The 64,006-nt window shown below is 40.1% G+C and overlaps 5 protein-coding genes, 1 long non-coding RNA gene, 1 other non-coding gene and 1 pseudogene across 7 annotated transcripts; 6 read left to right on the top strand and 2 right to left on the bottom strand.

Annotated features, from left to right (window-relative positions):
• The first annotated feature begins 358 nt into the window (after nt 1–358).
• On the top strand, nt 359–2,068 carry LOC114823164 (uncharacterized). Its single transcript, XM_070821953.1, has 6 exons — nt 359–363; nt 817–1,105; nt 1,199–1,283; nt 1,443–1,529; nt 1,641–1,891; nt 2,033–2,068. The coding sequence occupies exons 1-6, from the start codon at nt 359–361 to the stop codon at nt 2,066–2,068; spliced, it is 753 nt and encodes a 250-aa protein (XP_070678054.1).
• A 2,307-nt stretch (nt 2,069–4,375) lies between these two features.
• Nucleotides 4,376–7,434, top strand: LOC103430807 (ER lumen protein-retaining receptor A-like). The gene is made up of 6 exons (XM_008368946.4): nt 4,376–4,733; nt 5,033–5,298; nt 5,410–5,525; nt 6,642–6,715; nt 6,844–6,907; nt 6,989–7,434. Exons 1-6 carry the CDS (start codon nt 4,643–4,645, stop codon nt 7,023–7,025), a joined length of 648 nt encoding a protein of 215 aa, XP_008367168.2. The 5' UTR covers nt 4,376–4,642; the 3' UTR covers nt 7,026–7,434.
• A 493-nt stretch (nt 7,435–7,927) lies between these two features.
• On the top strand, nt 7,928–12,096 carry LOC103430810 (uncharacterized; annotated as a pseudogene).
• Nucleotides 12,097–20,473: 8,377 nt separating this feature from the next.
• Nucleotides 20,474–22,168, top strand: LOC103430808 (protein GRAVITROPIC IN THE LIGHT 1-like). Its single transcript, XM_008368948.4, has one exon. It carries the CDS (start codon nt 20,656–20,658, stop codon nt 22,000–22,002), a length of 1,347 nt encoding a protein of 448 aa, XP_008367170.3. The 5' UTR covers nt 20,474–20,655; the 3' UTR covers nt 22,003–22,168.
• Nucleotides 22,169–32,158: 9,990 nt separating this feature from the next.
• Nucleotides 32,159–36,865, bottom strand: LOC103434910 (probable alpha,alpha-trehalose-phosphate synthase [UDP-forming] 7). Its single transcript, XM_070821454.1, has 4 exons — nt 36,542–36,865; nt 34,199–36,299; nt 33,848–34,121; nt 32,159–33,099 (listed from the first exon to the last, which is right to left on the bottom strand). The coding sequence occupies exons 2-4, from the start codon at nt 36,178–36,180 to the stop codon at nt 32,791–32,793; spliced, it is 2,565 nt and encodes an 854-aa protein (XP_070677555.1). The 5' UTR covers nt 36,181–36,299; nt 36,542–36,865; the 3' UTR covers nt 32,159–32,790.
• A 2,509-nt stretch (nt 36,866–39,374) lies between these two features.
• Nucleotides 39,375–39,836, top strand: LOC103435113 (uncharacterized). The gene is made up of 2 exons (XR_011581073.1): nt 39,375–39,508; nt 39,633–39,836. It is a non-coding gene; the product is annotated as an uncharacterized lncRNA (long non-coding RNA).
• A 3,392-nt stretch (nt 39,837–43,228) lies between these two features.
• Nucleotides 43,229–53,028, top strand: LOC103435112 (acetolactate synthase small subunit 2, chloroplastic-like). The gene is made up of 12 exons (XM_029098538.2): nt 43,229–43,653; nt 48,173–48,386; nt 48,468–48,551; nt 49,017–49,085; nt 49,752–49,835; nt 50,302–50,454; nt 50,767–50,853; nt 51,041–51,145; nt 51,237–51,359; nt 51,930–52,082; nt 52,278–52,343; nt 52,459–53,028. The coding sequence occupies exons 1-12, from the start codon at nt 43,436–43,438 to the stop codon at nt 52,540–52,542; spliced, it is 1,440 nt and encodes a 479-aa protein (XP_028954371.1). The 5' UTR covers nt 43,229–43,435; the 3' UTR covers nt 52,543–53,028.
• A 351-nt stretch (nt 53,029–53,379) lies between these two features.
• Nucleotides 53,380–53,453, bottom strand: TRNAI-AAU (transfer RNA isoleucine (anticodon AAU)). The gene has a single exon. It is a non-coding gene; the product is annotated as a tRNA-Ile (tRNA).
• Nucleotides 53,454–64,006: the final 10,553 nt, after the last annotated feature.

Below are 64,006 nucleotides of genomic sequence, written 5' to 3' on the forward strand. Positions count from 1 at the left end.
TGTTTTTTTGTGAGAAAAAGGTCTCTTCCACGTCGCACTCTTTTAAAACCACTCTCCCTCTTCCTTCTGGTCAGTCTCCTCATCTGCTAAATTAATAAGATCGCATCCTCTTTTGTTGGTTTCTCAAATCCCATACGTTACCTAACGGTTCCAGTAAATTTTGCGGGTTTGGATTAGGGTTTAGAGGGTTAAGTGTGACTGTGTGTGTGACAATGGTGGAAATAGCTATAATTTTAGATATATTGAGAAAAAAAACCCTAGTCCTTCTACGGTCAAGGCATTACACTCTTCTGGGTATTTCTTAGCCAAAGCCGCTTATTCTGCTGCCGCCGGAGCTCCTTATGCTTATAACGAATTAATGGGGTACTCTCTCTCCTTCTCTCTCTTCCCAATATGTGTCTATGATGTAGTATAGTGCGTTGCAATTATACGATTGGATTGGACGTTAGGCTCCACTGATATTGGATTGTTTGTTTCATATGGAATTGAGTAGAAATATGGACATGATTGTATGTTGTACTGGTGTGCTGATATAAACTATTTATGGGAACTTTATAAAAATAGTGCTTGGAAAATAAACTTTATCTGACTTTGCCTTTGCCACGGGGCGTGCCTATTTTTTGCTGGAGGTATCCTGAGTCAATTACACACTGCAACGCGTTTTAACTTTTTTATGTAACAATGTTTGGCTTGTGTTATATTTCACTTTATCTTATTATTAATTTGACAATTGTAGTTGGCTTAAGTTTGACGATGTACGTATTAACTTGCTTAGTATTATGCAACATAATCATTGTCTGAAGATAATGTTTCTAGTTCACCAAGTGCATCTCATAGAATCTTTGAATATGGCTTTCTGAACAATTACAATACCAAGCAGCACAAAGTTGAGTTAAAGCCTCTATTCTCAGCTTTTCAATGGAGGGCTTTAGCTGTCACAATCTTCAAGTCATTTGTATTGTTCGTTGTACTTCATCCACCGGAACCTTGTTCAAGCTCGAAAGATGATGATGATTACTTGCCGCTGGACAATGAAAAAGAAGAGCAGCATGTGGCAGATTATGTTGTTCCACTCAAAAAATTAGTAAAGCAAATTCTTCGTGACGTGAGTTTTCCGGCCTGCATTGTACATTCTTATTTCCATGATCAGTATATTTTAGTACTCAAAGTAAATTAAGTTCTTTGCATCCCATGTCAGACTACTGTTGTAACTACTAGGCAGATACTAGAACGAATTTCTGTGCATTATGTTTCAAGGAGAATGGCATGCAAACTTCTCAAAGGTAAATTCTTTCCACAATAATTCAAATCTAGTTTCATATATTCGAGAAGACCAATTAAGCAGGGAAAAAAAAGGCCTAATGATGGTACAGATGAATCGATATGCTTCAAAAATCAAATGTTGCAAGTGACTGACACATGCAGTATATCAATATGAGCAGATGTTCCAAAGTCGGCCATGAGGAAATCTGGAAGAAGATTGCCTACTGTGGTTTTCATTTTCAGTGTTAGTAGAGCAACCTTCAGAGGTGAGATTCTAATCCATGTCTATATCCTATGCCGTAAATAAAAATCGATAGAAAGAAAGAGAAACAATCGTATGGTCTCATTTTGCCGTCCATGTTTATGTGTTTATGCAGGGGAAGGTCTTGGTCTTGCAGCCACATGGCTCATCGAAGTTGGCATTGAAATCAACCGAATTATTTCTCGCATGATAAGGTCTAGAGAAGAGGATGACGATGACACTGATTTGGGAGAACAACTTAAACTTCTGGGGAAGAAGGTTTCAGGTACTAGTATCCGGTGTGGCGCATCACTAGCTTTTGGTTCCATTGGAGCAGGCATAGGTGCCACCCTACCCTTATCCGCCCTTCAATGGGTCAGCATATTGGTAAGTTATCAATCATCCAATTGCTCTAGCTATGCCATGTATCATTTTAATTTTATCGGATGTCCTCAGCGTGACGAGGTATCTATTACTTATCCGTGACCAAATTACATTGTGATCTTTTCTTGTTTTTTTTGGTTGCAGGCTGTATTGTGGGGGAGTCTGCAGGGCCTGCCATAGTATCATATTGCCTTGGGAAATTTTCCCAAGCAGAACCTTGAGCACTGGGGATTATCACTGCAATGCTTTCTATATATCCTCGTGTAACCCTAAACTCTAATACATCAAATTCTGGTAATTACTGTCACTCTCTCCTTCTCGCACACACAATAAGCACAATTATACGTGTAAAAAGATTAGTAATTGTTTATTACATTAGAAGAAATCAAACTCTAAACTTCTTTTCGTCCAAAATCATTACCCCATCGTCAAGGGTGAGTTAACAGCACAATCACGTGAACGATGAATTAATATTTTCTGCTTAGTTCAATACATCATCATATGCATTAATCAATCTTACATGCAGATGAGACAGTGAAGAATGCCCGAAGCTATCGAACAAAAAGAAGTGAAGAGTAGTACGGAAGCAAATGATGAAGTTGGGGTTTGTACAACACCCATTAGGTTTTGCATCAGGACTCGCCCCTGTGTTAAGAAATGCATATCGGAGAATTATGTAGGCGGCAAATGCGTCTTCTTCTTCCGCTGCGTTTGCTACGCCCCTTGTGCTCCCCCGGCCCTAAGGTAATAAATAAATAAATAAAAAATAAAAAAACTTACTCCTCAAGCAAAATTGCAAGGCACTACACAGTTAGTACTGCAATTAGTGTGGTAATTAAGTGAAAGTACTGGTACACACGTTCATATACATATATCAGATCGTAAGATTGAAACAGACTTGCAATGGAATATAAAATCAACGAGCAACGCACAATATATAGTGATGTAGGATTTAATGAGACAAAACCTACTACTGGGAAAATCTTCAGGCACTTGGCCAGGCAGAAAACAATCCACTACAGGTCAAACAAATACAAATTAAGGGGATTTGACAAAAACTCGATCTACTAGACACGCACATTAGAAGGTAGCTTCGTCCTTCGTGCCCTTGTTACTTGAGTACGCAACAAACTTACGGAAGTGGCACAACACCGGTCTAGATCGTCGATCATTCCAACACGAACTTTGCACAGTACTTCTTTCTCAAACGCATATGAGATATGCAATCATGCAGTATTAATCATATGAATATAATTTAACACAATAAATCAATTAGGAGAATCTCAAGGAACATTCTAGTATTGATATTCCGATTAAAGAACAAAGGAGACCATGAATGTTGTGATCTCAGTTGAGGTACATTATATGTATATCAACATCATGAAATGAGATGCATGATATTTCGTATCATGAATATTTAATGAAATATACCTTAATTTGTAGTGACTTTTTATTTTTATTGTATATATTATTTTACTATAAATATATCCTTGCTTGAATTTCTTCGGTTATTTTAGATCATGAGTAACCATTTTGAGCGTGGTGGGGACAATTTGGACAAAAGCTAATTTCACAACTTTCCGAATCCTCTTTGTGAGGATTTTAGGGATTCTTAAATCGTATCTGCTCATCGTACATAGTGCGGTCAGAAATCATTTTAAATACTTTTATTTAAAATTAAATATGAATAATGAATGCACGATGTACGATGAACACATACGATTTGAGGATCCCTAAGATCCTCATAAAGAGGATCCAGAGAGGATCCTCATTCCTAAATATATATCACTATGCTGGTGTTTATTGGAAGAGGTGAAAATATTAAGTGTGTATTCAATTAAGTTCTAATAAATTTTAATAGATTTATAAATCTATTGATTTTGATGGAGTTTAATCGAATTATCTAACATTTTAAGATCTTTAAAAATCAATTTTTAATTTAATACACCTGAAATGTTATAAATTCCTTTAAAATTTAGATTGAATACACCTGAATGTTTAGAAAATCACTTAAAATTCTGATTGAATACCCCTTAATTTATAAAAAGAACTCAAATATCTCAAAATCCTAATTGAATGCACCCCTAAAATTGTAATCAAAGTGTGGTGTTAACATAGAATTATGGGTGAACTCAGATATGTGTTTGAGTGCCAATAATGGTAAAGTGAATAACCACTCAGTACTAGAGTCTGGTGACATTCATCTTCACTTGTAAGTGAGAGGTCTTGGGTTCAAATCTCGTGGATGACGAATTCGATACCAAATTAAGTTGTGTATTGTGTGGCTTAACCGAACTCCTTCTCTCCTTAATGCAAAATATATCGTTGTACGAAAAAAAATAACGATGGTAACATGACTATAGAAGTCCTTTATTTCAGTATTAATACATTACATCAAACTGATGTGCCGTTATTGTGACGTCTTAAGTAGTGTTTACGCGTGACAATATTATATATTGAAGAAATACGTCACGTACTGTATTCAACGGGCGCGATTACGTGGACGGACGAGGGATGGTTCCACCCAGGGTCCGAGCTGCATGTGATACAAACTCACTCTTCATTCCGTTCATGGGAACATCGTGGAGGGCTGTAGACAAAAGCCGCCGTTCCGCCTGCCACGTCAACTCTCTCTCTTCTTTTGCACTCTTCGAACATTCGCACCACTTTCAACCTTCCTCCTCTCTCTCTCTCTCTCTCTCTCCCTCTCTCTCTCCTGCTGAAATCTAGGGCACAAAATCTTGCTTTGCAACCATGAATGTCTTCAGATTGGCCGGCGACATGACTCACTTGGCCAGTATTCTGATCCTCCTCCTCAAAATTTACGCCACCAAATCGTGCTCAGGTATATATATACACACACACCTCTTCCCTCCTCGATTTCCAATTCCCATTTTTCCTATCCCCTGTTTGTTTCCCGAGAAAACGCAGGAAAATTTTCATGGAGAATTGAATTTCATTGTTTCCCACCTAAATATTTCTCAAAGTGATGCAAACCCAGATTTTGTTTTGATTTGTTTAGTGCTCAAGAGAACAACATTATGATTTTTTAAGTTAATTTTCTTTGAATTTGTATGCATTAGCGATTACAAGTTTGGTAAATTGGGGTTTTGGGAAATTGATTAGTGTCTTAATGGTGATTAGGGATTTCGCTTAAGACTCAGGAGCTCTATGCCCTGGTGTTTCTGGCTCGGTATTTGGACCTGTTTACGAACTTTATTTCGGTATATAACACTGTGATGAAGCTGGTGTTTATCGGAAGCTCGCTGGCCATTGTTTGGTGTATGCGGATGCACAAAATGGTGAAGCGTTCATACAATAAAGAGCTCGATACGTTCCGGCATTATTTTCTTATTGCTGGCTGCCTTATGCTCGCCCTGCTTGTCAACGAGAAGTTCACGTTTCAAGAGGTGAGACAAGTTTTTCGACATTCTCGACTTGTTTGATGCATCTAGTCTGTTTTGAAATTGGTGTGCCTGAAACAGGTTATGATTGTAATGGTGAATTGAAACTACTTTCAGGTGCTCTGGGCATTTTCTATATACTTGGAGGCGGTTTCTATGATTCCGCAGTTAATTTTGCTACAACGAAGTGGAAATGTGGACAATTTGACAGGGCAATATGTGTTCCTTCTTGGGTAAATATATTTCTTTCCTCTGATCCGTCCCTAACTTGCTGTACACTCTGAAATATCTTGTGGTTTGGTTTTGATTGCTGTCGATAATGCGAAGTTTAATTGATTTTGTTACTCATTTACCTAGTTTCTCTGATTACATTTAATGTGACTATATGTGTTGCACATTTTGAACTCATTTTGTTTTGACATTACGGTTCATAATGTGAAATTTTGATGTTCTTGATATCAACTTCATATTAATACAAAATATAAGATTTGTAACCAATGCCCAATAGGTTTCGTGAAGTTGCTGTCATATAGATTTAATCTTGAACAAAGATGAACACATTAGTGAAATCTCTGCCAGTGTTTGTATGCATTAACTCTGTGTGGTGTGAAGACTGAAGAGCTACTTTTATCACATAAGGGAGGCATATGCCATTTGAGAAAGCAATCCTTGTTGCGGGAAAAACTATAGGGTGTATGCTATTTCATTTATGGGATGCTGACCTCAAATTTAGGGGAAGGTTGTAATCGGGAAAACATTTAGGAATGAAGCACGTGACTTGTTTGCTGGTGAAGCAAATTGTCTTTCTGGACTCTAGCAAAGAGGGCCTTACCATGATTTTGCCCTCTTTTGCAAAAGTTATGAAGTTGGCCCTTCTTTGGAAAGATAGAAGAGAAGAGGCAATTGGACTGGTGAAGTTTTAACTGGTTAGCAGCGGTAGCTTGTTTGTTTGCTTGCAAGATGAATTTGTTCGTTGATGTCACAGAATCTACCTTTTGTGGTCGGGACTCGGGCAAGTTGGAATAGTTTATAGAAGTTAGATTCTGAGACATCGATGCAAATATATATTTTGTTTCACAGCATAACATTTCCTTTACACATACATGGTTTTAAGATTGGTCCCCAAGTTAGTGTGTGGTTACTAATGAAGTGATTTTGTTTCTTGCTTCCTTGAATGAATGCTGAATATATTGAAAATTTGAAATCAAGTAAACAAACAAACAGATACAGCAGTTTAGACCAGATTAGATTGATAGTTGGTATACTTTTACGCATTTGTGTGCAAAGTTGGATTGTGACATCTTTTCAGAAAAAAAATCTGGGGATATAAGTTAAGTTTCATATTGCAGGGCCTACCGTGCATTGTACATTCTCAACTGGATCTACCGCTACTTCACAGAACCACACTTCAGTCGATGGATAGGTAAGTTAAGTGAGAACCATTGAGGACAAATATTTTCTTTCCTATATAATCTTATTTACTTTGCGGGGTGCGGGGCCTCATGCTCTTTGTATGGTTTGGCTGACTTGTTTTCTTTTACAATTTTGCAGCGTGTGTCGCTGGTCTGGTTCAGACAGCTTTATATGCAGATTTTTTCTACTACTATTTTATCAGGTAGCTAATATGGCACTTTCTTGCCAACGATCCTTGTTCACTCTCTTAGATAGTTAACATGACAAGCTGTTTGTTTTGCAGCTGGAAAAACAATGCAAAGCTTCAGCTGCCAGCGTAAGCCAAGGAAGCATGTTCTTACATCTGACTTTTATACACTACAGCTGATAAATCTAAATGCGGGATAACTCTGCTGGAAGAAGCGCATAGGGATTACGTAGTTTCGAATTAGGATGGCAACCCCATTGCCACAAACGGGGGAGTAGTAAGTCAATTTAGGGTGTAGTTACCCATCTTATAGGCACTTGCAGGCATTTTATAACTCTTTTTCGCCTTTTCCTTTCTTTTTGATGGATGTGTATTTCACGTCTACATAATGTTTTTGTACTATTGTGAGAGAACTACTTACATGACACCTTTAATGTTGTGCCATGTAAGTCCTCATGTTGTGCATCACAGGCAACTTTAATGTTCATTGGTACCTTTATTTTCTTGGGACCAAGACAATGGGACTTTTTATATCTCCAAAACAGTAAGCTCTTAAACTCCCTTTCATAACAAAAAAACCCTACAGGCCTGGACGCGGTTGCACTCGACTATCAATTGCTAAGAGGTCTTATCTTCGACTTCTGTCAGAGGTAAATTTGAACTATATTATTTTTAACTCATTGTAAGGCTAAGTCAACCTTCTCCCATTTAGTGTAGGTAATATCGTTTGTTCAAAAAAAAAAAGTTTCAAAGAGCACCGATTACCATTATCGTGGTAAGGAGAAATTCTTCAGTCTGCACGCCTATATAAGGTGGCCCGACTGAAGTAGAAGTGGGTGAACCAAAATATTTGAATACTAAAGGTTTTGTGTGCGCGGTGGGACAGCTACATGATCCAGTTGTCCACCCTAAGAACAGAACCGTCGTTCAAGAAGGGTGGACCCAAAAATACAAGAGGTTGGGATTGGGCCCGACCCAAGAGTTCTCGGTCCTATTAGAAAATAAAAGGCCCAATTAGAAAGAAAAGTAAAAAAAATGAAAAATGGAATGCCAGAAAGCAAAGAAATTGAAAGGGAGCGCAACAAACGAACACGTCAAGCTGCTCAAACGAGAGTCACACGCGGCAATACACGATTGACTCAGTAGTCGTCACTTGTCGTTGTAATTTGTGCCCGAACGCTGACGGTGCATGCACGCTGACTCTACGTCCGCCACGACATGCACGATAACGCGGTGGCTAAGTCACAATTGTGTGTGCTTAATTTGCAGAAACGGAGCACAAAAGTTGATGGCCATCCTGATTGCTGTTGGTCAAGCTGTTGCCTATGTGCTTTCAGGTATGATGGTAGTGTCGGTCAACTTGGTGTCGGGAATGCCATTCTTGTCATAGTTCAGCTCTGCTTTGCCGCAATTATTGTGATTTGCCTAGATGAACTTCTTCAGAAGGGATATGGTTTGGGATAAAATTTGAACTTTGGGTTAAAAAAGGGTTAGCCCAAAATAAGGTCCAGAAGGAGAAAAAGCCCAAGGCCCAGCCGAAGCCCAGAAGAAAGAAGGTGCCTTTTTCCCGACCAAGTGCAGATCATTCAAACCACCTACTCACCTACCTAGAGGTCAAGTAGTGTAGACCAGCCAGCTAATCAGCCCAAAAGTACTTTACAATGGCAGTACAAGTAAAAAGTTGATGGGTCACTACCCTTCAGATGCATTCGGGCAAAATCAATACTGTAGGCAGCCAAGCCAAATCGTCTATAAAAGGAGGAAGAAAAATTAGAGACAATGACACTCAATCAAACAAATACACAAACTATGCTCAAGCCAGATTTGCATACGAAGCTGTAGTCAGCACCAAGCCTTCATCCATTTTGGGATCAACCTTCACTAGAAAGCCTTTGTAAAAGCTCTGCTACCCTGTCTAAATCTTGATGTAGTATGATTCCCTCATGTAAACTCATCTTCCAATCTCCCCTTCTAGCACTCAAACCCTTTGTAAATCACAAAGAGAGGAAGTTGCAAGACGATCAGTCTTACCCGACAAGGTGAAACCTTGCCCGACCTCCTTTGTTTTTGTCTTTCATTCATAAATCTAGTAATATGATGTATATTTCCATCTGCATTCAAGTTATTTCTAACTACTTTATGATTAAAAGACTTCTAAGTTCTAACTATTCAGGCATACAAGATTGATCAATTAAAAGTTCTTGGTCTCAAGGCATAAAAAATAACCCTATATGGACTTAACCTATCTACGACAGTCATTGATAACAAGAAGTCCGAAGTTACTTGGGACGCAAGTAATTAGCCTATTTTCTAGTTTTACTTCTGTTATATTATGATTGCTACAGAACGCTTGAGTATAGAATTAATTCTGATAGGAAGCCTCAAGGCCTATATCTAAGGCCCAACAAAGGTACCTATATGAGTTCGTTCGGCTCTGCGGGCTCGGGCGATTAAAGTATAACGGTTGTGATACTTCTGCAACAATGAAACAACCAATATATGTTCAAGTATTTGGTTAGTTTTGACGAGAAGCCTCAAAACCTACACCTAAGGCCCCATAAAGGCACTTTTCATAACTAACTTGGTTTCTCGGACATATATATATATATAATAAAACTTAACATCGGTTTTACATCTGTCATGCTAAAGATGGCAGTGGCACGCCTGGGTACTTAAAGTTATTTTTTATTGCGAGCCTCAAGGTCTACACCTAAGGCCCTACAAAGGCACTTTTTAGAATTAACTCTGTCATTCTCTTACAGCCCGCCAATACGCAGAAGCCCGACAGACGATATCAACCGATGCCAACCTCTCGAGGAGCTGTGTGCTCGTTGGCCAGGAAACGTCCCCACTGGATATTCCTCAAGACGAACACCTGGATCTCCCTTTTTATAGCTACCAACATTTGGTACGCTAGAAACCTGTATTTCTTTTACTTTTTAGTATTATATATGTGGTGTAGTGAATAGTATCAGAGAACGGTAAAAATGTGGTTTTTCGTTAAAAATGAACAGTATCGGGAATGTTTCGTAAAAACTCTCTATATATAATCTATGATCTTGCCGTAATTGACTTATGGTTTGATTATGCAGTGAAAGCATCATCTGGAAGGCTTTTAGCCCTACAACTATCAATAGCGGACGTGGAGCTGAATTCGAAGGTGCCATCATTGCACTGTTCCATCTCTTGATCACCAGGACAGACAAAGTTCGCGCTCTTCACGAAGCTTTCTACAGGCAAAACCTACCAAATGTTACTAATCTGCTTGCGGCAGTCTTAATCTTTCTCATTGTCGTCTACTTCCAAGGTTTTCGTGTTGTTTTACCGGTGAGATCAAAGAATGCCCGTGGACAGCAGGGACCATATCCTATTAAGCTTTTCTACACCTCTAACATGCCCATCATTCTACATTCTGCTCTTGTCTCCAATCTTTATTTCATCTCTCAAGTAAGTTACTAGGCAATAAAAACTGAAGGCTCTTTACTGCATTTGTTAATCAATTGACATGAAACTTGTTTGGCTTTTTAGCCAAAATGGTCCTGAGATTTACATAATACATCACTTTGGTCCCTAAGATTGAAAATCAATAGAAATGGTCCATGAGATTGTCCACCATCCATTATTTTGGTCATTCTGTTAAAAACTTCGTTAAGTGTCTTGGAGTTCTTAACCGAAAGTTTGGGCAATTTTCAAAACTTTGTAACTCAATTGTTTCTTAACCAAATTCGACCTATAATATATCAAAATGAAGATAAGAAAGTAGAGAACAAGAATATCTATTTGGAAACCCAATGGTTGACTAAGATGACCGGAAAATTGCCTGAAAGGTGACTAGTTCGTGGGAAAACTGGAAAACTCGCCGGAAACTGGGTAAACTTTAGACGTTCATAACTTCTTCAATACTCAACGAAATCGAGTGATTCAAAAATGAAAATCATACTTATCGATGAGAAGAAGAGAATGGTATCTTTCCAAATGGTATAATCGTGTTCTATACTTTCGTATCTTCATTTTGATATATTATGGGTCAAATTTGGTTAAGAAACGATTAAGTTATGAAGCTTTAAAAATTGCCCAAACTTTCGGCCAAGAGCTCCGGGACACTTAACGAATTTTTTAACGGAATGACCAAAATAATGGATGGTAGACAATCTCAGGGACCATTTCTATTGATTTTCAATCTCAGGAACCAAAGTGATGTGTTATGCAAATCTCAGAGACCATTTTGGCTAAAAAGCCAACTTGTTTTATCGTAGAGTTGCTTTACAGGAAGTTCAGTGGGAATTTCTTTGTGAATACTCTCGGAAAGTGGCAGGAGTCTGAATATTCCGGTCAATCTATTCCAGTTGGTGGTCTTGCCTACTATGTCACGGCTCCAGGAAGGTGATCCAGCACATAGTTTTGCGTAACCTTTGAAATCTCCAGCCATTTCTTATCATGCTTCATGTGTGAAAGCATGTACTCATAGCAGTGTTTCTTTTTCTTTGGCAATGTGGTTTTAATCACAGCTTGGTGGACATGGCAGCCAATCCATTCCATGCTCTGTTCTATCTAGTGTTCATGCTTTCAGCCTGAGTACTCTTCTCAAAAACTTGGATTTAAGTTTCTGGTTCTTCCACCCGAGATGTAGCTAAGCAGCTCAACGTATTTTGGCCTTCCTCAACCTATTTATTTTGTTTTGACTTACTTATAATCTGCAAAGCCATTTTGGAGAGCTCATAGCACGACTATTAATGTGAAGACATGAGATTTCTAGGATTAAATTCTGATTCTCAAACAACTTAACGTCATGAACTAATATGCTTCTAGTTAAGGGAGTACTAGCAACCTTTGCATTTGGACCATTTCACTTCTTCAAATGACACGTGTCATTTTTTTACACAAAAAACAAGACCTTTAATGATGAAATATAGAAAATATAATTCCAAGGGCATTAATGATTGACATTTATGTTGCTTAATTCTGCAGGAACAACAAATGGTGATGCCTGGACATAGAGATTCAAACTTACAGAAGGAACTAAACCGCTACATATACTGCCGCTGCATTCGGAGGCATGTGCATTGGTGCCTTGACTGTTCTGGCAGATTTCATGGGAGCAGTTGGCTCAGGAACTGGGATTTTGCTTGCTGTTACAATCATCTATCAGTACTTTGACATATGAGAAAGAGAAGGAAGGCCAACTTGTCCCTTTCGGCCTTTAAGCCCTAACAAAAGTAAAGATAGCTGAGAGTTTTAAGTACGTCCAACCTTGGATAACACAATGGGGGGGATACAATTGAGGTCATTTGTAGTCTGATTAAACCTGTGACTTGTTACATCTTTCGTGGAATAGCCTCACAAATTTTCAGAATGCATGCAATAGTTTGTCTTTTTGGGGAGCAGCTTCTCCATAAATGAGGGTAAGGCTAGCCGACATTCACCTCTCCCAGACCCTGCGTAAAGCGGGAGCCTTGTGCACTGGGTACGACCTTTATGCAATAGTTTGTCTTTGACACGATGATATTCAAAATTACTCTTAATTTACGGGAAGAGGGATTCTCAAACTTGGGTGGAATGGGACATCGGATGCAGGGTTAGATTACTTTGAAGCAATTGAACTACAAGCCACTTGCATCGGACATGCCTATTATCACCCTACTTTTCGTTTTTAATTTTTCACCGTATTCCATGTTCTCCTTTAAGCTACGCAAGAGTATACGTATGATTTACTTTGTAATTATTTGGTGATTAGTGAATCTGTCTAGCTTGTTTTAGTGTTGTGATGAAGTGAGCAATCATGGTGCTTCCTGGTAATTGGACAAACTTCAAAATTTTAGATGGATGGATTCTATTCGTTGCAACTTTTGGCCTTAATTTTTTGTTGAGTTAGGTGCAAAAATTGAGCCCTATTTTGCACTAGCTTAGGTACGAGTCGTATGATTGGATTCCTTGGGGTACAATTTTTGGTAGCAAAGCAATTAAGACGCTTGCTGGACACTCGTGTCGCTGTCAAAGTTATGCGAAGCTTAATAGGGGTGTTTTCTTTGTTAAGCTGAAAACCAACCTAGGCAATCATGCTTTTTAGGATAAATATATGTTGTATGAGTGTGGAGTTCAAGGTTTTAGTAAGTTGTCATGAAAAGCATAAAGATGGCATGAAAGATGGATTGGATTAATTTAAGAAATGATTTACACACATACTATTTCACCTTCTAATTCTATACACTACTTCTTGAGAGATTAAATATACAATAGAGTCTCCCTAGAATAATACTTTATTGGGATAATCTCCAATTTAGGACCAGTTATGTATTGAAATAAACGTGTTCATTACTATTAGTGACACATCATTTAGTTTGTAAATTTTGTCTTCAAATTTACTTGGAGCCCAATGAATCCTATGAGTGTGGAGTTCAAGGTTATTACTATATAATTGATTTGGTCCCGACTGTGTAACTTTAGAGAGCTTTTACTTTATAAAAGAAGATAAAAAGAAGTTTGCAGAAAATGAAAATTTGGCGTGCAAAATGCTTGGGAGATTATTGTGAACACACATAAAGTGATAAATGTTGTAGAAAAACGCGTTATGTAAGAAGTTTCCATCAAGTTAATAAGTAAGAAATGCGCCCAAAAATTAAAGGGAGTTAGAAATCACCACCGCTAACCCTATCATTGTCCAAAACTAGGCATGAGAGATCATAGCAATTGTACTTTGAATTTATCTTTAGGCCTAAACTTTCTCCGAGTACTTTGAGTTATACGTACCTAAGACATTCTCTTACTATTAGCCTAAATGATAGATTAGACATTTCTGTTTTTACCAACGAGAAATGCTGAGTCTTTCTTAAAAAGATTCTTTACGAACTTTCTGTCATCTTATGTTTCATCCATTGACACGAAAATTAATGTTAAACTGTGAGATGATAGAGAACTCCATTTTGAGAAACTCATTACCGATTTATATAGCCTGGAAAAGCTAATTCTGCTGCACTGACTCACTGAACCACTGCACGAAGTAGAAAGGTCCAAATTCAACTGCACTACAAGTCCCCTCCAATCTCAATTACAGTAACTGCAAGACGAGTGTGAAGTTCCCAACCCTTTTGATATGGCATTGGAAATTTACAGCAACCGGTATGCAACGTGAATGTTGAATGCCCTACAGTAACTCCCACTTGCACTTGGCTATTATTACAGTTTATGATGCTTTAAATTTTCTACATTATTCACACAGAACTGAACCAGTTGAAAGTACAAAGCACAAACTCAAGCACAAGCCAAAACAAAGCAAAAGATGCAGATTTGGGAAAGTTAAACTTGTTAGGATATGTGTTTTGGAAGATTGGTAATTCATCCCAATGCAAATCGATTTATTTGGCAACCAAGGGATGGTGATCACGTATTCACAACTTTATTTGCCATTAGTAAACCCGAATCACCAAACTCTGCGGACCTTATTATATTATGTAATTTTATCTTAATCTATATATATATGCAACATACTTATGACTTTCTTCTTACATGCTCGCGGGCCTTGTTTCCTAAAAATAAATTGTCTTCATCATTTTGGTTACAAAAAACTACTTGAATGCAAATAATTCAACTGATTTACAATGTCAATTCATGATCTCTCTCTCTCACTCATTCATTTTTATTCTTAATTCGTGATTCATAATGGTCACACTAAAAAAAAGAATTAGAAGCCATGACACGTAATATATAAACTATGGGATAATTTTGATGCAGTCCCTAATCCTTAACATTCTTTGACTAAAACCTTAATGGTATTCAAAGTTTGATCAAAGTCCCTTAACTTTGTACACCTCATTATATTACAATTAATATTTTTATTTTTATAGTTTTGACATTAATTGTTTGATATTTTATGAGATTTATAATCCTATAAATTTAAAATCCCTCATTATAATACTATTAGAAACTGTAACAATAAAAAAATTCAAACATTTTGATTGAATAAATGGATAAAAACTATGTAAAAATAAGAAATAATAAATGGCAAAAGAATGTATCCATAGTGTTAAAAAAATTGGTACATTTCACATATAACAAAGTGATACATTAATAAAGAAGAATGGGTACATTATAAATAAATTAGGGTAAGATAAAAGATTAAAAAATTATGAGTACAAATGAATTTTTTTAAAATATAGGCGCTAAAAGAAATTAATACATGGGTACAAAATAAAACTAAAAAGAAAATACAACAAATTTAAAAAAAAAAATGTTGCAAATTAAAAGTGGGTACAAACTCAAAATATAAATATATGATACAAAGTTTAGGCACAAAACATAAATATACCATATGTAATTTTTCTATCATTGATTAAATATACAATGTCACGTGACGGTATACACATGGGTACGAACACAAATAAAACTTTAAAAAATATGGGCACAAAAAGAAACTAATATATGGGTACAAATTAAAAATGAAAAGAAAATTGGTACAAATTAAAAATAGGTACAAACCAAAAATAAAAATATATGATAAAAAATTTAGCCATAAATATAAATATACTAAGTTTAACATTTTTAACACTAAAGGAATATATTTAAAAATAAAAATATTTTATTATTCAAATAATTAATGATGTTATTAATACCAAGGAACTTGATCAAAAATTGAAAAAGAATAGGATTTTAATCAATAGAATAACAAAAAGAAAGATATGAACTTAATTTCTCCTATAAACTATTATGTTGAATCCCTTCGTAATCATACACTAACGTCCCATGCCAAAAAAGAAAGAAAAGTTTAAGTGCATGTTATGGATTTATGACCAACGGCTAGTTTAGTTATAGGACAAAATAATGTTGTATTTCAAGAAACATGCAATTTGTCTGCCATGCAAAATTTAAGAGACTATATACTATAATGCATGGAAAATAGTTTTGCTTGCCACTTTGTGTTGGAAACTTGGAGTGTTTTTTTTTTTTTTTTTTTTTTCTTAAAAGGAGACCAGCTAGTGGTTTAGCCATAACAGTCCATCATTTTGAGGGTCGAGAAGACTCACATAAGTATTTCAACCTTCCTTTGGCCACCATTGTGTGATTTCTCAACGTCAGAAATCGAACTCAGAACGAATTGTGTAGAATACGAGTCTGAAATTCATCTCAACCACTAAGTCACCCATGATGGTTTTTAATCAAATGACAAATTCTAATCAAACTTGGAGAAGTTGAGGTTGTGGTCCCATAATTGACCACATTACAACTTTAGTGTAGTACAAGGGTTTGGTCATAATGAAGACTCGATATATATGTAATCCTATTAACAATTAAATATATTGCCATGATAATGGGACATGCACATTCTAATTCACAAGACGTCTGCTTAACGTCTATGCAGTTAAAAAGTCCAAATACTTTTGCTTAATTATGTACATCCCACCATTCTCATTTTATTTTAAAACAAAACTCGGGTCTACAACAATTAAAAAACCGGAAAAGTATATATAATTATGAAAGATTGTATGGACACGATTCTCATTTGTACATTTGATCATTTTTGTGCATGTAGATTTTTCCCTAGTTTTTATAAATGTGTTTCTGGATGCTCCTTATCATTTTAATCTAAAGTTAAGGAGTTCCTCTAACAAGTTTATGAATGTCATTCGCATATAATATGTGTATTATATACATGCAATTTTTTTTTTTACTTTCATTTTTCATACATATATTAATGATTCGTTAAATTGCACGTTTTTAAAATATGATGCACTGCACTAAATATGGAGTTGATTTTTCTATCATAACATATGAAAATTCTCCACACCATCTCATCCTTAAGTCAAATGGATGTGTTGGGTTATGGGTCACGTTTGATAGTTTTTATTATGAGTAAGCTACTTTTGTGTAGGGATGTGCCTTATTTTATATAATGAACCTTTGGTTTGTAGACAATAACTTTTGTCCCACTCCTATTGTCTGGTAATAATGTCCAAGAAGGCCACTAATTTGAATTTTGAAACACATCTATCATCCACTACCTTAGTTACTTGAATGTATTGCTTGGATCAATAATCCAAGTGAACATGTGAGCTCTTGTGGGACATGTTCAAGTTTTAAAGCAAGAATGAAACCCATAACTGAAAATGGACTAGTTGATTGATCGCATATTGAATTGATACATGTTGGTCCATTCATTGTCACATGCAGTGTGTCTACAATCTTTATGAGTTTTCTTTTTTGTTTTGACGATACAGAAAGACGAAGATGTAACACATTTTTTAAGAGAGAATGTTATTGATTTTCTCAATTCAATTTTTTCGTTATATTTTTTCAGATCTCTTAAAAAATTGCACGTCGATCGAAATGTTCTATTTCTAGCTCTCTTTAAAGACCAGCTTCGCAAAAATCAACCACATCAGAAATTGTTTAGCTATTTTATTAACGTTATCCAACTTTCAATGGGGTTGATCTTTACCAAATGCCCTAAAAAGTAAACAATTTAAATCATCATGTAATATTACAGATAAGAAGAATAATCGATAAGATAGAATGAAAAGATTCAAGGAAGTTTCTAGCATTCCCCTTTTTCGATGATACTAAAAATAAAATCGAATACAGGACTTTGAGTTAAGGTATATATATATATATATATATTTTTTTTTTTTAACAAACGATATTATCTACACTAAAGATGATGAGGGTAAGCTTAGTCACAATGGGCTAGCATAATGCGGTTCAAATTCGCTTTTGGCGAGAATCGAACTTAAGACCTCTCATTTACAAGTGATGAGGAATATCACTAGACCATAGTACTAAGTGGAGTTAAGGTAAATATATTCTTAACCACGTTTTATATTTGTTACAATTCTTGTACAGCAAGAAAATTGATTGATTGAAGCAGGGTGAAGCAAAGGGTGTGGTGTCCACAAATGGGGAATCAGTCTGCATCTGGACTGTGATATCGTCACAATCTTCTTTCGGCTATGTCCCTTTTGACATGTATGTATCTCCCATACGGTCCGTCCAACATTACCCTGCAGCTGCAATACAGAGATTCCAGGTTTTAATATTCACTATCATAGTAGTACCATGCCTGCCCAAAAAAGGAAAAACAAAAACTGGGTAAATTTCAAAACAATTTCAAAAAGCAAATTGTTAATTTATAGAAGCACATGGCTCATGAACGTAGTTGTGTATAGGTCCAAAATAAATAAATATATATATATATGTATATATATATATGTATATATATTCGTTGGTTCACATTCTCAACAAAGATGGACTCCCTTGCCCTCCGTAAGCGTTTTTTGGTGTGGGTGTGTATCGGGATGACATCTCACCTTTGTGGGAGCGTCTTTGTTCAGTTGTTCTCCCTCACATAACCCTTTGTCTGTTTTGCTGTGTTTGCCCTTTTGTGGGCTTTCTGTGTTCAGTTGGCTTTTGCCCTGAGTTTTTATAAAAGCTTCGAGTTCTTTGTTTTCTCAAAAAAAAAAAAAAAAAAGAGGTAAAGAAAACCGTATAAGAGGACAGAAAAATATGAAATAAGGTAAAAAATCTTGTCTGGACTTTCAACCCGATTCAAGAGAAAAAATGGCATTTTCTTGTTGTCTTACTATCTGTTTTTTTGCAAAAGTTGGATTCCTAGTTGAGGGTGAATTGGTTTCTGATTTATTTTATTTCCTTTTCCTATTTTCAATAGTTTATACACCAAAGGAATAACCTGTATATGAAGTGTGGAAGTCGGACTTGTGGCTAGGGAAGGCTGAAATGCCTTTATAAGTATTTCCAGCTCCCGTAATGGGTGAATAATGTGGCTTGCCACCAGTTGTCTCCCTTTAAAAAAAAAATATAACCTGTATATGAACTTTAAATGTGGAAAATCACAGTAGAGAGAAGAGAGAGACACTAAGATAAAGAGAGTTTAACAACTAGGGTTTAGCAGAAGGACTAAAGAAGTGGAAGTATCTTGTTGTAAGCAAATTACGCAACTAGGGTTTACCAACATCAAATAGTATCGACATGTTATTGACACATTTGTAATACGCGCATCCGTTCTTTGGTCTCAATAACTTCTGAATTTGCATTGTTGTTTAACTGTAGGCCTTCTTAACTATAGATTAAGAATGTGATTAGCTCCGGCTAATTGCTATCCAAACCCCAACCGTGGAGTGTACATTCACCAACCAACAGTGAAGTCCACTGCCTAATTTCCTATGATTAAAAGACTGTATTACATAAGGATTACAACGTGTATTTATGCTAAGCTTGTCACAACCCTAAACCCTATTCTGCTACTCATCAACCATGCATGAACCACATATTAAAAAACTTAAACCCCAACTTTATTAAAAGAAAGTACATTATTGATCGAGACTAATTGTACATTATAATTAGAGTGCTGACAGTTGGCTAATCTTGGTTCCTCACCAAAATTAGTAAACTGCATTTTTTATTCCGATCCCTTGACATTATGAGAGAGCTATCGTTATCAATGTACGTACATGTCATTTGATTTTTGGCAACTATCTATCTATATATGTATATTTAGTCCTAATTTATCATTGATACAGATGAATATTACGGATTGAGATCATCTCTGGACCTCAAACCTAGAGGCAACCGACCTAGTAATATATATCATGAGAGAGAGAGAGAGAGAGAGAGAGATGAGGGCGCGTGGTTCTATATGTGAGTTTGACTAATGAAACGGAATTAGTAGAAACCGCAAAATTTAAATTGAATGTTCCAAATTACTGAATCCGTTAGCTTCTGAGTTTGAGATCCGGAGATGATCTCAATCCGAAAATTACTTCTTTTGGCTCTCCTCCTCCCATGAATTATGGATATGCAACCAGGTAGGGTCGATGAGTAGATGCTAGCAATCTATCACTTACTCACATCATCCCTCTGTATACCACCATTACAATTTCCCACCCAAAATATTCAATTAAAATCCTATACATTATTACAAATAACAAGAAATAATTTTCGCACTCTCGTTTTTTATGTTCTACTTGACATCATATTAAAGAAAAATTAGAAGACAAAAACAAAAGAAAGAATCTTGAAGGAGCGAACGGTAGTGTGGATATCGCTATACGATATGCATGACCTAAGGTATGGATGTGCATCAATATTATATTGATATCATCAAAATGAGAGTGATCTTAACGCTTTATTTTTCACCTTCTGCATTACCGTTGATACATTCTATTAGTTATAATAATATCAACATGATGTCAATGACATATACATCAATAATTTCTTCTTTAACAAAATAGCAGACGCTCATTTCATAGCCAGATTTTACATGTAATATGACTTTTATATCTTCATAGTTTTTTTTTTCATTCATTTTAGCAATACATCTTCGTAGTTGTGATGCGACAGACATTACTTGTTGTGTACTCACTTATCAGTAAATATATACCAGGTAATGTTAAGAAGATCAAATTTGGAGATTAAATTTGCAAACTAAATGATATGTCACCAATAAGAATAAGCACGTTCATCAACGTAAACTTACCATCAACTTTTATGTCATTTAATTTTCAAATATTTGTTTACAAATTTAATCTTCATAGCATTACTCACATGCATACAGTATTTATCAACTTTTTCCCTTTTTCCCGCGCTTTAAGTCTCCCCACCTTTCCCTCACCTCCTCTCTCTCCTCCACTCCTCCGCCCTTCTCTTTCAAACCCCTTTCATTCCCTCATCCCCACAAAACAAACCCCAAGTTTTATGCCTCCAACCAACAATTTGAACTCTCTTTACTCACCGATCGTCTGATTTTTCATTATTTGCAAATGGACACCACCATGAGACCAAAACAGAGCAGATTATCAAGAACTTTCAGCAAAGTCATCAACCTCCGAACGGCGACGAGAGGAATCGCTTCCAACAATGGCATTTGCATCCTCGTGTCGAACGGAAAAGTCAAGGACGGTTTCGAAAAGCGGAAGGATTCGGACAAGGAGGAAGAATTCAAGGTCCGGAATAGGGCAATGTTGGAAGCACTTCTGGCCAAGCTCTTCGCCGGAATCACTTCCATAAAAGCAGCTTACGCAGAGCTCCAAATGGCGCAGGATCCGTACAACAACGAAGCGATTCAGACGGCCGACCAGTCCGTGGTGAACGAGCTGAAATCGATATCGGAATTGAAACGCAGCTTTTTGAAAAAGGAGCTCGATCTCTCGCCGCAAGTCACTATGATGCTCGCGGAGATTCAGGAACAGCAGGCCCTGATGAAAACGTACGAGATTTCGATCAAGAAATTGGAGTCCGAATCCGGAAAGAAGGATTCCGACATTTCGTCCCTACAGAAAAAGCTTCAAGATTTGGTCTTGTCGAACAAGTGCTTGGAGATAAAGCTAAACGCCAGCGGATCTCCGTCTCTCTCCGTTTTCGACAACCTTCGGCTTTCGGAGCTGAATCCCACGCATTTCGTTCAATTCCAGCAGCAGACTCTGAGATCCATCAAAAGCTTTGTGAGATTGATGATCCAGGAAATGGAATCCGCCAACTGGGATCTCTCCACAGCCGTCGGATTCATCGAACCCGGCTCTGTTTTCGCAAAACAGAGCCATCGATGCTTCGCATTCGAATCCTTCGTTTCCAAAACATTGCTTGAAGGCTTCAACAATCCAAACTTCGGCCTACCCAGTGATTCTTTATCCCCAGTCAACAAAACCGAACTTTTGTTTTTCCAGAAATTCAAGAAACTCGTAACCGAAAACACGAAAAATTTCCTCACCCAGAACCCGAGTTCTTCGTTTTGCAAGTTCACGAAAGCGAAGTACCTCCAGCTCGTTCACGCAAAGATGGAGTGTTCGCTTTTTGGGAATTTGAATATGAGGAAAGTCGTCAGCTCCGGTGGAGTGCCAGACTCTGCTTTTTTCGCGGCGTTTGCAGAGGCGGCGATGCGGGTTTGGCTTCTGCATTGCTTGGCGTTCTCGTTTGGCCAGCAAGTTTCAATCTTTCAGGTGAAGAAAGGGTCGAGATTTTCGGAGGTGTTCATGGAGTCTGTGACTGCCAAAGATGTCGAGACGGAGCCGTCGGTGAGTTTCACGGTTGTTCCCGGGTTTAAGATTGGCAAGACGGTGGTGCAGAGCCAGGTTTACTTGTCTCCGGTGACTTCTCCGGCGGGAATTTAAGATCGGATGGTGATAGGAAATGTAAATAATGCATCAGAGCCGTTGGATGTGGTGTGGGGCTAAAGTGGCAGGTGTAGTGTAGGTGGTAGTATAAAGGTATATACTATTAGTACAATTGTTTTCCTTGCTATATATCATTAACATGGACTCAATTTTCACTATGAAAGGTGCGGCATGAATAATTTATTTTCAATATCTCGAATCAACTACGCACTATTACACGAGAAACTGAAACTAGGTCAGTATTTGGAGTCAATTAAACATTATTATGTAAGAAAGTTAAAATGCAATGCATGATTGACTTAAAATACTGATATATTGTTGTAGCTACATGAACTAATTGTGTTATGTTTCTTTGAGCGTATAGTAGAGAAATAGTCGCATATCTCATGTTTACTTCTTTTTCATTCTGTCTAATCATATGACGAAAAAAGATAAAGAAAAGGAGTGACGGAAGAGATAAGGGAAAGGAGGTACACAATCCGGGGATATCAGATATGTGAGTCTGTTATATAAAGGTATATACAATTAGTGCGAGTGGGGAAATAGGAGCAGCAGCAATGGCAGAAGATATGATCGGGATTGGAATCATATTAATGGATGAGAGAGAGAGAGAGAGAGACAGAGAGACAGAGAGAGAGAGTCATTGATTCGTTGGCTAAACCAAATTATCAACCGCTCACAATCTCATTGTAAAAGACTTGTAAGCCGTTGATGCATTCTGTAAACCGTCAATTATTCACACGTGTGTGGACGATTAATACCAACAAAAGTAGGCCTAATATATACATTGGCGTATAGGACTTTAGAAACGACCTTTAATTTTACACAATTATAAGCAACTGGTTAGGGTAACTCCGCCTATGTCTTACATGGCCGGTCCCAAGCCCGGATAAAGGAGGAGGGGGAGGGCGTCAGGTAGTCGACAGCCGGCACTCCATGATCACGTCGAATCCTTATGAAAATGAATCCAGAACAAAATCGCGCTAAAGCTAGGGCGTCACCCGTAAGTGGCGCGCTGTGTGGCCCGAGCACAGTGATAAGTGAGCAAGGGTCGCTGTATCTCCATCGGCACCCGGATGCAGTGTTAAATGAGCAAGGGGGCCATAGAAACTTCTTTTCGAACGACTCCACTCAAAGTTGTTTGGGAGCATATGCTCCTATCAACTTTACCCGGGACACACAAAAGAAGTACTTTGATCCTATTAGACGGGGGAGGGTGAAGAAGCTAGGACAGAAGGGTAGAGTTCAAGAGAGCAAAATGCGTTTAGGAACGTGGAATATAGGAACCTTAACGGGAAAATCTATGGAAGTAGTGGAAGTTATGGTGAGGAGAAGGATAAATATTATGTGCCTACAAGAAACTAAGTGGGTTGGTAGTAAGGCAAAGGATCTAGAAAACTCAGGGTTTAAACTTTGGTATTCGGGCACAAATAGAACGAGAAACGGTGTCGGCATCATCGTGGACAAGACCTTGGTACAAGATGTTGTAGATGTCAAGAGGGTAGGAGATAGAATCATGGCAATCAAGATTGTAATAGGACAAGAACTTATCAATGTGATTAGTGCGTACGCACCTCAAGTAGGGTTGGATACGAGTTCGAAGGAGAAATTTTGGGAAGATCTTGGAGACTTGGTGCAAGGAATTGCTCAGACGGAGAAGTTATTTATAGGAGGAGATTTAAATGGACACGTGGGCAGGGAGACAGGCAACTATGGAGGTTTTCATGGTGGCCATGGTTTTGGGGAGAGAAACGAGGATGGGGAAGCTATCTTGGATTTTGCAATGGCATATGATCTCTTCTTAGCCAACACCTTCTTTAAGAAGAGAGAAGAACATGTGATCACCTACAAGAGTGGGTCGTCAAAAACACAAATAGATTTTCTTCTAATGAGGAAAGGGGATCGTATAACTTGTAAGGATTGCAAAGTTATACCAGGAGAGAGCGTGGCTAATCAACATCGCTTGTTGGTGATGGATGTACATATCAAAAGAGTAAGACAAAAGAACAAGACTTGGAAGTGCCCAAGGACTAGATGGTGGAATCTAAAAGAAGAAAAACAAGTCATTTTCAAAGAGAAGGTAATCACCCAATGTGTGTGGGATAGAGAGGGGGAAGCTAGCCAAATGTGGGATTCCATGGCTAGTTGTATCCGAAAAGTAGCAAAAGAGGTATTAGGAGAGTCCAAGGGCTTTGCCCCACACCAAAAGGAATCTTGGTGGTGGAATGAGGAGGTACAAACAAAGGTGAAGGCTAAGAAGGAATGTTGTAAAGCCTTATACAAGGAGAGGACCGATGAAAATGGTGAAAGGTATAGAAAAGCGAAGCAAGAGGCGAAGAAAGCTGTCAGAGAAGCTAAGTTAGCGGCTTACGACGATATGTATAAACGACTAGATACCAAAGAAGGAGAGTTGGATATCTATAAACTATCTAGAGCAAGGGAAAAGAAGACAAGGGACCTAAACCAAGTGAGGTGCATCAAGGATGAGGATGGAAAGGTTCTTGCTACAGAGAACGCGGTTAAAGACAGATGGAGAGGTTATTTTCATAATCTTTTCAATGAATGACATGAAATGAGTGCTTCTTTAGGGGAGTTGAGTAACTCAGAAGAGTGTAGAAACTACTCTTTTTATCGTCGAATCCGGAAGGAAGAAGTGGTTGTAGCTTTGAAGAAGATGAAGCATAAAAAAGCAATAGGCCCAGACAATATACCAATCGAAGTGTGGAAACTTTTGGGAGAGACAGGTATAACATGGCTCACTGACCTTTTCAATAGGATTTTGAAAACGAAGAAGATGCCAAATGAGTGGCGAACGAGCACTTTGGTGCCTATCTACAAGAATAAGGGCGACGTACAAAATTGCATGAACTATAGGGGTATTAAGCTAATGAGTCATACAATGAAGCTCTGGGAGAGAGTCATTGAGCATAGATTGAGGCAAGAGACACGGGTTTCGGACAACCAATTCGGGTTCATGCCAGGGCGCTCAACCATGGAGGCAATCTATCTCTTACGAAGATTGATGGAAAGATATAGAGATGGGAAAAAAGATTTACACATGGTCTTTATAGATTTGGAAAAAGCGTATGATAGGGTCCCAAGAGACATTCTTTGGAGGATTTTAGAGAAGAAAGGAGTACGAGTAGCATATATCCAAGCTATAAAGGATATGTATGAAGGAGCAAAGACTGCCGTAAGAACTCATGAAGGACAAACCGAAAGCTTTCCCATAACTGTAGGATTACATCAAGGCTCATCCTTAAGTCCTTACCTTTTTGCGTTGGTAATGGATGAGTTAACAGGACATATTCAAGATGATATTCCTTGGTGTATGCTTTTCGCAGACGATATAGTGTTGATAGATGAAACTCAGGAAGGGGTAAATGCAAAGCTTAACCTTTGGAGAGAAGTGTTGGAATCTAAAGGTCTTCGCCTAAGCCGATCAAAGACAGAATATATGGAGTGCAAGTTCAGTGCAAATCGAGGCCAAAACGAGTTAGGGGTGAGGATCGGAGATCAAGAAATACCAAAGAGCGACCGTTTTCGTTACCTAGGATCTATCTTGCAAAAGAACGGAGAATTAGATGGAGATCTCAACCACAGAATACAAGCTGGATGGATGAAGTGGAAGAGTGCATCCGGCGTATTGTGTGACCGCCGTATGCCACTGAAGCTGAAGGGAAAATTTTATAGGACGGCAATAAGGCCGGCGATGCTGTATGGCACAGAATGTTGGGCGGTGAAACATCAACACGTACACAAAATGGGTGTAGCGGAGATGAGGATGCTTCGTTGGATGTGTGGGCACACGAGAAAGGATAAGATTAGGAATGAGGATATCCGGGGTAAAGTAGGAGTAGCCGAAATTGAAGGAAAGATGAGAGAAAATCGGTTACGGTGGTTTGGACATGTGCAAAGAAGGCCTACTGACGCTCCGATTAGAAGATGCGACTATGGGACAGAGGTTCAGGGCCGAAGGGGTAGAGGAAGACCTAGGAAAACTTTGGAAGAGACTCTAAGAAAAGACTTAGAGTACTTGGATCTAACGAAGGACATGACTCAGGATCGAGCACAATGGCGTTCTAAGATTCATATAGCCGATCCCACTCAGTGACTTGGATTTTCCAAGTCTCCAACCGAGAAGTTTTCCTCACTCGGGAAATTAAGGGAACACTACCCCAACCTACATGCTCTACTCAGAAAGCTTCAACATACAAGCTTCAACAAAAGAAAATTCAAAGAACTTAGCGAAGAAGGCTTTGGTGTATTTAACACAATACGTTGAAATGAAGGAAAGCTTATTTATTGATATCCCCGATAAGCTACAAATATGTACATATACATGAGTCAAAATAAACACACAAGAGGGAGCCTTCACAAAGGTTGCTTAGGAGAAGTCTCAGCAGTCGGTAGAGCCCCAGAAAGAGAAGGCACCGGAGGGGGATCATTTGGAGCCTCAGTACTAGACAGAACCCTAGAAGGAGGAGGCATCAGAGGTTGATCATTCGGAGCTTCATTACGTGGTACAGCCCCAGAAGACGAAGGCAATAAATGCCTTTGGAACAAACCCACAAATCTCTGATGATCAAGTAAAACCTGACCATCAGTTTCCTTCATCTGGTCAAGCTTCCTCTTCATGTTTGTAGCATAGTCATGTGCGAGCCGGTGCAACTGTTTATTCTCATGTTTGAGCCCTCTAATCTCCTGTTTGAGACTCATCACTTCAGCCGCCAATGATTCAACTTGGCGGGTTCGAGCAAATAGGCGTTGGGCCATATTAGACACATAACCTGCACACTGAACAGTGAGAGCCAGTGAATCCTTAACAGCTAACTCATCAGACCGTTTGGAAAGTAGTCTGTTATCTTTGGGAGTGAGAAGGTTCCTGGCCACCACCGCAGCGGTCATATCATTCTTCATCACGGAATCCCCAACGGTAAGAGGACCAGTAGGGGAGACGAATGATGGGCGCCATATGTTGTCTGGAGAAGGCGGGGCTGCCTCTTCAACAAGGTTCAAGTCAAAACGACGGTCGGAGGGGCCAGACATTTTCAAAGGTGTTGAAGAGAAAAGAGGTCGGACAAATCAAGATCTTAGAAGTGCAAGAATGAAGCTTCTACTAGTGGAGATTCAAGTGTGCTTTGGAACTTAATGCCAGCCCCTATAAAAATCTGCACTCGACGGAGCTTCAGAAATCGAAGAGGCGCCTGCTCAGAAATCGAAGAGGCGTTTGCTTTCTCAAAAGCTGGGTTGCTTAGAGATCACGAGGGTTGATCTCAGAAATCGAAGAGGCGTTTGCTTTCTCAAAAGTTGGGCTGCTCAAAGACCACGAAGGCCGATCTCAGAAATCGACGAGGCGCTCGCTTTCTCAAAAGCTGGGCTCCCCAGAGACCACGAGGGCCGATCTCAGAAATCGAAGAGGCACCTACTTTTCCAGCCTTGTCAGCACCTGTCACACGCACACTCAGCTTTGCGGAAATTATGGGCATTCTGTCGAAGACTTCTGGGGAAGTAGAAAACACATGAATCTTACTTTTCAATCACCCACTTCCCACACGCAACAATAGCTCATGGGTACCACAGATAACTTTGCCAAAGTTCTCTGCCAAAGTTGAGCACGTGAAGCTTGAAGCTCCCACTACATCGCTCTGACCAAGAAGGGTAAAAGAATAGCAAAGAAACAGCACTAACAAAGTTTAGACCCATAAATTTTGAAGGTCTAGCTACCATATTATTACCCACAAGGGTAAAGGAACAGTACCACTGCTGGATAATTGGAAAGTCCCTGTGTGTCAACCTCTGTGCTTCGTGGCAAGGTAGACTAGCAAACATGTCCAACCTTTACTCACATTCGAGAAAACACTCCCAATAAGATTGCTTGCTCCAAAATCGAAGAGGCACCGTCCTCCGAATCTCGAGAGCCAGACTCCCAACATGACTACTTTCTTAAAAATCGAAGAGAGGGTAAAGGAACAGTACCATTGCTGGATAATTGGAAAGTCCCTGTGTGTCAACCTCTGTGCTTCGTGGCAAGGTAGACTAGCAAACATGCCCAACCTTTACTCACATTCGAGAAAACACTCCCAACAAGATTGCTTGCTCCAAAATTGAAGAGGCACCGCCCTCCGAATCTCGAGAGCCAGACTCCCAACATGATTACTTTCTCAAAAATCGAAGAGACACTGCTCCCCGAATCTTCGAGAGCCAGACCCCCAGCATGATTGCTTTCTCAAAAATCGATGAGGCATCGTTCTCCGAATCAATCGAAGAGGCGCTCGCTTTCTCAAAAGCTGGGCTGCTCAGAGACCACGAGGGCCGATCTCAGAAATCGAAGAGGCACCTACTATTCTAGCCTTGTCAGCACCTGTCACACGCACACTCAGCTTTGCAGAAATTATGGGCATTCTGTCGAAGACTTCTGGTGAAGTAGAAAGCACATGAATCTTACTATTCAATCACCCACTTCCCACACGCAACAATAGCTCATGGGTACCACAGATAACTTTGCCAAAGTTCTCTGCCAAAGTTGAGCACGTGAAGCTTGCAGCTCCCACTACATCGCTCTGACCAAGAAAGGTAAAAGAATAGCAAAGAAACAGCACTAACAAAGTTTAGACACATAAATTTTGAAGGTCTAGCTACCATATTATTACCCACAAGGGTAACGGAACAGTACCATTGCTGGATAATTGGAAAGTTCCTCTGTGTCAACCTCTGTGCTTCGTGGCAAGGTAGACTAGCAAACATGCCCAACCTTTACTCACATTCGAGAAAACACTCCCAACAAGATTACTTGCTCCAAAATCGAAGAGGCACCGTCCTCCGAATCTCGAGAGCCAGACTCCCAACATGACTACTTTCTCAAAAGCGAAGATAGGGTAAAGGAACAGTACCATTGCTAGATAATTGGAAAGTCCCTGTGTGTCAACCTTTGTGCTTCGGGGCAAGGTAGACTAGCAAACATGCCCAACCTTTACTCACATTCGAGACAACACTCCCAACAGGATTGCTTGCTCCAAAATCGAAGAGGCACCGTCCTCCGAATCTCGAGAGCCAGACTCCCAACATGATTACTTCCTCAAAAATCGAAGACACTACTCTCCGAATCTCGAGAGCCAGACCCCCAGCATGATTGCTTTCTCAAAAATCGAAGAGGCATCGTTCTCCGAATCTCGAGAGCCAGATACCACAGACCACTTTTTCAAAGTGCTCTGACAGAGTTAAAACATGTGAAACTGGCAGCTCCCACTACCGTGCTATGACCAAGCAGGGTAAATGAATAACATTACTACTTGTTGTTAGGGAGACTCCTATATATGTCGACCTCCATCCCCAACGGACAGGCAGACCTGCAAAAATGCTCAACCCTTCATCATATCTAAGAGGGCACTCCCAACGAAGCCTTTCGAAATATTCAGCTTTCTTTCCCCCCGATAATACCTCTGCAAACAAGCTATACTAGAGCAAGAATATCTCATATCATCAGGGTTAAAAGCAAGAGTATCCCATATCATGCTTTTTCCCTGTCTTTTCCTTTGGCCTTGTTTTTACCTGCAAGACAAGGAGAAAGAGAGCAATCAGTCAGCACTTGGAATCAAGCTTCCAGCCAGGAACTGACTGCCTGGAACCCCTTACCTGATTACTTACCTGGCATTGCTCTCGAGTACTCATCTTCAACATCTTATGTTTCCAGGGAAGATTTCCGCATCTGCTTGAGGAACAGATAGGGCAAGTGCGAAGGATACAAGGAAGCATGTGGAGACAAGCGTAACAGCACACGTGCCGATACATCCATTACTCTGTCAAAAGAAAAAGTATCCCATATCAGCAGGGTGGAACGTACTCTAGATTTGATGGACTTGTTTTGACCCTCAAATTCTTCAGTCGGCCTTATACTCTGGAGGAAACCAGAAAACCCTCCAGCTCAGTTCAAGAATAAGCCTGTGGAAAGTTACTTCTTCAAAAGCAAAAGTATCTCATATCATCTCTTCTCATTTTTCTTCTCTTTATCCTTCATGCTGCTGTAAGATGGGGAGAAGGTGAACAATCAGTCGGAGCTCTGATTGATTACCTTGTCTGTCACCTCTTTCAGCAGACCCCCTAGCTCGGCGACTTGGGGGACTCCTACTACATGGTTTGTATCGCGCTTGACCAAGCTTGAAACTACAAGTAAGCTTCAAGTGAAATTGATACATTACCTTGTGCATCTCCACCAGTTAAAGATATCACCCCTGGATGGAGGAAGAGTACTTCCAGAGAAGATGCCACATCTACCTATGAGACAGATAAGGCAAGTCAAGACGACACCACACTCCGATACTTAGAAGTTTCGTGATTACGAGATCATTCTCCCACAATATTTCCTAATGTCATTTGTACTAAATCATTCACTTGTACTCATTAAAGGAGAGCTTGAACCCATGTACTTGTGTAAACCCTTCACAATTAATGAGAACTCTTCTATTCCGTGGACGTAGCCAATCTGGGTGAACCACGTACATCTTGTGTTTGCTTTCCTATCTCTATCCATTTATATACTTATCCACACTAATGACCGGAGCAATCTAGCGAAGATCACAAAAAGCGACCGTTTTCGCTACCTAGGATCTATCTTGCAAGAGAACGGAGAATTAGATGGAGATCTCAACCATAGAATACGAGCTGGATGGATGAAGGGTAAGAGTGCATCCGGCGTGTTGTGTGACCGTCGTAGGCCACTGAAGCTCAAGGGAAAATTTTATAGGACGGCAATAAGGCCAGCGATGTTGTATGGCACAGAATGTTGGGCGGTGAAGCATCAACACGTACACAAAATGGGTGTAGCGGAGATGAGGATGCTTTGTGGGATGTGTGGGCACACGAGAAAGGATAAGATTGGGAATGAGGATATCCGAGGTAAAGTAGGAGTAGCCGAAATTGTAGGAAAGATGAGAGAAAATCGGCTCCGGTGATTTGGACATGTGCAAAGAAGGCCGACTGACGCTCCAGTTCGAAGATGTGACTACGGGACAGAGGTTCAGGGCCGAAGGGGTAGAGGAAGACCTAGGAAAACTTTGGAAAAGACTCTAAGAAAAGACTTAGAGTACTTGGATCTAACGGAGGACATGATACAAAACCGAGCGCAATGGCGTTCTAGGATTCATATAGCCGACCCCACTTAGTGGGAAAAGGCTTTGTTGTTGTTGTTGTTGTATAAGCAACTGGTTAGGGTAGTATTATTGTATGTAGGCCTCTCTCTAGAGCCTAAAGTTGGTCATATTTTTGTTTTGGTCTCCCATCGTGCCATATTATTAGGGTATAGAAGTGACAACTCTTCGAGTATGAGCATTTGGTTCACGGGCCTTTCCCATTGTAACACGGCAATGGCCGACTCAGTTGAGTTGCAGCGTTTGTTTTGTTTGTGTGTCTTCATCTCCTCCATCTCGCAATTGCCAGCAACTCCAAAACCACATACGCGAAGTTTTGGTTCTATTTTCAAAGTATATATCGACAAGATCAATTACCGTTTCCCATACTGAATTTGTAGCGTGCCTTTCGACATCCGGCGTTTCAGTACAAGTGATTTCTGCACGTACTTTTTCGTTTTCATATAACATCTTTATTTACTTTTAGTCTTTGAATTAAATAGATCAAAGAAGAATCAAGAGACAAAAGAATATATAAGCATGCAGAAGATCAACACTATTTTCTTCATCAACAACGGTCGCCCAAGAGATGCCCAAGACTTCCAGGAAGGTGAAAACCAGATGCCGCTCGACCAAATGATCATATGCATCATTGACCTTAATTGCGTGTGAGAAAATAAATTTACGTATACGGGGGTCATCCTTGGAGAGAGAAACGTTGGTACTGGGGCTCTGGAGTCGTAAAAACCGTGAAGCTGCTTGGAAACCTGCAATGTGGGTCTCAATGCGAACCGCAAAGCGTGAGCCTGTTGGTTTGGTTGTAAGCTGTCCAGGGTTCCCTTTCTCCCACATTAATTTATCGATTAGATGTGCGTTGATGAATCACAGGAGATTCACAAATCACAGGCGATTTAACGAGTGAATGTGATCCACTTAACACGCTACGTATGGCGTATATTGACAGGACAATGCATTTTAACCCCGTGCAAGTGACAACTCCTCAGTCAACAGTAATCTGAAAGATGGCATCCTTGAAAACGTGATCATTTCTTGCAAATGTTGCTATATAATTTACAGGTTTAATTAGACAAGGACTTGATCCAAGAAACAAATGGCAAAGAAAATTCACTCAGAACAATGAAGAAGAAAGACCAGTATACTGTTTCAAATGGGGATTTGAATACCATCTCCCCACCATATTACCATAATCTAACGTCCCTGGAATGCACGTCGCCTGTACGCCTTCGCCAGACCACGTAACCTTCGCGTATATGATGCAATCTTCAACAATCGATCTCCCGTTTCCTTTCTCATTCCAAGTTGTTCTCAACGAATAAACATCGTCGATTCCATCAGATGTTCAGTTTGAACTTTGAGCTGATGTTTAGTTGTGTTTTTCGACCAAGTACACCCACTATAATCCACACTCTGCATTGATTGATTGTTTATATCACAGAAGAAATCCAAGCTACCGATGTTCCGGAACTGGCTGAAAATCATCAGTCAAGAAGGTCACGAACATGAAATCTTTCCTCCAACAATTCAGATCCAGAAAAGCTGAAAAATGATTACTTTCTTCCATCAAAAGGCCATCGTGCGATTCATCGTCATCAGCTGCAAGAAAGGACGCTGGTATCTAACAAATTCATCGAGGAAGATTTCAAGGGGAGCCTGGTTCACCATCTGAGCAAGGCGGAGAATCTGAAGCATCTGCAAGAGCGTCGAGCATTGTAATAACATCACTAGGGTCATCCAAATAGTACTTGGCTTTACTGGGTTTCTGTCCAACAGTACAAGCGAAAACACTGGTATTAGAGGAGAGGATGCCGTTTCTCATAGCACTACCAATGATCTCAAACATATCCTCATCAGATCTATCGTCGCCAACACACAGTACAAAGTCAGCCTGCTTCCCCGTCTCGTGCATTGATGTGAAGATCTTTTCTGCAACCACGCCTTTACTGACACCCTATAAGGCACAACAAAAATTGGGTTCAATAATCACTTAAAAAATCAATTGGTTTGCAACAATCCTTAGCAACGTAATGTAGATCTCTTTTATCATCAGCAAGCAAACTATTCGTCTTAAACTTTACTAAAGTCAACTTTACTACTGTGGTTTCTCTGTGAGATTGTTTTATGAGCCAACGTCAAAGCATTGCCATCCTTCACAGTATAATCTTTTCAAATGTTTCTCGTGAGGATACTAAACAAACCCTCATTTTCTAAAATTCCTCCAAGTCACTTGATTAAGATGCACGCAAGCATAGGGTTATTACGCATATTCTCAGAGTTTCTGAGCATTTTTAGTGTGTTGCACTTGCCAAATGCAAAGGTGCTTATTCAGACGAGGTACCAGTTCTAAGCATAATATTCTAATTTATGACTTGCAAAAGACCCCTAAGAGACGAAGGAATAGAAGAGAGGACCCAAATCAAAAAATCAAATAAGGACGGCTGAATGGAAATTTCTACAGATTGCAAGATGAGAAAATTATGTGCTGTGTATCTTCCATGCATTCTAACAATGAAAATGGGGGAACTTGGAGCTTTTTCTGTGATAAACAGGAATAGGTAGTCGATCCTAGTGACAATGGTGATGTCCTGATATATTTTTCTGTGACAATGGTGATGTCCTAATATATTTTTCTGTGACATTGGACAAGAATTTGCATTAACGTAGAGAGTTAAAATTTGAGAGAGAGTTAAGACATTCACCTGTGGCTTCACTTCTACAATATACTGACCACTCTTCACAGCAACTGGTTCATTTGCTAGCACACTTTCTAAATGGTCGAGCAACTCTTTAGCCTGACTGGATCCAAAACCAGAATCTGCATCTCGATGGTGCCAAACCAAGGCACTCTCCTTGGTTTCAATGCTAGAACCATCGGTGGCTTCTGTGTAGAGTTTCATAACTGGTTCAGCTATCTGTATCCAACCAAAGTCATTGCTCTGCCCGCAAACTTCCCAATCCTTGTCAGCAGACCACCTAACAAAAATCAATTTATGTTAAAACCAAACAAAAAACAAGGATAACTGTAAAGGACAAATAGTTATTGGATATACCTCATAAAATAACCATGTTCAGCAGCAATTCCGAGTTTCTTGCAAGGAGAAAACCACTTGCTCAAACTATCCCTTCCTCTCCCACTGACCACAAAAACAGTGTTTTTAACATCACCACAAAGCGTATTAATGAGGGAGATCACTTCTTGACTCGGGCTCTTATTTATAGATGTTTGAGGCATCACAGTGCCATCATAATCCAGTAGAATTGCCCTATTTTTAGATCTCAAATAAGCAGAAACAATGTGATCAATAGTCAGCTTTCTGAAGTTAGGATCAAGTGCTATAACCCTGAAGCCGAAGCCCAAACCAATACCCCAGCAACGCCTTCTGAAATGGTCTTTGCAAGTTCTCTCCATATCTTGGAAAACACTTCGTGACCAGTATGCCACATCATGTGTACTAACATACCTATAATGCTTCTCATGGCGCAACTGCTTCTCGGGTTCCTCCATTGAAATTGCCTCATTCATCGCCTCAGCCGTTGATTCAGTATTCCATGGGTTAACCCGAATTGCACCACTTAGTGAAGGGGAACATCCAATAAACTCTGATACTACTAGCATGCTCTTCTTCGGCCCACTGTGTTCTGAATTAGAATCTGATACAGAGTTTCCTTGCCTGCACACAATGTATTCATATGGAATAAGATTCATCCCATCTCTCACAGCTGTGACAACTACACACTCGGCAATGGTGTAATATGCAACTCTTTCACTAAGAGAGACTTGCCTATCAATAAACACAATGGGTTCATAACCAGTCCGACCAAATTTTTCATTAATTCTTTTGATGCTTGACTGAATTTCAGCCTGCGTTTCCTCAAGATCTTTCCCTCTTCCCCTAGCAGGGTTTGCTATCTGTACCAGAACCGCTTTCCCCTGCCACTTCGGATGCTGCTTCAGCATCTGTTCCATTGCCAAGAGCTTCAAGTTGACACCTTTAAAGATGTCCATATCATCAACACCCAGCAGCACAGTCTTCCCCTCAAACTGTTGTTTAAGTTCTCCTTCCCTCCACTCCTTATCGGCAAGCTTCAACACTGACCCAATCTGCCCCATATGAATCCCGACAGGCATGATCTTTATCCCAACTGTCCTTCCAAAATAATCCAGCCCAATATAACCCCGCTTTGACTGATACTCCAAACCCAACATCCGACTACAACAAGACAAGAAATGTCGAGCGTAATCAAATGTGTGGAACCCAATAAGGTCCGAATTTAGAAGTGCCTTTAGGATCTCTTCCCTTACCGGTAGAGTCCTATATATTTCAGACGAAGGGAATGGGCTGTGAAGAAAAAACCCCATTCTCAATCTATTGAATCTCCTCCTCAAGAAGGTAGGCAGCACCATTAGATGGTAATCATGAATCCACACATAGTCATCCTCCGGATTTATTACCTCGATCACCCTTTGTGAAAAAATCTTATTTGCAGCCACATATGCTTCCCACAAAGACCGATCGAACCTCCCACCATGGGTTGCTGAGAATGGAAGCATGTAATGAAACAAAGGCCACAAATGCTGCTTACAAAACCCATGATAGAACTTGGACAAAATGTCGGGCGGCAAAAAAGCTGGAACACTCTTGAATCTATCCAACAGGAGCGCTGATACATCGTCCTGTTCATTCGAATCCACTTCGACGCTCAAAGAACCTACATACAAAACCTCCATATCTTCAGGTAAACCGTCCTTCAACTGCAATAACAATGAGTCCTCATCCCAACTAAAGCTCCATCCTTTATTATCCGGTCTCCGCTTAGCTTTCACAGGGAGCTGGTTGGCAACAATAATTATCCGGTCCTGAACGATCGAGGACGGAACATCCGAAGACACACTACCAGCCTGATCATCATCAAGCTCAGATATAACACCGGCAACGGTCATTACACGCGGAAGCCGCCGTCTTTCGCGACCCATTACCGGAAAGTTCCCGGAGGCTAGATCTAAAAGATTGGTATACGATTTGGACATCATCTTGAACAGAATTTATCTGGGTTTCCCCAATCCAACTCAAAAATCACAGACAAGATCTCACAAATATAAACCTGACCCAAGATTCCTTGCCTCTTCAAGTAACAAAAATTAAGCAGGATCTGTAATAACATGAAATAAACGGGCATCAACATATACCAAACTAAGCATTGATTCCAATACCCAAATTAGATTCAATCACTGCAAATAACCATTAATTAATAACACTTCCTAATACCAAAAACTGCAAAAAAACAGCATAAAATCTCATGTTTCAGTTAATATCCAAAAACAAAGTAAACCCTAGAGAGTGAATTGAAATATTTCCAAAAACTGAAAGAAAAAAAAAAGAAAAAAATGATACCTTCAGAGGTTTGAAAGAGCAAATTTTGAATCTTTCCCAGGAACAATTTGGATCTGAAAATCCAAATAAAAAATTAATTGGGGGTGAAATCAGCAGGAAAGAAATCTAGGGTTTGGTTTGGTCTTCTCTGAAAGTGAACGGCCAAGAGTCCCACTTGCAAAGATCTCTCTCTCCCTCTCCCTCTCCCCATACAAATATAAAAGAAATATTTTTGCTTCCCTCTTTTTGGAGGAACAAATTGAAAAAAAAAAATTGTTTGTGTATATTTTTGGAAATTAAAAATTCGAAAAACAGTAAAAAAAGAAGAGGATAAGGTTGGCCAGTAGACTTCCCAGTAATGCCAACTGGCCCTTTATGCTTGAAAGCTTTCCCCACGCGCGTATACTCCCGCGTGCCCAGGATCTGGTGACGTGGCCAAATCCTACACTTGCGTTGGCATCTCACACTCTGTTTGAAAAGCGGCGGGGACACGTCGTCTTTGTATTTCGTAACCCACCGCCCGGGTCCACGCGTCGCCGAATATATATCCACTCGGTTAAAATGATCCACTGTTTTCGCGTTCAGGATAAATATCTGCCCTCATTGGTAATTTTTTTTAAATTTTTTTTAACAAACGGTATTATGTAAGCTCATAGGCGCAGTCGCTAACTCTTCATAAAAGAAATAGGTAATAATGTAGATTAAATTCGTTTTCTATGAGAATTCAACCAAAGTCTTTTTACTTACAAATAAAAATAATAATACTTAGACCGTAATACTAAGTTGGGCATTGAAAATTATTTTAAAAAAAAAATTGGAATAACGTTGGTGATTGGTGGGGGGGCACAAAAAGTGCCTTTTGTGCAATTTGCCACATGGTGCCATATAATAAATACGAAAAATACGGATAAGGCGATGCCAAAGAGGTGATGACGTCATCGGTGACGTCACCAAATAGTACCACTTGGCAGGCACGTGGTTTTGGCGCGGACAGGAAACATATGTGGGCATAGGGGAATTTACTAGTAAGGGTATGATATTCACATACCCTATTTTACTTCTCACACCTCTTTTTAATTTTCGGGCTTCGGATTGGATGAATTGAAGAAAATTAATGGACAAAAATTAACAAGAAGTGTGTAGGAAGTAATTTGAAGTGTGTGGAGATCACACCCCTACTAGTATACCACCCACTTTAAACTACATTTCACACTATATTCGAGGTAATTTTGTAAATAGGTCAAATGGTTTTAATTTTTTGCATTCTAAAATTTGGAAATTGTTTCAATTTACCCATTTTCTTTCAATTTACACCTTTTGTCTGATGAAATAATTGAATCTACAATAACTGATGACATGGTGAGTATGAAACTCGTAATTACAGTGACATGTAAGCAACATTTGCACTACATTAACAAAAACACTCATCACCTTAATGAATAATAGCGAAGGCCACACACTCTATGTGTGAAAAATATATTTTTTTTTCTCAAATATTGTTTTTAAATTTTATTTTTTATTTTTTATGGGAGGAGTTATTGTTTTTAACGGGTTGACAGACATCTAAAAAAAAGGGGTTGGCAATTAAGAAGAGAGAGAGAGTGTGAGTTTATAGAGGATAATGATAGTATGACATGACTGTGAGGTTAAAAAACATCACAATTTGTTTGTGCGAAATTTACTGCTCATGTGTTTTTTTTCTAATATTTTTGTTTCATTTATGTATTGAAGATTAATTTTATTAGTTTTTAGGTAACAAAAAGAATTATATTAATATGTAGTTTAGATTAAACGTTCAAATATTTAAAAAGTGAAATTGATACAATTTCAAAATCTTATAGGGCAATGTGAAACGGTGCATGCAAACTTTTGTGAGAACTTTTAGGGTAGCGAGTCATATAGCAAAATAATTACAATAATTTGATGGGAACTTATTATCTACGAGAGTCGATTTTAAAATATTTCGCTACACAATATTACGAAGTAGCAGAATAATATTCTAATAAGTCACTTTCACACAATCTCATCTCTCGACTCAAATTGTAGTATTGATTTTTTACTAAAGATAGTTTAGAAGAAATGTATGCCAACTGAGTCGTGAATCATCAGGTGATTGTTTTTGGTACAATAAAATATCTCGTGATGAATAGGGGAGATATTGAAAATGTGGATATAAATTTACATGGTTGGGGTTAAAAAGATGGGAAGTGGGAAGCAAATGCAATGTCGTTTTCCTCCCAGCTGGATTTGTTTTATGCGTCCGAATAATACTTGGATTGTTCTTGAAAATAAACCAAGGAATGAGAGGGAATAATGGTGAAGACCATGACCGTATGGTGTGATGGCCTTTCTCTCATTTGACCAGCATAGAATATGCTTTTGCTTTGCTTACCTAATTTTTCATGCATGGAGAAGGTGAGGGTCAGTGCAATGCTTTGGAATAAGATAATGTCGCTATTCAATTAAGTCTCATACATTATTTGTTGTCACACGAAACTATTATTTTAGTTTTTCAATTAAAATCGGATATTTCTTGTCAATCTACGAATCTCCTCGAATTAAAATCCTGCTCTTATTTTATCTACTTGTTTCGAGTTCAAATTCTCCCTCTCATGTTTTTTTACAACATTTCTATCAATTGTTTCAGCCAATGTCGTTCGTCCATGTGACCTGAACTCGAGAATTCCTCCAACAACTTATTGGCTCAAGTTCATCTTTTGAATTCGAGGAAAATACGCTTCCATTTGACCATTTGTTGTAATTCATGGTTGAGTTACTTTCAAAGCTTATGGTCTCTCCATTGCATAATTCCTTCGAGTCGAAACTCGGACAGACCAAAAAATGTCATCGGGAACGATTGTGTTCTGGTTGATCTAGCCGTTAGTTGTGAGGGAGTGGAAGGAGACCTATGGATGGATGCCGATATTTGGAGCCGTTGCTGCAATTGCAGCGGCTTTTTCGACCGGTGCCAACAATCTTCCGTCTCCGGTTTGTGCATTTTCATTAGGGTTCATGTGGATACCTATTAGCTAATCACATTGTTATGCACATTTTTTATGTTCATAGATATATTATAGCATCTGACGTTTGTCTTTTGTTTGATGTTTTTCAGTTTTCGACACCTATTGGGTCGGGGAGTTTGACACTTCTGAAGGCATTTGAAGCAGCCTTTGCCAGTTGCGGTAGTTTTGTGAATGATCTGTTTTCTGATGTACGGATTAAGACACTTCCATTTCAACTCTATTTTACGTCCAAAGAAATTGTACGTTACAACACGGATTTTCCTACCGCGCATTTAATTGAACTTTTTAAACTATGGATATGTCATGTAAATTATTAATAGTGTTGATACTTCAACCTTATATTTGTCGATATGTCGTTAATAAACTTGGGATTCTCCGCCTTTTACTTTTCGCCGACATTTTTTTATTCTCCTAAAAAGAAAAAGTCAAAGCAGCAGACCTGTAGTCCCATTATCCACCTTTAAAGACATTTTTAAAGAATATTATGAGAAAGTGCAATTAACCGCTCTATAGAAGGATTGGCGTATAATTTAGCTAATAGAGTTCTCCATATCCCCAGTTTCTCAAGGAAAATCAGCCTAGTGAAGGCTTGTTGATGTGGAGTATGGTAGTTGTTGTAGAAACCGCAGGTATATTCAAAGACTTGCTTATTGCTGATATTTATTTTATACGTTCTTTTTGTCATGCCTATAAATTTTTTACAGCAATTTGGCTTGCTCTGGCTACATATTTGCAGCTGCCAGTCTCACCTCAGCAGTCAATGCAGGGTGCCCTATTGGGAACTATACTTGTTACTGAAGGTTTTAGCTACATACCCTTGCGGAATAAGGTAAGGAGGTATACAGATTAGGTCGCTTAAGTAAGACGTTCCACACGAAAAATTTACGAGAGGTTGAAAAATGTAAATGATTTCACTTCGTTTTGGTAAAACAATATCCTGTTTGCGCTATTCATTTCCAAAACATGTAAGTCCTTGATGTCAAATGCTTAAGCTTGACTTGTTTTTCGCTATAATCTTTCGTTTCTTATTCTCGAGGGATTGTGAAATGCAGAATGCAAATCACAATTTCAATCGTGGAGGACTTCTGTGGATATTTCTTGAACGGACTGTTGCTCCATTCATTGCCTTTGCATGTGTACTCTTCCTCTTCAGCGTAATGAAGGCTTCTCTGCTTCACCGTGAAAATGTCGAAAAAAGGTTCTTGTTCTTTTCCCGTTTGGCTATGAATATCTGCAGGATTGCTTTGCCTCTTTTTCATGATTCGGGTAAATTTTCTCGGCGTAATGAGTAGTGTAACCATTCGTTATGCATTGCATTTTATTTTGTCAATTTTTTGATGTGAACTTTTTTCATTCTTCAACATTATCAATATCTTCCATCTTCATTGCTGTTCATATTGCAGGTCATACCGTCTACAAGTGCAGTTCACAGTAGGGTTACTGTTGTTGCAGTTGCCCTGGCCGCCATGACTGGAGCACTATTATCCTTGGTATGTACAACATCAGATTTTTTTAAAACCTTCCTTTCCCTTCTATATGTTCAACCTTAATTCGGATCTCTAAGAAACAGGGTTTGGTGATTCCTTTAGCCATGAAGAAAGTCAATGCAGCCAAAATTTACAAGACCGTGAAGAGAAACATGTCTAAATCCATAAACCAAAAGTCTACAGAAAGCCAAGAACAAACCTGTATTAGTACAAAATCTTCGGATGACGGAGCACAGTCTGAAGAAGCCTTGAAAGATTTCCTGCAGATGAGAGTCCTTGGTACTGTGTACGAAGAAGAGGATGAGAGGAGCTGGGCTTAACCGGACTCAATACAAGAACCTGAACCTGCGCCTACTCCTGATCATTCTGCTTTCGAAGATAAGTCTAATACGGAGAAACCTAGGTCATTTAGGCAGTTGCTTGAGTCTTCAAACAAGGCACTTTCACAAGATTGAAAAAACACCACCGGTTGAGAACTCCTTTCGGTTCATAAGAGGCCATCAAAATCAGCTTTTTGTTCTCATGTAAGACCTATACATACGTATTTCATTCTTGCCTGAATGTGCGGTTCAGATTCACATTACCTTATATCACGCTAACCTTCATGCTTATGTGACGGAATAGGTAAACGAGTATGACAGACAAACTCTTGTTCTAGCTGAAAAATATGATGATGTGGAAGGCTTGTTCATCTTACCACAGATTATAGCTTCGTGTATCTTCACGTAAGTTCATTTCTGCCCCGAAAAACCAAAAACACTAAGTTCATTGATGTAAAATATAGTGAAGATATTGACACTATGTTCTTGCAAGCTTATTCAATCCGCTAATGAAGTAGCTGCCATTGTGAGTCCATATGGAGCTATTCTTGATGTATTTCGACACAAAATACTCCGGAAATGGAGAATATGTGGTGAGTTATTGACTGTATATAACCATGTGTCTATCACTGTTTTCTGTATCTTATCATCTTGACGATCAAATACTTGATACTTGCAGGAATCCATCCAATTGAATTGGTGGTTTAAGGCGATTGCCGGATTTGGTGCAGCAGTTGGTTTCTTGATCTGTGGCAGGAGGCTGACACAATGCCTAGGTGGAAGCTGAGTTATATAAGCAACTCAAGAGCACAATGCCTAGGGGGAAGCTGAGTTATATAAGCAACTCGAGAGGCTTGGCAGCACAATTGTCCACTGTGGCAGCAATGATTTTGGTTCATAAGATTAAGCTTCCCGTTTCAAGTGTTCATGTTTTTGTTGGATCGTTAGTAGGATTGCAGGAGTCTTCTCGGTGTCTATACACTCCCCAGCCTACGTGGTGCCCTAAATCTGTCCCGAATTGTTCTATCAATAATTTCATAAATACCACCCAAATAATTTAATTTGACAATTTACCAACAATAAGGGCTTACTTATTAATTAGAGAGGATGTACCACTTCCATAATTTTTAACCCAACTTTTTATGAAAGAGTATCATAAGTCATATAAGCAAGCCCCTCCTTAAAGGCATTTTCGTGACTTCACGACCTCAACATAACTTCTTGTAAAAATATTAAAGCTTATCAGTATAACATAATTGTCACTAACTCTATTTGGCTTCTGTTGTGTCATGAGCTTTTAATAAATGCTACTCTTACCCCAAGTCGTTTAAAAAACATGAAATAATAAAACCACTCTTCACCGGGAGGCACAAGTAACGAGACAACATATTTAAAAAATTAATGACAATTAATAAAAGTGATACATTTTGCATAAAAAGAAAGATTTGAACTACCTATGATGATTGAAAATTCCTTGAGAGATCAAAAAGATATTAAAGCACACTTTTGTATTTTAATGTTATTTTTTATGATAAAAATATCACCGAGCCGTAAAAATATTTTTTAAAACGGTACGACAAAATGCCTTTCTAGCCCTTGCAAAATATAAAAACCTTGTCAACTTGAGATCGCTCTTTAGATATTTTACGACACTTAAAAGAAGTTAGATTAGCCCACAATTTTCTACTAAAAAAGGATGTTCTTAGTCAAATCGTGGGTCCCACGAGATCACTGTGTGGCGAAAGGCCATCGTTGATTCGAATCCACGGTCACCGTTCATCAAAGAGATTCAGAATCTCACGTGCCAAAAGTTGCCAGGTGGCTCCGGGGTCCGTCTTTCTTCGAGATCTCTGGTCGTGGCGTGCTGCGAGTTCAAATCCCATTTAAATTCTTCAACTTATCTCTTAAAAAAAATTAAAAACTAAAAATAAATCAAGTTGAAAGACCACGTATCACTGAAATAGGTAGGGCATTGGCAGGTCGCAGCGGTTGGGGGTGCGAAAGATTTGACTCGTCTGCTGCTCCTTTCTCATTGTATATAACACTTTCGGCCAGCATCTCTCTCTCTCTCCAAACAACCAAACAATGGCGGCGGCTGTGTCATCACCGTGCTCCCCTTCACTAGTGGCCCAGAAACCGAGTTTCCGAGTGGATTTCCGGCATGGGTTTTCCACAAGCTTCGATTTTGGCCGCCAGAGGCCGCTCAAATGGAAGAGTTACGGGCTGAAGAAGCTGGTTGTTTCTGCTAGCACCGGCAATGCTGTTTCTGTCAGTGATTCTGTGCCTTCATTGACTAGTTCTAAGTGAGTACTCTTCGTTATTAAATTTGTTTTTTCTCTAATTTACGTTTCAATTCTTTCTGGGTTTTCTTTGAATGCAATGAAGCTTTCATTTTTTGGTAGTTTTGTGCCCTTTTTGGTTGAAATTTGCTTGCTTTTATTCTTGGGTTGAGCTGAAAATTTGTGGGCTTTTATTCTTGGATTAAGTGCTTTTGTATAGAATAGAACTGTTTTAACATTGTTATTTTTGCCTTTATTTATTAAACATTTAGTGACCAACATATATATTTTTCCCTCGGCGGGTATTGGCTTTGATAATTTAATTGTTCCAACCAATCTGTTTTTTTTTTTTTTTTTTAAAGCTTTGGTAAATCGACTTTGATGGTGACCAGAACCAAATTTTATATTCAATTTTTTAACTTGAGTTAAAAAGAATTAAAAAGAATGTACCAATGGAGTGAAAAACTGATTTGGGAGTTATACTTTTATGGCAAGTTGTTGACCCTAAAATCTACCAAGCCTACGTGGCGCGCAGGCCGAGTATATTCTAAGCTAACTACGTCCTTCGGTGATTGCGGGGCGTGCCAACTCGTCGGCCGAGCTCGGCCGAGGAGTAAATTTGATGATGTTGCGTTGAGCGCGCTGCTGACTTCTGTGTCTTGCGATTGCGGCCGAGGAAGGAACAATTCTCGGCCTCTTGGGTTCTAGAGCCTGAAGACAAGGCTGCTAATTTGTGAAGTTCAATCTCAAATTCGGCTGTCAATGTGCCGAATACAGTAACCTGGTAACACCCCACTTCGCCGAGAAGGCTGATGAGATGACCTCGACCAATGAGGATTCGGAAATCCTTCTCGACCGAGACTTGGATAGGTAACCAGTCGTCCTCGCCGTAGTGCTGTTGATGCCAACGGAAGATGCTGCGAGATCGGCTGATTCTACGGTGACAGAGCTATCTATGCCGACTTAAGATATCACCGGTTGCCTTCACAGTGCTGTTGATGCCAACGGAAGATGTGTCGGCGAAAAAAGAAAATAAAAAATCTCAAGGTGTTGAGAAAGTTTGCGCAGGGCAGTTTTGTGTGTGTTGGAGGTCCCTTGAATGATGCACAGCCTCCTCTATTTATAGCACTAGATACCTTTGAAGTCGAGTCAAAACCCTACTCGAACTAGGTCTTCTTCTCCGGATCAAACACCCACTCGACCAGTCCTATGTTTACTAGGATTGTGAGCCTAGTCCTCTATTGAGCCGGATTCACTTCCGGGTTATTACCCTTGCCGAGACTACTTATCGCGTTAGGACTCGACTAGTAAATGTAATATGACCTAGCCGACCTAGGTTTAGGAGCCCACGTACTAAATGATCCAAGGCTCCCCTGTCGCCAGGCCTCCCGGGCCGAGAGTGGTTCTATACTCGGCCCAACATGTTAATTTGAGCCCAAACACTCTTACTTGAAGATATAATTTGCATCATATCCATCCCGTTTAAGAATATGTCAAGATAATTCAAATTAAAAGATAATCATGATAAAAACCATAATATTATCTTTTAACAAAAATATTTTCACTTTTCCATCCGACGGCTGAGAACTATGTTTACTCTACGGTCTCGATTACACGGGCCGATGATGTAAATTTGGGTCCAAACATTGCCCCCCAGTTTCCTTGAACTTCGGCTCGTAAGCCGAATGATTAAGGAAATTAAGTATCTCCAGCCTAATCAGATGTACTTTTGACCGTCATCCCTTGCTGCTGTTTACTCACGGCTCCTTTCGACCAAAGAACAACTCATGGCCGAAGATAAACAGTTATGAACCAGGGTCGAGAAGAATTGGAATTGGGGTCGAGGATAAATTTGGCCGAGGTCGAGAAGAGTCTTTTCTTGGCAGCTCGGCCTGCCTACATATATATGCATATCAAACCCATTGTCAGCAATCATGACTATATACATATATATATATATATATATATATATATATAACCTCAAAACAGCAACCATGACTTATTCGGCCAAACTTTGACCCTAGCATCTTCCTGATTAAATGGTTTTGAAACTTGTCCCCACACTTTAACCATAGGCATGGTACTATTGATAGCAGCGAAAATAACTCTTCTCGGGTCGGCTTGTTTGTCGAGCTCGGCTAAAAACAAAATGACCAAAATTTTGCCGAGCACACCACTTGTTGCCCCTCTTATTTTCTTAAGTATCGGTCAAGGGCCGAATGGTTAAGAAAATAATTTATTATATATAATTATATTTTTAGCAAACGAAAAGAAAAGTGGCCGAAACGTAGTCAGGAGGAGGCCAACGATGCTTTATTCCAAGCCAAGATCTTTTTACATCAAAATTTTCACTTTGACATTTTCCAAAACCGAATAAAAGATCATCTCCCAATATTTCTGACTTGGTGAAATATTTTGCATTTTCGGCCGCCGAATGTGTGGAACAAGTATTATGCCCCCCAGGCATAATTTCGGCGTTTAATTCAAACAACTTAGCCGAATAGGATTTCTCCATATCGACTTTATCGCCAATAATCATATCAATTGGCGTAGATTCTTGGGCTAGGCCAATATCTCGGCCTCGTTCGTCATTGGAGCACTCCTCTGACGAATCATTTTCTGAGTCGATTTGTGGCTCAGAAACTTTAACTTTTTCTTCTAGGCCTACCACACTTCCAGTCTCGACCGAAAAAATAGGTGGCCTAGGTTTTTCTTCGTGGCCGACCATATCTTCAGCCTCGACCGAAAAAATAGGTGGCCTTTGTTCTTCGGCCAAATTAACAATTTTCTTAGGCCGATGTCTGATTACGGCCGGAGCGAAAAATTGCCCCCCGGCCTTTGAGCCTAACCATTTTTCAAATGGAATTGATCTGTAATCAGAAACGTAAGGAAAATTTTCTTCATCTAGCCAGGCATTAAATCGAGCCCTGTCTTCATTTACCCATTGCCTTTGCAGGGTAACAGGAGCTTTTATTCTCAACATGCAAGCGAATGACTTTTGCATCTCTCCATGGCCACGAAGAACTTTTTCCACTTCCAAAGATCTTTTACATTCCTCATTGTGTTTTCTCAATTCCTCTAGGAGCTCGTACAATCGGCTACGTTGAGCCAGATTGGAATCTTGATATATCATATGAACTTCGTAGTATTAGCACTGGGTCCCACCGGGCGTGCCAAAATGTTGACCCTAAAATCTACCAAGCCTACGTGGCGCGCAGGCCGAGTATATTCTAAGCTAACTACGTCCTTCGGTGATTGCGGGGCGTGCCAACTCGTCGGCCGAGCTCGGCCGAGGAGTAAATTTGATGATGTTGCGTTGAGCGCGCTGCTGACTTCTGTGTCTTGCGATTGCGGCCGAGGAAGGAACAATTCTCGGCCTCTTGGGTTCTAGAGCCTGAAGACAAGGCTGCTAATTTGCGAAGTTCAATCTCAAATTCGGCTGTCAATGTGCCGAATACAGTAACCTGGTAACACCCCACTTCGCCGAGAAGGCTGATGAGATGACCTCGACCAATGAGGATTCGGAAATCCTTCTCGACCGAGACTTGGATAGGTAACCAGTCGTCCTCGCCGTAGTGCTGTTGATGCCAACGGAAGATGCTGCGAGATCGGCTGATTCTACGGTGACAGAGCTATCTATGCCGACTTAAGATATCACCGGTTGCCTTCACAGTGCTGTTGATGCCAACGGAAGATGTGTCGGCGAAAAAAGAAAATAAAAAATCTCAAGGTGTTGAGAAAGTTTGCGCAGGGCAGTTTTGTGTGTGTTGGAGGTCCCTTGAATGATGCACAGCCTCCTCTATTTATAGCACTAGATACCTTTGAAGTCGAGTCAAAACCCTACTCGAACTAGGTCTTCTTCTCCGGATCAAACACCCACTCGACCAGTCCTATGTTTACTAGGATTGTGAGCCTAGTCCTCTATTGAGCCGGATTCACTTCCGGGTTATTACCCTTGCCGAGACTACTTATCGCGTTAGGACTCGACTAGTAAATGTAATATGACCTAGCCGACCTAGGTTTAGGAGCCCACGTACTAAATGATCCAAGGCTCCCCTGTCGCCAGGCCTCCCGGGCCGAGAGTGGTTCTATACTCGGCCCAACATGTTAATTTGAGCCCAAACACTCTTACTTGAAGATATAATTTGCATCATATCCATCCCGTTTAAGAATATGTCAAGATAATTCAAATTAAAAGATAATCATGATAAAAACCATAATATTATCTTTTAACAAAAATATTTTCACTTTTCCATCCGACGGCTGAGAACTATGTTTACTCTACGGTCTCGATTACACGGGCCGATGATGTAAATTTGGGTCCAAACACAAGTGTAGCAAAATTAAAAAATACAGGCGATGGTTGTGTCAATGAGGAATGATTAGTTCATTTCTATAGTTTTGGCAACGATGATTTGGAATCCCAGGTCGTGGACCTGGAAGTCTATTTTGATATTTTGTCATGAATGTGCTAGAAATTTTTAATCTGGAAAGAATTTAGGGTGATTTCAAGTTTTCAATTCTAATTCTATAATGATTTCAGGGTCAAGCGCCATACGATTTCAGTGTTTGTTGGGGATGAGAGTGGAATCATAAACCGAATAGCAGGGGTTTTCGCCAGGAGAGGTTACAATATCGAGTCTCTTGCTGTTGGTTTGAACAAGGACAAGGCTCTTTTTACCATAGTTGTGTCTGGAACTGGAAAGGTTTTGCGACAGGTCGTTGAACAGCTTAACAAGTTGGTGAATGTGATAAAGGTTAGTGGACATCTTTAGTATTTTGTTTAAAACCTTTTGGTAGTTTTTGCATTATCTTCACTTATACTTCTGCTTTATCAGGTCGAAGACATCTCAAGGGAGCCACAAGTAGAACGTGAATTGATGCTTATCAAACTTAATGCGGATCCAAGTACACGTGCAGAGGTAAATTTTGGACCATCCAACCAATATTTGGATAGACCTATTCCTGTTGATACGTTTAAATGATCCACCCTAAGAATAATCATCAGTAATATGAGGTTTTAATTCATCGTGTATAATTCTCTATAGATAATACCAAAAGATGTAATTGTTCCACAGAACTTGTTGATTTGTTATACATCCTTGGTTGATCTCTATTATATATATATATATATATATATCTGATTTTGGGCCCATCAACCACGTGTGTATTAGACTATTAGGCTGTTGTGCTCTGCAATGGTTATGTATTGCAGGCTTCACTGATGTGGTTACCTTATATTTGTTGCAGGTGATAATTCTTGGAATTAAACCATTAAACTGAAGTTAACTTCTAGTTTGATGATGGTTATCAGCACTGTTTGAGATACTCTTTTATCATTTTAGTCATTATTTTACCTGATAATGTTCCTTTGTGTGTATTTTCAGATAATGTGGTTAGTGGACATCTTCAGAGCAAAAATTGTTGATATCTCGGAACAGTCGCTGACAGTTGAGGTGAATTTTGATCCTTATGCCTCAACTAGTTGTTGCAGTTTGTTGATGTGTTCATTTTAGCACATATACTTAATTGTCTATCCCAGTTGATAACTTAGGTGTCACTTTAGCACATATACTTAATTGTCTGTCCCGGTTTATAACTTAGGCACCCAGGCACCTATAACCTTACAGATGACGAACTTGTTGAGAATTTTATCTGGAGGATACATTCTGATTAATGAGGCAAAAACCATTACAGTTTGTTATAATGCACTAGTTCTTGTTGATTGTGGTATAAAATTATAAAGCAATTAAGTTGTTTATTTGTTTTCTTATTTTCTCTGATAAAAACAATGCAACAGTTATCTAGAAAAGGAGTATATTAAGTCATAATGACAATGCGTTATAACATTTTAGAATAATTTCTCAATGTTAGATTAGTTAAACTGGTGAAGTCATGAATTTTGTTTATAATGTGATTTAACCGTACTCCATGAGCAGTTGATGTCATTTTGTTGTTTGGTTCGCTCAACCTACATTTGTAGCTCTAGGAAATTTTATAAATTGTTTTAGCCAATATCCTTTTGCCATACAAAGTGTGTGCAAACTTGTAATTTTTTTATGGCCTCTTATAGTAATTCTGGTACCAAGTCCATCTATGCTTACAAAATCAGTTCATCTCAGGTTACTGGAGACCCTGGGAAGGTGGTTGCTGTTCAAAGAAACTTAAGCAAGTTTGGAATCAAAGAACTTGCAAGAACTGGAAAGGTAAGTTGTATATTTGCATTCTGATGTTTATGCGTATACAAAGATGTCCATTTATGCATGTGTTAATGGGTGCAACCCTCTAAAACAACGCCATGCAGTGTGTCATATGTGTATGATATCCAATAATTAAACGGTTCTTGAGTGGCCAAAGAACTTGAACTGTCAAGTTGTTCACGACTAACAATATGGAATGGTATTCCTGAAATGCTTGATTTCTCTTGTATATCTTCTCCCAAAATGCATTTTGAACTTGCAATCAAGTTCTCTGCGTGTTATATGTAAATGCAAGAGCAAGCATTTTTGTTCTTGTCTTTTCAGTTTTCACATATGTGCTTCCATTTATTTTAAACGATGCATATCAGGGTGGTCAGGTAACTATGCTACAGTCTAGATGTTGACACTTTTTTTTCTCTCTTCAATCTTTATTGCATTACGCAAGTATCATCTAATTTGACTCTTTTAACAGATTGCTTTGAGACGAGAAAAGATGGGTGCGACAGCTCCTTTCTGGAGATTTTCTGCAGCTTCTTATCCAGATCTTGAAAAGTCCACGTCTGATGATGACCTTGCAGTGAAAGCAAATGGTACACTCAATGGTGATGCTGGTACCGCCTCAAGGGTATATATGTTGTTCTTTTTCTATCAAGCTGATTTCATATGCGCAGTTAATATCTCTGCGGGCATGGTATTTAATTCTGATATATGTGGAATCATTTTTGGTAAGGCTGAAAGAGGTTCTCCTATCATATATTGGGTGCCCTGTTCACAATACATTCCAGATAATGTTTAGTTATTTATATGCCGCACAACAAAGTATGTTGTCCTTCATTAACTGTTATAATTTACAACGATAACATGTAGGTGCACAACTTTTACTCTTGTCTTGGCCATTTTGGATTGAACATAATTGAACCTCATTTCATTATTGCAGGGAGATGTTTATCCTGTCGAGCCCTATGATGACTTCCGTTCGAATAAAGTTCTTGATGCTCATTGGGGTGTTCTCTATGATGAAGATGTAAGTTTCTTTACAATATTCAAATCACGTTGTGTTTCACTTTAAGTCCAAATATTGCCTGGTATGAGACACACAAGGTGGAAAAAGTCGATGTATCTGCTTAGGAAGTAGGTTCTACATATTTAATTCATGTTTGTTTTACTCTACAAATTGAAACCTAACCTGTGGCATTCATTTTAATCTGCAGTCAAGTGGGGTTCAATCCCACACTTTGTCTATGATTGTGAATGACTCTCCTGGGGTTCTAAACATAGTTACAGGAGTCATATCTCGAAGAGGTTATAACATTCAGGTTTGTTGGTTCTGATTTGCGCTCACTTTTTATATTTGGTATTCTTGGGCCTTTGCTCATGTGATTATTGGATTTCATTTCATACTCCTAGAGCCTAGCTGTGGGGCCCGCTGAAAAGGAGGGGCTTTCTCGCATTACAACAGTTGTTCCCGGTACAGAGGATTCAATTTCCAAGTTGGTTCAGCAACTTCACAAGTTAATAGATCTTCATGAGGTGAGGGTTGCTGAACTTACATGTTCACAAGTTTCTTTTGAGAATTTAGAATATTCATTTTGGTTGATGATTGAGTAATCTATTAAAGAAAACTTAAAATTGTTAGATTTTGGCTATTTGGAAGATATACAAATTTTGTTCGTAGTTATGGAGTTACAATATTCAAACATACAAATTATATAATCTATTGACAAAGCTTGTACACGTTTGAAACTCTGCATGTTCGATTCTAATCACCTTTTGCAAGTTAAAAGCCATTGTTTTGGTAGCAGTCTGATCGATGTGGAAGGTTGGGGTTGATGACTAAAGTAGTACTATGAGTCTAGGGCCCAGGACCCAGGATCTATTTTTCCCTTTTTTTTTCCCTCTCCATATTTAAGTGAATCAAAATATGCTCCTCAGTTATCTCAGTCACTGATAATAGGCAGCCTTGATAATATGATCCTTACCCATTTCAACATTGATGAGTTAATGAATTTTAATCTTGAGATGATGAAATTTTTCCAAGGTTATTCTCAAAATAAGATTTGTTCGTGCCTTCACGGATGATGACGCTGGTTGTTTCTCCAGGTTCGGGATATTACTCACTCACCTTTTGCTGAGCGAGAGTTGATGTTGATAAAGATTGCTGTGAACGCTACTGCTAGAAGGGATGTTCTTGATATTGCCAGCATTTTCCGCGCTAAAGCTGTTGATGTATCTGATCACACAGTTACCCTTGAGGTTGAAGCCTTGTCCTGCATTACTATGATACTATCTACATATTGTGATTATTATTATTATGAATTAGTGTAACGGAATCTGTTGAGAAGTTCTACCTTCGAACAGGATCAATTTCACTGTAATTTTTGTATTTAGTTCTACCAATAAATGCTGTTACTGCTAGTCTTACTAAAATTTACTCATGATTGTTTTCAGCTTACTGGTGATTTGAATAAAATGGTTGCACTGCAGAAGTTACTAGAGCCCTACGGGATTTGTGAGGTTTGTCTTCTCATTCTTTTGTTGGTCTTGTACTGATCAGTTAATTAGCATATAAATTTTCAGGTTTTCACATGAGCTCGGTCCTCATATCTTAACATTTTTCCCCTCCTTGAAGGTTGCACGGACTGGGAGGGTGGCGTTGGAGCGGGAGTCTGGTGTGGATTCCACATATCTCCGCGGATACCCTCTTCCATTGTAATGCTGAGTTCCTCATCCGCTTCCTATCATGGCTGGCCAGGTTATGTGCGGTTTTTCCGGTCCATTTCGACCAGCTCACTTTGTGCCTATTAGCCATATGATAAGGAATAAAAATCCAGTTGGGCTGTTAGGTCTCAGGGAAGAGTGAATCAACATGCATGGAAGTTCAAGTCTCTGAATGTTTTCTCCTTTTTTCTTTACTCTACGAGGAGGGATCGACCAACCTCTAACTTGAAGGTTGTCGATAAACCCTGGATAGAGGATCCGACTCCCGCGACCCTTGTATTTGGTAAGCCGAAGCATTGCGTTCGAGGGTGTTTGAACCTCATGTCCCCATGCTGGTTAAAGTTAAGAAGCTAGAGTGTACGAGTGTTTTAAGACATAGGAGGTTATTCAGTTTGTGTTGTATCAGTGTAACAAACACATGTGTGAACATCTTAGACGCTCTTCTAATCAAATATAAGGATAGAACAAAACTCTTATTGTTCGTTTTCGCCTGTTTGAAACAAATGGCATGAATATTCAGAAGCAAACACGGCTGAAATCATTGGAACTCAGCATTGATGCAGAGAAGAAAGGAGAAACCGAGAAAAGAACCCGACTTGTCAAAATCCCAAGTGAAAGATATCAGATTCGACTTTGCTCTCCATGCCGGAGAAGTATCGCTGAAACCAATCGACAATAGCCTAAAAAGTGCAACCACAAAAGCTTGGAACACCAAACAGAAGCTAAAAGCTTAGCTCGCTTACTCTTCTTCTGAAGCAAAAGGCAAATCCGGGTGAAGAGAAAAACAGAACCAACTTCACAGAAAAATAGTAAAAAATAAGACAAAAAGAAATGGCCCATACAGGTCTCGAACCTGTGACCTTCGCGTTATTAGCACGACGCTCTAACCAGCTGAGCTAATAGGCCGGTTGATGTTGTGTTCGCTTTTTCTATATTTAATTGAACGAAATTGTCGGAACGATAGAAATTTCCTGGTTCAATAATTTTAAGAATCATACAGTTACTACCCTTTTGATTAGAAATTCTCCTAAAGCTTGTCCACTGGATAAGATCTGATCGATGGTTGTCGTTGTGGGTAGTTGGGTTGTTGCTGCTAGTGCTTCGATTGGTTGCATTCTACTCTCCAAAAGTATGCGATGCATGCAATCTTGGTTGAATTACACCTCCTTAAATTATTGGTTTCAGAAGAAGCCTCTCATCAACTCATCCCAAAGCACTTCCATCTTCAAAAGTGCGGTACAATGACAAATCAAATCAAATCACATCAAATAACATTTGTCCCTACCATGCAAGTTGCAACGTGCAACAACAAAAAAGAAGAATTGGTACTTAAAACTCAAAAGCATGTAATCAGGAACTTAATTATAAAACAATCTGGTACATTAATTGTTATAATACGATTAGTTAGAATTTTTTAAGTTTATAACCAATTTTATTATTATTTTTTATGTACCGGATCGTGTTTTCGTAACACTAAAAAATTTCTCCAATTTATCAATTAAACCATTTCATTCACTCTTTCGTGAATTTCAAAATCGAAATGATGGTAGTAGGATGCTGAAATCTTACCATTGACAAAATGAGAAAGAAATGCATATTGACTAGTATATGATTGTGAACTATGAGCTTTTATATAGGCTAAATTCAATGTTTAAAGTTAGGGTTACAAACAAGAACATGTACATCATGGAAAGAAAACATCGCCGCCGACGAAATTAGTTATCTTATTTCTCCAAAATTTTCATTTATATTCTATGCTAACGTCTATCCAAGAAGTCACGTTATGTACAATATCATTTAGTTGCTCCCATTCCATGCATATAAAAGCCACCGCAGATGGCATGCTATTCAGGTCACTATCAAAACTCTAAATGCTGTATCATGCACTCCGTCTGTTGGAAACCCTTTTCTTCTTCTTAACCAGTATATTAATATTTCTCTTAGTTTTGGCACCCATGGCATCTGCAAGTCGAACCTACCCAACACCAAATGTACCGGATTATAAAAGCCAAGGCGCTTCGGAGAAGCCTGCAGCTGTGCCTCGGCTGGTGTTGTTAGATTTGCAGGAGAGGCTAGTGGCTGTTTTTCATCATGTTCTTTCTAAGCGTCCTGTCCCGCCTTCTAGTCCAAGTCATAGAAGTAACAAGGCTCCTAATTCCTCAAGGCATTTGTTATAAATTAGTCCATGATTTAGCTCAGTAGTTGTATTAGTTTGCAGTTTTTAGCTTGTGGCCTTATCTTCCGATATGGAAGGAAAATGAGGCCTTGAACTTTTGTGGGTTTCTCCAGCCCTAATTGAATGTACCAGGAACATGTTGTAGACATCGAAATTTCGGTAAATAAATGTTGACCGATAAATCAAAGTGTCAACGCTCATGTATTACATAAATTTTACACGTAGCGTGTGACTCAACGAAAATTGAAATGAGTTGGAAAAGTCATCAAATAGGACACGTGTCAACACCTGGCAGAAACGACTTATTTCATCTGGGATATTATATTCAAAATTAGGCATTGGAAAATTCTATAAATACAAGCCCATTTCATTCATTTCAAGGGGAAAAAATTCATATTACACCTTAAAGCTCTGAAGCTCTGAAACTCCGAAGCTCTCAAGCATCCAAGTTCCCGAAGAATCAAGAAAGCCTTCTTCGTTCTTCGTTCATCGTTCTTCCAAGATCAAGCCCCGGCGGCCCTTGGATCAACAATCATCCACCAATTCAAGATCAAGCCCCGACGGCCCTTGAAGAAAGTGTTCTTCGTTCATCGTTCTTCCAAGATCAAGCCCCGACAGCCCTTGAAGAAAGCACCATCGTTCATCATCCGTTCATCCAAGATCAAGCCCCAACGGCCCTTGGGATCAACAAACGTCGACAAATCCACACACATCCAACCGTTCTTCAAGATTAAGCCCAAAAGCCCTTGAAGATCTGTTCATCACTGTTTCTTCAAGATCAAGCCCAAAAGCCCTTGAAGATCTGTTCATCACTGTTCTTCAAGATCAAGCCCAAACGCCCTTGAAGATCCGCTCATCACCGTTATTCAAGATCAAGCCTCAAACGGCCCTTGAACAAACATTCATCCTCAAGATCAAGCCCCAACGACTCCTTGAAGATCCGCTCAAACCCACCTTCAAAGAACAAGCCCACGGCCCTTTGAAGAAACTTCCAACTGTTCATCTAAGATCAAGCCTCGACGGCCCTTGGATCAACGAAACACCCACCAATCAACACCTTACGAAGATCGAATCAGAGGATAAATTTGAGAGAGATTGTAACCCAAAATCATCAAATACAAATATTTGTTTGTGCACGTTTGTTCTTGTCTCTTTCGTTTCAGGAATTTTCCGTGTTCACAAATTGGCACGCCCGGTGGGACAATCTCTGCCTCTCATCTCTTTCTCCGTTCAAGAAATTCAAGCGCACTTCCAAAATTAATGGCATCAAGGAAGGCTCAAACTGTTCTCGCAACCGGCGCAAAGAACAAAAGCGTCCTCGTCGCAACTGGTGTCACTTTGGGCATCACAACTCGAAGCATGGCAAGAGCTACTTCTGCCACCTCTTTCACCTCTGCATCAACTCTGCCAAGGGAACAAGAGCACTCAAGGCACGAGCCTTTGATCACCTTAGCCTCACTAAGGGCACCAAGGGGGGGAAGCCCGAGGAAATACTCTGAATCCATGCTCTCCGATGCCGATTCAAGCGGCAGTGCAACCATGCAAGTCATGACCATTGGAGTAACTTCAATCGATGAGCAGCTGGCTCAGATGAATGAAGCAATCGCAAGGCTAACCCGAACTGTGGAAGAAAAAGACTTGCAAATTGCAGCACTCGTCAATCGACTAGAGGCGTAGGACGGCGATAAACCCGACCCAGAGAATGATCCACTAAAGAGAAGAGATGACGAAGAAGATGAGCCTCAGGTGGAGAAAAACGATGCAAAGCCGGAGCCAGACCAAGCAGCGGCACTCATGGGATCTCTTTCTATCCAGCAGCTGCAAGAGATGATCACCAACACCATCAAGGCACAGTACGAAGGGAGCTCAAATACCTCCGGGTTGTACTCAAAGCCGTATTCAAAGAAGATCGACGCCTTAAGGATGCCGAGGGGTTATCAACCACCAAAGTTCATGCAATTTGATGGAAAGGGAAACCCGAAACAGCACGTTGCCCACTTCGTTGAAACTTGCAACAACGCAGGAACCGAAGGGGATTACCTCGCCAAGCAGTTTGTGCGCTCGCTGAAAGGAAACGCCTTTGAGTGGTACACAGACCTAGAGCCTGAGTCCATCAACAGCTGGGAGCAGTTAGAGCGGGAATTCCTCAACCGCTTCTATAGTACCCGCCGCACTGTGAGCATGCTAGAGCTAACGAGCACAAAGCAGTGGAAGGACGAGCCAGTCATTGACTACATCAACAGATGGCGCACTCTAAGCCTCGACTGTAAAGATAGGCTCTCGGAAACCTCTTCAATCGAGATGTGCATCCAAGGCATGTAATGGGGTTTGCAATACATCCTTCAAGGCATTAAACCGCGGACCTTCGAGGAATTGGCCACTCGCGCCCATGACATGGAGTTGAGCATCGCCCATCATGGGAAGAAAGAATCGATCGCCGACTACAAGAACGACAAAGTTCTTGGGACAAAGGTGGAAAAGGCTGCATGGAAACCCACCAAGGAAGCGATGACGGTCAACACAGCTCCCGTCAAAATCTCCACACGAGGCAAGGCGATTCAAGCCGAAGGCTTTCGTGATCAAGAGATGCGTAGACGCACTTTGAAGGAGCTTGAGGAGAAAACTTATCCATTCCCTGACTCTGATGTGGTTGCCATGTTAGAAGACTTGCTGGACAAGAAGGTGATCAGTTTGCCTGAGTGCAGACGGCCGGAAGAGATGAATCGTACCGACAGTCCAAGATACTGTAAATTCCACCGCTTCATCAGTCATCCGACAGAAAAATGTTTCGTGCTGAAAGATCTCATCATGAAGCTGGCTCAGAAAGGAATCATCGAGCTAGATCTTGACGAAGTGGCGAAGTCAAACTATACCACCTTCACTTCTGGCTCTTCCGACTCAAAGTTTTCACCTCAACCGCTGGGGGCATCGTCCAAGACAAGCAAAATTGAAGGATGGACTCAAGTCACTCCTAAGAAATTGCACAAGAAGCATACGTCTCCTCCACAAGTCCGCCAATCGGAAAGGGGGCAAAGCAGCTCTTGTCAACCTTTAAAGCAACGTGAACGTGTTGAAGATGATGAAATTTCGACATATAGATCGTCCATCCCCATCACGATGCGTGATTTCTTGCCCGAAGACTTCTTCAATCACTCGGTCAAGGCTCCTTGCTATGAAGATTGTGAGGAACGCCTCTCCAAAATTGCTTGACAAATTCACCAAAGCTCATTGTCCGCACGAGCCTAAACTGTAGGACACGAGGCTCCTCGCCTGCACGAGCCTAAACTGCATGGCACAATGCTCCTGATCCGCACGAGCATAAAAGGCGACATCAACGCTCATGGTCTGCACGAGCATAAAAGGCAACACCAACGCTCATTGCCTGCACGAGCTGAAACTGCAACACGGCACCAAATGCTCCTTGTTCGCACGAGCCTAAACTGCATGGCACTAAGCTCCTGGTCTGCACGAGCATAAAAGGCAACACCAACGTTCCTTGCTGGCACGAGCTGAAACTGCTCCACGGCACCAAACACTCCTGGTTTGCACGAGTTTAAAAGGCGACACAACACACTCCTTGCCTGCATGAGTTAAACTGCAAACAGCACAAAAAGAAAATACCAAGAAAAAAAAATGTATTTTGAACTACGTTTTGACTTGATCTCTTTGTTTGGAAGGGTACGTAGGCAGCTCGAACATTCAATTTCGAATTCAGTCACATCAACATAAAAAATAAATGCTTTATTGAAGAAGGTCAATTTTATTACAAATTTATTTGCAATTTTCTTTGTACAAAATTAAATTACAGTTTCTTTAAAAAAAAAAAAGAAAAAAAAAGAAACAAAGGAAGAAAAAAAGAAACATATATATATATATATATATGTATGTATGTCTCGGCCCAACACCAAGCTCCAGCACCAACAATGGTCCAGACAGATCCCATGGCCCATCCTCATTCAGCTCCTAAACCCAAGACCAAATATGGGCCCATCAACTTCTTCGCCCACCAGGCCCTAATCCCCGGACGACAAGTCGTCTTCTCCCAGCGCGCTCACCATCTCCGTCTCTCTCCGTCGTCTCCTCGATCCAGCCTGCAAGTACCGACCTCTGGTTCCCACACAATCGATTCGACTGGCCATTGTTTCTTTCTGTAAGAAATGTTTGAGATAGAGAGATTCAATTTCTATCCACTGTGTATCTATATGTATATGTGTGGTATACATCCTGTATGATCTGATTTGGGAATTAGGGCTTTGAAATTCGATTGCGTGGAGGAAAGAGTGGTAGTCGGAAATGGCTTACAGAAGAAGGCAGCAGGTTTCGTCGTCATCATCGACATCAAGCACGAGCTTTTAATTTGAAGAAGAGGAAGATAAATCTCGATACCCACTACATTCTCTGCAGTCCGACGAATCGCTTGCGGCTAAAGCTATTCGAGACTCGTCGGCGCATCGCGACTCCTCTCTCTCCTCCGCTTACGCTGCTCGCGGTGCTCGCCTGCTCTCTGCAAGCCTCCCCTGCCCATCATCTCCTCCATCGAGCAGGAGAAGGAAAGCCGCAACGACGACCACGCTTCCTTGGTCCCCGACTACCGATCCAAGATCGAGACCAAGCTCTCCAACATCTGGGACCGCCCTGAGAGAGAGATGGCGAGGAAGCCGACATCTTTAACCTGCAGAATTTGCTAGAATCCTCCAGCTTTCTTTCGTCAAACATTTCCGCTATAAAAATTAAAACCCAATTACAAATCCCGGCGTGGCTCTCTCCGGCAATACTTTGGTGTTTGTACAGAATGTGGGAAACTCTTGTAAAGGAGTGGGATGCTTATTAGAGTTTGCAGGAATCCGACCTGAAAGGCTTCAGCATGACCCAACATTGAGGACTTGTGACTTCGCTAGATTGTACTCTGGTCCTGTCCTGAGTCTCTTTACAAAATACCAAACGCTGGAGTATCTTGATCTATCATACAATCAGCTTCGCGGGAAAATCCCTGAAGAAATGGGGGACATGATTGCGTTGCAAGTTCTTGAGTTATCCCACAACCAGTTATCAGGGGTCAGCTGAGTACACTTCCTGCTACCCAGTATGCTAACAACCCTGGACTCTGTGGGGTCCCATTGCCCGATTGCCAGAGCGGCAACGACCAACCATCCACGACTCTGAGCGATCAGGATACAGGCAAACAAAGTCGCAGGCCATCAGTTGCGTCATTGGCTAACAGCATTGTCGTGGGGGTTCTGATTTCTCTTGCTTCGGTCTGTGTTCTGATTGTGTGGGCAATTGCAATGCGCACAAGGCGAAAGGAAGCAAAGGAGGTGAAGATGCTTAATCGTTTGCAAGCATCCCATGCGGCATGGAAGATTGACAAAGAGAAAGAACCCTTGAGCATTAATGTTGCAACTTTCCAAAGGCAGTTGAGGAACCTCAAGTTTTCCCAACTCATTGAGGCAACCAATGGCTTCTCGGCAGATAGTCTTATCAGGTGTGGAGGTTTTGGGGAAGTGTTCAAGGCAACGCTGAAAGACGGGTCAAGTGTTGCAATAAAAAAAAACTTATACGGCTGAGCTGCCAAGGTGACCGTGAATTCATGGCCGAGATGGAAACTCTGGGGAAGATCAAGCATAGGAATCTTGTGCCTTTATTGGGTTATTGCAAAATTGGCGAAGAGAGGCTGCTAGTATATGAATTCATGGAGTACGGAAGCCTCGAAGAAATGCTCCATGGGAGAACAAAGACCCGTGATAGGCGGATGCTAACATGGGAGGAAAGAAAAAAGATTGCAAGAGGACGGCGGCGTGGAGCAAGTTTGTCTTTTGGGGAGCCCTGGGAATTAACGAGGTGGAGTCTGTTGGCTGTGCTCGGTGGTTGTGCTCACCTTCTCCTTCTGCCCATCAGCTTCAGCAGCACGTACAGCCCCTCCTCCTCCGTCTCTTGCCTCGCAGCTGCCAACGACTTCAACGACCGCCGTCAAACGACTAGCCGGTCGTGAAGCTCGAAGCACCATCTTCTCCGTCCTCCTTGCTCCGCTGCCTGCAAATTTCTCTACCCATCATCAACATTTATACAAAAAATATATATTAAAAAAATAGGATGGTGGAGCAAAGCAAAGTGGTGCATCTGGCACCACGTGAAAAAAACGGGAATGGTGGATCAAGCACCATGTGGAAGCAGACGAAAATAAAATAAAATAAAATAAATTAATTAATTAATTAAATTAAAGAAGGTGGATTCTTGGTGGCTAGCACCATGCAAAAAAAAAAACAAAGGGAAAATGGGTTTTGGGATGGTGGATCACTCCACGTGAAGAAAAAAATAAAAAAAATAATAATAATATATATATATATATATATATATAGCAAAAAAAAAAACATTAAGAGAAATAAAAGTCCATTTTATTTATTTTTTCTGGAAATTTTACATAAAATTGCATTCTACACACCAAAAAAAATAAAATAAAAATAATAAAATATATAAATAAAAAATAAAAAATAAAAAATTTTACAAATGTGCAAACAAACGGGAGGGAGTCTTTATTGCTCAGGTGGTGTCTCAGTACTCGGTGGAGCTCTAGGAAAAAGAGACGTCGGAGGTTGACTGTTTGAAGTCACACCACTCGGTGGAACTCCAGGAAGAAGAGGAGCCGGAGGTTGATCATGAGGAGCTTCATTACGCGGTACAGCCCCAGAAGACGAAGGCAAATGCTGCTGGAACAAACCCACAAACCGCTGATGATCAAGTAAAATCTGACCATCAGATTCCTGCATCTGGTCAATCTTCCTCTTCATGTTTGTCGCATAGCTATGTGCGAGCTTATGCAACTGTTTATTCTCCTGCTTGAGCCCTCTAATCTCCTGTTTGAGACTCATCACTTCCGCCGCCAATGATTCAACTTGACGGGTTCGAGCAAATAGGCGTTGGGCCATATTAGACACAGAACCTGCACACTGCACACTGAGAGCCAGAGAATCCTTAACAGCCAACTCATCAGACCGTTTGGAAAGTAGTCTGTTATCTCTGGGAGTGACAAGGTTTCGGGCCACCACCGCAGCGGTCATATCATTCTTCACCACCGAATCCCCAACCGTAAGAGGACCAGTAGGGGATATGAAGGATGGGCGCCATATGTTGTCTGGAGAAGGCGGGACTGCCTCTTCACCAAGATTCAAGTCAAAACGACGATCGGAGGGTCCTGACATTTTCAAAGTGTTAAAGAAAGAAGAGGTCGGACGAATCAAGATCTTAGAAGTGCAAGAAGGGAGTTTTCACAAGTAAAATTCAAGTGTGCTTTGAAACGAACAGCGTGCCTCTATAAAAAACAGCACTGGACGGGATTTCAGAGATCGAAGAGGCGAGCTCAGAATTCGAAGAGGCCATTCAAAAATCGAAGAGGCAAGCTCAAAAATCGGAGAAGCATCTTGCTTTTCCAGACGCATCGGCACCCGTCACACGCAAACTCAGCTTTGCGAAAATCACGGGCAATTTGTCGAAGCACCGATCCCAGTTATCGAAGAGGCGCCCGTCTTTTTCAGCCGCGTCAACACCTGTCACATGCACACTCAGCTTGGCGGAAATTACGGACAATTTGTCGAAGATTTCTGATAAAGAAGAAAGCACGTGAAGCCATACTGATCAATCACGCATTGGTTGCTGACACGAGTGAAAGAACAGTACCTCTACAGGTATTAAGGAACTCCCTATAACTGTCCACCTTCACCTTCCATAGCAAGGCAGACATACAGAGCCTTTCTTCATCTCCAAAAAAAATGTTTTCCCAACGAAGCCTCTCGAGTCATTCAGTGTTGCTTATTCCTTGGGGTACCTCTGCAAGCCAATGACTCCAAAGCAAAAGTATCTCATATCACCAGGGTAGAAAGCAAGAGTATCTCATATCATGCGTTCTCCCTGTCCTTTCATTTGTCCTTGTTCTTACCTACAAAGACAAGGATAAAAAAAACAATATGCCGGAACTTCCATTCAAACTCGGGTAAGGAACCGACTGCTTGGAACCCTTCCCTGATTGCCTACCTAGCACTGCTCTCGAGTACTCGTTTCCCACTGCTGCTGTACTTCCAAAGAAGCTGCCACATCTGCCTGGAGAACAGATAAGGCAAGTGAAAATGACACCTTGCAGCATGTGGAGACAAGGTGCAGAAGGAACAAGCAGAGAAGAATGCAGTCTGCACAGTCAACTCAGCAGAAGGAGTCCGAGCTGAACAACTCGAGAAGCTGCCATATCTGCCTGAAGAAACAAGCAGAGAAGAATGCAGCATGCTCAGTCAACTCGGCAGAAAGAGTCTGAGATGAAGAACTCGAGAAGATGCCACATATGCCTGAGGAACAAATAAAGGAAATGAAGATGATACCTTGAAGCATGTGGAGACAAGTGCAACCAAGCACGTGCCGATTCATCCGCTACTTCTTCAAAAGCAAGAGTATCTCATATCATCAAAGTTGCAATCACTCTGACGGTGAATTCGTTTTGGCCCTCAAATTCTTGGGTCGACTTACTAGGCGTTGTAGGCTGCACGTGCCGATTCACCACCCTTGAATCAAATCCTTAAAGATCAAGTCACTAACTGGAAGAAAAGCCCATCAATCTTGAAGATCATACCGTTGACCAAACTGCTCAGGTGTGAATTAGAAAGATTGAACAGAGCAACAAGTCGTCACCTTCACCTCGTGCCTGCTTGTCATGTGTTCAAGTCAACCTTCAAGGATCAAGCCCTAACGGCCCTTGAAGAAGTTTCCAACCAAATTCAAGATCAAGCCTCGACGGCCCTTGAGGAAATCACAAGTCCGATTCAAGATTAAGTGTCTACCACCCTTGAATCAAAACCTAGTTCAAGAATAAGCTGTGGAAAATCAACAATTGGAGGAATCCAGAAAATCCTCCAACCCAGTTCAAGATCAAAGCTGTGGAAAGTCAACAAGCGCAACAAAATACGTGCCGATTCATCCATTACCAAAGCCAAAGATCATCTACCACATGAAGCTCCTGGTGGCCCAATTTCAACCTTCAAGATCAAGCCTCGACGGCCCTTGAAGAAATTTCAAACAAAAGTTCAAGAACAAGCCTCAACGACCCTTGAAGAAATCTCCAGCCCAATTCAAGATCAAGCCTCGACGGCCCTTGGATCGACATCTACAGTAAGGGACTTCAAAACGCATCTCCTACACGTGACAAGCACATGTATACGACGTGCTTTGAAGTGGGGGCATTTGTAGACATCGAAATTTCGGTAAATAAATGTTGACCGATAAATCAAAGTGTCAACGCTCATGT

This window comes from Malus domestica, chromosome 05 (assembly GCF_042453785.1).
Source record: "Malus domestica chromosome 05, GDT2T_hap1".
NCBI classification, from domain to species: Eukaryota; Viridiplantae; Streptophyta; class Magnoliopsida; order Rosales; family Rosaceae; genus Malus; species Malus domestica.

What these genes read in the sequence shown, in the direction of transcription:
- LOC103435112 (XM_029098538.2), top strand. Translation starts at nt 43,436, where the DNA reads ATGGCGGCGGCTGTGTCATCACCGTGCTCCCCTTCACTAGTGGCCCAG. An exon ending in AACTTGCAAGAACTGGAAAG is followed by an intron (nt 49,836 to 50,301) that starts GTAAGTTGTATA and finishes CTCTTTTAACAG; the next exon opens with ATTGCTTTGAGACGAGAAAA. An exon ending in GTGTTCTCTATGATGAAGAT is followed by an intron (nt 50,854 to 51,040) that starts GTAAGTTTCTTT and finishes TTTAATCTGCAG; the next exon opens with TCAAGTGGGGTTCAATCCCA.
- LOC114823164 (XM_070821953.1), top strand. An exon ending in TAGTAGAGCAACCTTCAGAG is followed by an intron (nt 1,530 to 1,640) that starts GTGAGATTCTAA and finishes GTGTTTATGCAG; the next exon opens with GGGAAGGTCTTGGTCTTGCA. An exon ending in TTCAATGGGTCAGCATATTG is followed by an intron (nt 1,892 to 2,032) that starts GTAAGTTATCAA and finishes TTTTGGTTGCAG; the next exon opens with GCTGTATTGTGGGGGAGTCT.
- LOC103430807 (XM_008368946.4), top strand. Translation starts at nt 4,643, where the DNA reads ATGAATGTCTTCAGATTGGCCGGCGACATGACTCACTTGGCCAGTATT. An exon ending in ACACTTCAGTCGATGGATAG is followed by an intron (nt 6,716 to 6,843) that starts GTAAGTTAAGTG and finishes ACAATTTTGCAG; the next exon opens with CGTGTGTCGCTGGTCTGGTT. An exon ending in TTCTACTACTATTTTATCAG is followed by an intron (nt 6,908 to 6,988) that starts GTAGCTAATATG and finishes TTTGTTTTGCAG; the next exon opens with CTGGAAAAACAATGCAAAGC.
- LOC103430808 (XM_008368948.4), top strand. Translation starts at nt 20,656, where the DNA reads ATGGACACCACCATGAGACCAAAACAGAGCAGATTATCAAGAACTTTC.
- LOC103434910 (XM_070821454.1), bottom strand. Translation starts at nt 36,180, where the DNA reads ATGATGTCCAAATCGTATACCAATCTTTTAGATCTAGCCTCCGGGAAC. An exon ending in GAACATGGTTATTTTATGAG is followed by an intron (nt 34,122 to 34,198) that starts GTATATCCAATA and finishes GATTTTTGTTAG; the next exon opens with GTGGTCTGCTGACAAGGATT. An exon ending in TTGTAGAAGTGAAGCCACAG is followed by an intron (nt 33,100 to 33,847) that starts GTGAATGTCTTA and finishes TGTGCCTTATAG; the next exon opens with GGTGTCAGTAAAGGCGTGGT.